The 72,089-nt window shown below is 29.9% G+C and overlaps 2 long non-coding RNA genes across 2 annotated transcripts; one reads left to right on the forward strand and one right to left on the reverse strand.

The window, feature by feature from the left end:
- Window positions 1-2,248: 2,248 nt before the first annotated feature.
- Window positions 2,249-44,762, reverse strand: LOC129974845 (uncharacterized). Its single transcript, XR_008784977.1, has 3 exons — window positions 44,610-44,762; window positions 41,740-41,808; window positions 2,249-2,463 (listed from the first exon to the last, which is right to left on the reverse strand). It is a non-coding gene; the product is annotated as an uncharacterized LOC129974845 (long non-coding RNA).
- Window positions 44,763-47,592: 2,830 nt separating this feature from the next.
- On the forward strand, window positions 47,593-60,324 carry LOC129974846 (uncharacterized). Its single transcript, XR_008784978.1, has 3 exons — window positions 47,593-48,224; window positions 49,837-49,940; window positions 59,559-60,324. It is a non-coding gene; the product is annotated as an uncharacterized LOC129974846 (long non-coding RNA).
- The last annotated feature ends 11,765 nt before the right edge of the window (window positions 60,325-72,089 follow it).

The raw sequence follows: 72,089 nt of genomic DNA on the forward strand, positions 1-72,089 counted from the left end.
CAACTTTGCTAGAACTATTTTTTAAACTTCCTCTTCAAGCCAGTGGATCATGCATACTGAACATCAGGATCACATACACAATGTATCTCTGATGGCTACAAACCTTGAAATTAAAAACAGTTAAAAATATGATATGAAAATTTGGCTCTACATAAATAGAATCTGCATTCAAATTTTTTCTCACCTGCTTCAAAGCGCTGATCCTCTTGATAAAATCTCTATAAAATTTAGTGTTTTTAAAAATGTATTTTTTGAACTCTGGGTGATTGGAAACGTGGAGATTCGTCAGAGTCTCTCAACTTTAATTTTTTGCCTCTTGCAATACTTTCTCTGTATTTCAGTATACAAGAAAGTAAAAATTCTAACTTTAGCATATAAAGAAGTGAAATGAAGTTTTGGCTACAAAATTCCATCATATATATATTATTACTCAATTTTAGCAATTGAGCAAAAACGTCTCTTTTGAAGAATTCATTTCAAATACTACACTTCTTTTTACTGTTTACTGTTCAGATTTTGTTACCACTGTTTTCATTATAGGGTTCTTTGAAGCATATACAATAACACACGTGTCCTAATTTCCTTCAAGACAAAATAGTGTTGGCTCACAAAAATACTAATTTATTTAACCCTTTGAATTCCAAAAGTAACGACATTATTATATGAACGTGGATATAAAGTTCCCTTTTAGTACTTAGCTATCTGAAAAAAAGTTGCAAATTTTCTATAAATCCTAAAAAATTAAGTGGAAGTTTTTTTCTATTGTAAGGCTTATATAATAATCATTATCTAGCAAGAATGTGAAAACAGTACATCTTGCACAGTGACATTCAGAATTGATATAAGAGTGTTAAGGGTTCCATATTACTTTAACACAGGTACAGAACTGGCTGAAAGCTAGGACATAGCAGTGATGTGACAGAGGGGGAATTATTAAATTCGTAGATTAAAAATAACCTGGCATTCACTCCTTTGACGGAAAGAGTTTAAATTTTGATGCATATCTTTAACTATACACACTGATGCATTGAACTGCTATTTTGGAAGTATGTAGCAAACACAAGCAATGTAAATTTTGACCGGTAAGAGAATGTGTATTTTTTTCTACCAAAAATTTAATAGCATGCAGGATTTTTGGAAAGTTATTGAAATATCGAAAAATGGAAAAGAAAAAAAATTGTTACGCATTCCAAAACTGATATTTTAATATATGTAAAATCGGTTTCACCTATTGTTCCTGTCCCCAATGCCGATTCGTTTCGAACGGTGGGCTCATTTTTTTGTTGTATTTTTAGGAAAAAAAATTGCCATTTTTAAGATAAATATTCGGAATAAAGAGATATTTTATACATACTATTAAGTTATAAGACTTGAATGTTTTCAAATTATCAGTCTTACCGCAGATTTATACAAATACCAATGCCTATAAGAGTTATGAAAAAACATGAGCAACTTATATTTCCAGGAAAATCTTTTTTATGTTTGTATGGAATTCTGATTTTCAGTCAGGGTTGGGGGGGGGGGGAGGGTTAAAATTATTATATATTAAGAGAGGTAAGCACACATTTCCTCTGCGTTTTCCCCAGGATACTGAAAGTGTCGAGCGGCCCGTTGCGTTAAATCTTTAGATGAATGTAAATATTATAAACAAAATCAGATCAATTAATATACTGAATCAATGCGAGAATTTCGATTCTCAATATATTTTGTAAAACTAAAATGGCTTGTTTACAAATAATTTGATACATAATTTTTATATAACTAACAGAAATAAAATGGACTCTCCTACAACGAGGGGTGATATGAGAATTTCCATCATAATCATATCAAATGGAGTATTCAGGGGGAATAATCATGCATTCTTTACCTTTTTCTGAACTGGCATCCGATGTCTAAATGTTAAATTATGTCAGTATGTGGTGAAATGAATACCAGTTAAGCATAACTCAGTTATCAATTATTATTTGCGCCTATTGCTATGGGATAAACTGTCAGTTTTAGTGTTCATAATATATAACTACATAAATTTGCTTCATAAAAAAAACGAAAATTATGTAATTGCTAATATTACGCTTAATACAGAATTTTTTTCAGATTTATGAAATATAGACAAAATTTATTTAATGATTTATGTGATCAAGATTATACAGAGATGTGTCATAGGAGATCCCACTGTGTAAGAGAAACCATCAGTAATTGCTAAAGAAAATAATTTTCAATTAATAAATGAAAATTTATTTACCTTCCAACTATATCCATTCCATTTGCAGCTGAAAAAAAGGTTCTTCCAATCATCCAGTAGAGAAAGGTTCCAGAGTTGATGCGATATCAATAAATATTTCAGAAATATCTTTGGTTGCACGAAGTCTTCCATGAAAAGGCTGTGTATTTTACTGGATACACTTTTTATTGAGCGCTCTTGGGTTAGTCTGAATTCTCTAATAGGTGAAATAACCTTTGTAACTTGCAGCATCAGCAACGGAATTGCCATTTTGGAAGAGAAAAAAATAAATAAAAATAATAGCATCTGTATTTATATTAGTTATAAAAAATCAAGATAATAAATCAGAAATAGGTAAAAATTTAGATATATCAACATTTTAGCGTCGCATGAGAGATTTGTTACAAATCATCTCACTGTAAATCCTAAAACAAATTTCCAAGTTAAATTGGTATCACATTCTAGGTAAACAACATTCTATGCAATTTTTGAACATTCCCTTTCAGACAAATGGCAACGGTGACATATTAAAATTATGAAAATTTAAATAATACTCGCGGTAAGCAATTTTTACTAAATCTACTGCGAGAGGTCAAATAAAAATTTTCCAAAGCAGTTCTAATTTATTGGAGAAATGTTGATACCTTTAACGTTAAAAGAGATTGGTGTTCATGATTTTATTACGTTTAGTTGTACAAGTAAGTTTTCTTTCCATATCACATGGATCGCCGAAGAATTTCATATAAAATGTTAAAGAATGGCTATTGCTTTCAAAGCTTAGTTTGTAAGGATATATAAACATGATGAGTATTTTATTATTTTGGTATATTTATTAACAAAGTAAAAAAAATACACCAAAAAATATAATTTGTGGACAGATGTGTCAAATTTTAGTCAAGGGTAGGGCTGTATCCATACGCATGTAAATACAGATTTCTAAACTACAATGAGCTAGGTGAATAAAATTTAGTACACAGTTTTTACATTAAACATAACAATTTGTAACAAATTTTCAGTACCGAAAAATTATCTCTCCTAATAATAAAAATCGATGAATCAACAATGTGATCAATTGTATCATTTAAGAGCTAAGTATCGGCATTCTTTATCTATTCTTTAAACGTTATCTTATTTATAAATAACGAATGATGTCAATATGCGATGAAATGAACATCAATTAAGCATAACTCGGAATTCAATTTTGAAATGAAAACTAAATTCTCAAAATAATATTTCTGAAAATCAACTATTCTGCTTAACAGGCCGGACTGCAAAAATATCTTTGTTTAATAAATAATATTTTTAGAAAATTATGGATATTTTCATTTGAAACAATTATTTATTAATTATAAAATTTTAAAATGTTTAATTAAAAAAAGCTGTATTCTGTACATGGGCCACTTCTGAATTCTATGAATCATTTCACAAAACAATTGCTTTAACAAAAATATATGTAAAATAAAATTCTAAATCCAAAAATTACAATTTTACTTACCATTGGAATTATTCCCCAATATTTGTATCTGAGAAATTTATTATAAATGTTTAATGTAAATGTTTATTTTTAAGACCTTATTGCTTCTTAAGTTTATCGTAAGTCCTATTTTTATATGCTCGTCCTTATTTTATACTTTCTTAAAAGGCCGGCTTTATAAGAATGCTTTTTAAAAAAATCACGTTGTATGGCAAATTTATTTACAAAAAAACTACAACGTAGATAAATTTTCCTCTGTCCTATAATTGTAATCATTTTAAACGCGATATGTTAACCTCATTGTAAGAAATTCTACTTTACAACATTGAAAAAAAAATTACAAAAATCTTAACAATTCCAGTTCAAGCATTTATAAAGAAATCATATTCTAACTATACATATGCAAAAGTTAGTTTTTAACGCATTTACCGAACTGTGCATGTACAATACTGACAGATTCCACCCTTCCGATCAACGTCTCGATTCGACTTCTGACTCAGCATCGTCACTTGTCGTTCTTCATGCGTTTCGTGGTATTCAGCGACACGACATTCCTGTGACAAGAAACTAATCTCGCAGTGTTCGGCAGACCACAGCTTCTGCTCTTACATCTTCACTTGCCAAATACATGTGATGAATATATTTATTCTGTACACTGGATTGGATTTGAGCGATATATTCTATGCTAATAGTCAGTAGAGAGGAGGATTAATGACTACATCTATCCCCATTGTCAGACTTTTAAAGCTCCTTGATGGTAAAATACAGTCGGTGATAAGAACTGAAGAGTAAAAATTGTAAATGACCCCAAATTCAAACAAAGTTTTTCACGTTAGTGTAAAACGAGCAATACTCTTTTATGGACATTTTTCGCTGGGGGACGCTGGGACGACATCAACGATAGGCTACCACTCATGTATTATAATACTTATTACAAACGGAATATCTTTCTTAATGATATTACATGGTTTGAAATATTCCATCCAATAAACTTAGGTTTTGCTAATGAAAGAAATCATTTTTATGTACTTCCGCTAATACGGCAGTTTATTCATTTGACACATTCTGTTTCTTTATTTTGTAAATCAACGAGATTGAGCGGTGGCATTTTTTATATTGTTTAATAACAATTACCTGCATGAAGATCGTCATTTTGAAGAGTCACAGTGCCTATTTCGAAATGGACTTCGAAATTCTGAATCAAGATTAGATAACAAAGATATCAACTTTGCTAGAACTATTTTTTAAACTTCCTCTTCAAGCCAGTGGATCATGCATACTGAACATCAGGATCACATACACAATGTATCTCTGATGGCTACAAACCTTGAACTGAAACTTTAATTCCAAAATCGATGCTTTCTTAAAAAATCATCGTGCTCACTTCCCTTCCTTTTTTAAGATGGAAGTGACAGAGTTAATAGCAGTAGCGGGAATTTCGAAATCGACAATGAAGGGTTACATGTGATACAGATATCTTCTTTAAATTTATAGATTGTGCTCATTTCAGTGATTTTTGAAAACATTTAACTTCCCGTATCCTTACGTCCCGAAAGAAATATACATAGAAGATTTCTTTTTCGTCAAACTGAGAAATAGATTATACGCGAACCCATTTAAGGCAGCGTAATAAGTAAGGCAATAATGTGTCACTTTTTACTGCACTATGAAGTTGAGTTGAGTTGACTAACCGAGCCACATCTCAAAATATGCTGCTAGCCTTATTCCACAGAGAGGTTCACTAAGCAAGCAACTGACATATATCACCGGGCAGCGCTGCACACGGCATTTTTTCATTCTCTGTTAATGATTTTATAAATTTGCTAATATTAATCGCATGCATACTTTATTTTATTTTCCTTAAATAATAAAATTATCTATTTAATGCTCATGGAATATATGGCTCCTGCAGAAAACTACCACAACAGCATATTTGGAGTTTTTTGGCTTCTGCAAGCGAAAAGACACAAAATAATTTAGACCTGAGCCCAAAAAATGTCGCCAAGATCTGCATCAACTAGAGTACAAACCTAACGCTACAAATTTCTTTTTTTTTCTTCTTTTTTTCAAGGGGTGGGGGAGGGCGTTAATGGTGTAAAGGATTTCGTGATAAGGACTCTTCGACCTCGAAGTCGATATCTTACCAGTAGGCAGGTCATAGTGACTAGGAAATCTAATGAGAGAAGGCAGACAAGAACAAAGAAAAGATTACGCCCAAGATGCCATTTACCCTCCTCTACGCAACAGACTATTACAGAAAAATATACGTTTGGAATTATTTAATAGATAACTGTAACTTGTTTTAGTGCTTGATAAAGTTCTTTGCTTTGAATTCAAGGAAAATATTACATGATATTGAATCTCATATGGCACTGTAATTCAGCTCCAACAAAAGCCGCTTTATGGGTTACCAAAATAAAATGTTTATCTATTTGAAATTGTTGTAGAGAACTCTCTTACACTTCGTCCAGTGCTTAAACTTTCTCACTACGCCAGTTATTGTAATATAAGATTTCAGTATTTTAAGGGGACGAGGAAGAAATTTGTTACAAGGTGTAAATAGGGTATGAGGAAACCTGTCCTTAAAACTAGAATAAGCAAACTTTAAAAAAATTCAAACTGCAGTCCTTTTACGAAACCAACGGCCTCCCTTTCAAAGACGGAATAATTCCCTTTATTTCCCTCAAAAAGACTAGATGTAGTCAGCTATTATCTTCTCGCCGCTCGCTGCTCAATCGTTTAGATTCATTCACATTTTTGAAACAATTTTGATTTTTCCCCCCAAGTTTTGGCAGCAAAACAGAATTCGACAAAATAGAAAAAAAATTATAAGAAAGGAAAGCAGTTTGGTCTCACACGGAATTTTTATTCTTCCTTTCTATAATGTAAAGGAGAAGAAACGGGTATGTTTTTAAAACACTCAATCGTTGTTCCTGCTTCAATGGAGTAAATTGGTTTAATCGATGTTATTGATTCTCCCCAAAGTTAGTCAGAGGTTTGTTGGAATGCATTCTTTTGAGTAAGAATGAAGACGGATCTACAGTTTGATTTCCACCAGAGAAGAAAGACCAATCAATAGTTTTTTTTTAAATTGCGCTGTTCTTTTGAGATTTGTAATATTTGATGCCCTCTCACCAGAGAAAGATCAGCCAGTGATCATTGATCAACAGGAAATATTCACCGTAGGTAAGTAAAAGGAATTTTGGCAAAGTTTTGAAAGTCTTCATTAGGTCTTGTGAAGGATAAATTTTTGAAACCTGCAAATCTTTCATTTTCTCTGATGATACCTCCTTAGCTTAAATTTTTAAATAAATCCAATATTCAAGACTTCGAATTATTTTTACAAAGTTTTTATTTATTTATTTAAATCTGATTAGCTGCAAATATATATTCATAAAGACACATTTTTGTCCAAGCTCGTTTAAAATTCTCAGTCACGAATCACGATTAACTTTGCCACGACGCTACAAGGGATAATAGTTTTAATAGCAAAAACTAGCTTAAACGCATCTTACTTAGGTTTATTATATCTTATAGCTGAAACTTTAAAATGTTTTTTTCAAATGTTGCTTTGTTTCGAATAAAACGGAGCAGCTTTGAATGAAATGGTATATCCATTTATAAACATTTTGCTTGATGAAAGGCGTGTTTCCCGTCGATTTATCCGAGTCCACTACAAATCAAACATTACTTTTACGATAATGTATCTGCCTATACATGCTTGTAACTTAAAATAAAAAAGTAAAGAGTTTCCATTCACATCAATAAAGACAAGAAGGAAAACTCGTTTACTTTCCTTAAGGTATACAGCACTCGAGAATAATAAAAAGAAGAATTAAAAGACATTTTCAATTGTCGCTATGTATATACAGTTGAATACTTGCTAAGCAAATAAAATCAATGTTTAATATCATCAGACAAATGATCGTCAGTTATTCAACAAGCTAAAACCGAACTAATATTGTAGAATTACAAAATAGTTTCAAGAAATAGAAACTAGTGTGCATTGAACGATCTTTCAAAAATTTTAAGTAAATTTGAGTCTATATCGATTGCAAACCAGTTAACTTTTACCAGCAGATTGTATGCGAATACTATTCCTTTGTATCGCCTATTTGAAGGATGGGCCACGAGGTTCTTGAAACCGAAGTTCCTAACTAGGGACATAACAGATGATATGAATATTGATAAGACACTGAGATTACTTATGAAGTGGTTGCACATTTTGAAAATGTCGATACGGAGAGCAGTTAGATAATTGTTGATAATATTTCGAAAGAGAGAAAAGAAAATATATTTATAAATATAATAAGGAAAGAGAATTTTATATAAGGTATTTTTCGGCAAAAACAATCCAGAGTCCTCTCGGTGTGGTAAAGCAAAAAAATTTATTAAACACAGATGAGATGACGAGGTTGCTAGGCGCTTTTCGGAAGTATAAAGTCATATAGTTTTATTTCTTTCATGACAATGTTGTCGCTTCTGTTGAATTTATCAAAAAAATCTTATTATCCATTCCTGTTGCACGCCCTGAGAAAGACAAGGATAGGAAATATTAAAATTTACAATTTTTCTCCACCATATGCATCTTTCAAAAGAAGAAAGAGGCGAAGTATTTCACCGTATTTCAGAAAAATTCGCGTTTTAAAAGGATATTTTGAAACGTTTTTCTCAAGATTATTTATAACAAACGGATGGAAAAACGTTTATTTCGAAAATTCATTTATGATGAGATTTCAGAATTATGACGACCTATAAAAAATGGTAGAATCCGATTGTGCTGTTTTTGACTAAATTTTAATCATACTGCCAATCGATGCCAGTTATACGATTCTTCAGAAAATTTTAAATCTCTTCTGATTAGTGTATTTTAATAGTTAACTTACAAGAGAAAATTCCATATACATGCTAAAATTAAATAATTACTCACAGAAAATAAAAGGGAGATGATTTCTTAAATAGTGCAATTATTCCTCAGCTTTCAGCTTTGGCTATCTTTGCAATGACATTATTTTATAATGTCAGAAGTAAATTATTTCATTATCGATACTGGAGAAAACTAAAGATAACTGAATCGTTATTTTCATTTCACTATATTTCTCAAAAGCTTCCTATCTTAAGTTAATAATATAACTGAAGTATGAAAACACTCAGTCATTAATTTTCTAAAAAAGATTTATATCCTAAATTAACGCTACTAGAAAATTGTATTTGGAGAAAGTTAATAACGAAATAATCCTTTTATTCATGTGAGTCGAATATTGCTTTATATAAATATTAAATATCAGATAAAATGAAAATTTTTTTAAGTACTGGAAATGTATCTTAATGAATTGAACTGACTTTGGGTCAATTCAAGTACATTTGCATGTAGTTATTTATCTGATGAAGCATATAAATTATATATACGACGCAGTTCCCTAATATTGTTCTTTATTCTTTTCCCCAGCCCTAAAACGAAAAAAGAATTCCAACTTTATATGAAGTTATTCATGAACACGGTCATTTTCCATTTTTATGGTTATTAGTAGAAAAAAAATATACTTAATTGTATTTTCAGCAAGTATATATTTGAATAAGGGACAGATTGAAGCAGATTATTTTGGAAATATTTCTTATACTTTAATGAAAAGAATGCAGGGCAAAACAAAAAGATTTACGTTTGAAAATTTTCAGCTAACAGCTTCATTGATTTTGGGTACAATTCGCAGTATATTTGTATACTGTTTTCATATTTCGACTAAATTTTCTTGTGAAAACAAAGAAACTAAGAATAATTTATTGTTTACCCCTTTTTTAAAAAGAAAAAGACTGTTTAAATATCTCTTTAATTAGATAAAACGCAGTTTTGTACTATTGCATTTCTGCATCCTATGAGCATTGCCTTTGTCTTTGAAAATCATCAATAAAAAATTTAAGGGTTGGAATCTGATGTTGTAGAAATGATTTACTGTATCATTCATTTTTAATGACTTTTAATTAAGAAAGTAAATAAATTGCCTCACTTGTTACTCCTGCACTCTTTACTTTTGTTCATTTACATCTACAGAATTGGGTCTTGAAAATAAAGTATCTATGCATGAAGTTAAAACTCAGATTTTGGAAAATTATTTTAATATTTAGAAACAAGAAATTTACTTATCAAGCAATATTTTTGAAATAGTTTTTATTTGTTCATCTTTCAATGAAATCGTTATTTTCAAATTTTTGACATAACATAGGCGACTCTGAAGTGGAAAAAAATGTTATACAACCCATTTCTAAAATATATGGAAATGAATTTTCTGAAACAATTTCAAGCATTGTAATGGGGGAAGAGGATTTCACGTATTGTTAACACTCAAAATATATGAAAAGTGAGGCTAGAGAAAAATGAAATTTTTCAACTATTTTTTCTTTATGTGAAGGTAAACAGTTTTTTTTTTTTTTTTTTAGCTCAAAAATGTAAAAGTACTGCCACATTTAAATATTATGAAGATAAATTAATTAATTGAAGTAATATAAAGCTGGGATACTGCAGTTTAGTTGTGTTAATGACAGAAAACTTCGAGACAATGTAGTTTCATTGAAAATTGACATTCGCACCTTCAAACGATACTCCTTATTGCAGTTGCTTATCGTTGCAATTTTTTTGCATAAACGAATAAGTGATTTCATCAGTATAAAGCGATTTCATAAGTAATGCATGAGATCTAAATTGTTATATTATCAATTTTATTAATATATGTGATTATCGCAAATTTTTGAAAAGTTTTTACTCTATATTTAAAAATTGTGAAAATGCACTTTATCTTATTGATAACAATTCCAGTCTAAAGTTCATGGTGTGAAAGCGTTTTTAGAAACAAGGAACCGGTTTACAATTTCAAATACATTTTGAATCCTCAAAATTCACTATTCGTTATCGTTGCAATTTTGTTGCATAAACGAATAAGTGATTTCATCAGTATAAAGCGATTTCATAAGTAATGCATGAGATCTAAATTGTTATATTATCAATTTTATTAATATATGTGATTATCGCAAATTTTTGAAAAGTTTTTACTCTATATTTAAAAATTGTGAAAATGCACTTTATCTTATTGATAACAATTCCAGTCTAAAGTTCATGGTGTGAAAGCGTTTTTAGAAACAAGGAACCGGTTTACAATTTCAAATACATTTTGAATCCTCAAAATTCACTATTCAAAGAACACAAAAATCCTGGTTTAAAAATTTATATGAATAATTTGTTAAATTTACCTATAATGTTGAATTGTTGAGCATTGATTTTCAGGAAAAAAGATAATATAAACAGTCATGAATTATCTCAAAGAAGTAATAAAATAAATACATTGAGCACCTCTTTCCAAAACGAAACGCTTTCTTTCTTTCGCCACAGAATATCCCCGAACTTGGAATCTCTATTATTCCCTGTCGGTTAAAAGGATATACGTGGGAGTAATTATTAAAATAAAAGAAATACACATAAAAAGACAAAAAAATCAATATACACAAAAAAAGACATAAATATCAATATACACAAAAAAATTCATAAAATATCTTCAATACACATAAAAAGTAACTATATACAATATTATAATGATGAGGGAGGTGTTCGGTGGGGAGTATGAGCAGATGAAATCTATTGAAGGTAATATATTCTGGAGGTGTTCGGTGGGGAGTATGAGCAGATGAAATCTATTGAAGGTAATATATTCTGGAGAAGAGCTTGGTTGAGAAATGAAACGAAAATTTTATACTGGGCTTGGGTCTAGAGAAATCAATTCCTCGTTCTCTTGTAGGAACCGCACAAGATTTCTAATTTTAACCTTGGACATCTTGTTTCTCATAACGTTGGTCCACCAGATATTTTCTAGGTCGGGGATGGGTTTTTTGAGATGAAAAGATGTGGTGAGAGGGCAACTAGTGGCATAATGAAGGGGATCGCCTACTTCGCCGCAGCCACATTGATCAGATCCTTTAATATGGAATCTCTTGAAATATGAAGGGAAAGGGCCATGGCCAGTTGCAAAGATAATGTCAAGCCTATTCCAAGATGATGGGTTAAAGGACACTTTCGAGATGATTTGATGGATGTTTCTGCCAGTTGAGCCATTATCCCATTCTTCTTGCCATCGCTGTAGGCTCAATTCATTTACAATACTTTTCAGATGGCTTCTAGGAGGTGGGTATTGAACGGGCGTACCTGCAGAAATGGCCTGTTTGGCTAAGGAATCTGCAACCTCGTTTCCGTTGTGGCCTACATGTGCTTTAACCCATCCTAACTTAATAGAAGGTTGGGGGAGCAGAATGGCTTGAATTTCCTGAACAATTGGGCTTGAGGTGGAGAATGAACTGATCGCTTTTAAGCTGGACTCGCTATCACTCCATATTTTAGCATTATGATCGTATTTGCTAGCCCATTTACATGCTTCCTTAATGGCCAGCAGCTCTGCCTGAAAGACCGAATTATTTTCGTTCAGTTTGCCGAGCCACTGATGAGTAATTTGTCCGTTTTGGAATACGCAGTAGGCAAAGCCGGTTTTTCCTTCGATTTTGGACCCATCTGTAAAAATATCCGTCTTGTTTGTAGGTTGGAATTCTTGTTTGAGGGAAATTATGTCCTCAAGAAGAAAGTTTGAGGGGAAGATTTTTGTGTGAGAGCATTTCCTCTCGAAGTTCTCAGGATGGAATGTTATATTCTGAAAATGGCTAGGTAATTGAAGACGACTTACTCTTACATAGGTTGCTTCTGCTTGCGCTTTGATGTGAAGTGGAAGAATTCCTTCTATAACTTGCAGTGCTGCCGTGGATGTTGTTCGGAATGCTCCAGAAATACTCAGGAGAAATTTTCTCTGTATTGAGATTAGGATTCTTTGTTGTCGGGATGAGAGAGGATAGGCCCAAGCTGATGCTCCATGTAGGATCATTCTCTCGGCAACGGTGAAGTAGAGATGACGCCTGAATTCTTTTTTCAGACCCCATGTGGAACCAGCAATTCTGCAGAGATTTTGGTATAAGAGAATCGCCTTCGTTTTGGTGTTAAGGAGGTGAGGAATCCAGTTTAGCTTATTGTCGATAGTAACACCGAGATATTTTAAAGATTGTTGCCTTTTTATTGTTACGTTATTCCATTTAATTGTTGGGCCATTGACTAATTTGCTTATCAAGATATTACATGATTTTTCTACGGAGATTTGAAGGTGATGCTTATCGGTCCAGCGCTTGAAGATTGAGAGAGCATCCTGGGCGGCTGATTTCAATTTTGCTCTTGTTGATTCGGCTACTACAAAAACAAAGTCGTCTGCAAATGCCTGGAGGTGAATGTTAGGTGGCCATTTTTCAGAAAGAATTTCGTTTGCTACAAGATTCCAAAAAACTGGTCCAGAACAGGATCCTTGCGCGCAGCCTTTCTGCTGTGACCAGGCGACAGTACCTTGAGATGTTTGAAGAAGGAATTCTCTATTTTCTAGGACATCTTTAAGTGTTTCTGTAGTTTTTGAATTGAATTTAAGTTTATCGAGGCTATTGCGGATGGAAGAGAATTGCAGATTATCGAAAGCTCTTTGGATGTCTAAAGAAATTACCAGAATGTGTTCGTTTTGCTGTTTGAAATTATGGATTTTTTCTGTTAATTGCTGTATTGCGTGGTCTGTGGATTTTCCATCCCTAAAACCAAATTGGTTTGGGTGGAGCAAGTCATTTACTCTGAGGTGATGATTAAGTCTCTGCAAAAGGAGTTTCTCAAGGGTTTTGCCAATGGTGGGAAGAAGAGAGATGGGACGATAAGAACTGATGTCTGTTTTGTTCTTACCCTTCTTGTGAAACAGTATTATCATTCCTTTTTTGAGTGGAGTAGGGAAGCATTGCAGTTGGAGGCACTTATTGAAGAAGGCGTGGAGAATATCCGGGAAGTTCTTGTTAATTTCTTTCAATATTATATTGTCTATGGAGTCAAAACCTGGTGCTTTTTTAGGCGGAGCTTTACGAAGGATTTGTTTTATTTCGTTTTTTGAAAATGGTGGTTCCGGAATGAAAGGACTATTAGGGATTTCGGGAAGTGCAGTATCTTGGGCTGGAGGGTAAAGAGCCTTGAGGATTTCTTGGGCGAATGTGTTAGCATCCCCTACGTTGGAGTTCCCCAAGAGCTTGAAGAGCTCTGAAGGTGGTTGGGCGTTTTTGATGCATGCTTTATATGGTATACCGTATGGGTTTGTTGAATCGGTGCAGAGATTATGGAAGGAGGACCGTTTTGCTTTTTTGGTGGCCTTTTTGAATTCCTTTCTTTTCTTTGATTCTATTTCTTTAAAATGTTGCTTGAGAGACCCTTGAGAGTGTTGTACTCTTCGTCTTAATGCCTTGAGTTCCTTTTTCTTAATTTCGAGCTCCTGTGTCCACCAGTTGATGCTATGTTTAGTCTTGACATTTTTTACCTTGTAAGTTGTTTTGCATGCCTTGAAGATTTCAAGTTGTAAATTAAATGTGGCTGACGAGAGATCTTCATGATTCTGAGAAGAGGCTATTGAGTTGAGAAGCTCTGGGATTTTTGTGCTGAGTTGCTGAATCATTTTACTGTGATCACCATATGCTGTTTTAAAACTGTAGTAGCTCGAGCCTTTGCGTTGAGAGGAGATATGAATTTTGATGTATTTATGGTCACTTAGAGAGTAATCCTCGAGGACTTCCCAATTACAGATTGAGGCGAGGTATGCTCCTTTGACGATTGAAAGGTCTGGCCAGCCTTTTCCATTGTTAGTTTCAAAAGTAGGAGGAGAATTTTTGTCGTTTAGGAGAAACAAATGATTAGCTGCTATGAGATCTTCCACTAAAGATCCTCAGGCATTTTCATCTCTGTATCCCCAGATTCTACTGTGAGCATTAAGGTCTGCCCCGATGAGAGCAATTTCCGTTCCGATGCTCTTGAGAAGAACATCAAGGTCTTGTAAAGTTTCTGATATGTTTGAATGTGGCGAAGAATAGGAGGAAATTATTGTCAGTGGGCCTTTATCCATTTGTATTTTAATTGCTGTGGAGTTGTCCGTAGAATGAAGAAAAACTGGGCTTCGGCAGGAAGGAAGGGCGATTAAACCTGCTTTTTGGTTGTTGGAAAGCCATTGATTCCATGAAGATGGAATTCCCGTGATTTTTCCCTCATTTATGTAAGGTTCTTGCACTAGTATTATATCTGGAAGATGGACCATGGCCGTTTTAGCCAGGATTGAAGTAGCTGTTTTTGATTTGGCTAAGTTGATTTGAAGGATGGTTAGACCAAGGTCGGATGAAGACTTAGAAGGCCAGTTGAAACCTGTGAAGGAGTGAAGAAAAGGTTGTTGTGATGTAAATGGCGTAGAGCTTGAGTTGGAGCAATTGTTGTTATTCATATTGTAGGGTCATTCGGTACCTTGCTATTTCTTTCAAATATGTGGGACATCTATTGTGTGATGCCGAATGGTCGATGTTGAACTGTGCACCTTTCTGCGTATTTTCTTCATGGCAATTAATGCATGATTCCAAGTTGTTTCTGCAGTCCTTAGTTTGATGCTCATGGCCACAATGAGCGCAGTAATGCTTCGATGACAAACATTTTGTCTGGATATGTCCATAGCGTTGGCACTTGAAGCATCTAATAACGCTGAAGTGTTCTTTAATGGAGTGTGTTTTCCAATTTATGAGAACCTTCTTCTGGTTAAGTAAAGATTTGATATACTCCGGCCTTCCTGAGATTACTAGGTGACTGCAGTCCCCTCTTCCCTTGATTCTAAAGCTCGGCTTCAGAGAATCTTTAGGAGCTCCGATGGTGAGTTCCAGTACTTCCAACACCTCTACATCTGCGATCCCATTTGGAATATCATATACGATGCATCTAGGGTGCCTGGGCGATGGTTTCTTGCATTCGATTGTTTCAGCTAGCCTCTGGTTTCCCTGAACCATCTGGATTAATTTCTGCGCCCCTTCTTCATCTAAACAATCGACTGCGATCCCCTTGTTCCTAAGAGGCCTAACTGCATTAATGGCCATTTTTTCTTTAGTTGGTTGTATGTTTTCTTCTACCAGCTTTTTAACATTTCCTTTGCTGTTCTCTTTGGGGAGCAACAGTACTGTGTGGGCTTGTTTGGTGGCCGTGGCTTCAGTGTATGTTTTTGCTGGTTTCGCTTTTTCTTTTGCTATGGATTCTTCTTCAGCATCTTTTTCCTCCTTTTCTCTTAGAAGATTTCGCAGATCACTGAGAAGGGCAAAGGCCTTTACCCTTTCATTATCATTTAGCCTAAACTTATGATTTGCTTTTTTCCCCATCAAAAGTTCGGAGAGTTCAGCGAAAAGAAAGTCTCTTTTGTAAACTGCAGTATTTCCCACTGCTTCGATTGGCCCATTCGTGCAGTTTTCATTTCTGGGTTTATCAGCCGATTGAGAGTTAGTTGGGTTATTCTCAATAGAGCTGGGATCCCCGACATTGGTACGGACAGAAATTTTGTCTGTCATAATTGCAGCTTTCTCGAATTAAATGAAGAGTTCTTGTAAAAAATATATATATAAATACTGTAGAAAAGTCGAAGATTTACAGAGAGTAGAAACAGCCGGGGCAGAGGCCCTCAACTCTGGCAAAAGTGTGCTAAAGTCTCAATTGTTTATTCTGAATAATCTAGGATTTTTTTTATATAAAAATAAGTGGGAGGAAAAGAGATAAAGGGATATTCCCTTCTCTTCTTTTTTGGAGAGATTTAAGACACGGAAGCTCAGATGTGGTGTTACAGTTTTTGCAGGGTCCTACAAATGTCTCGAAGCATTCAAAAATTAGATAAAACGAATGAGTTTATGCTAATTGTTCATGTCGCCGGACATTTGTGAACGGTTTGCTCATGTGTTGGCTCCGCACCCATGATATTTTTTTTTAAATTTATATCCCGTCCTCCGTTTCGAAATTAGAACTTTTTGGGGAAAAGAAAAAAAAAAATTTTTTTTGAACTTTAAAATGCTAATAATTTGAGCTTTTAACATGGATGACATGCATGAGCAGGTACGATTTTGGAGGTGGGTACCAGTCAGAAGGAGAGAAGTAGGGGTAATTGAGGAAACAGACATAAACTGTCGGTAAATTAAGTTGGGTAACCCGGACTTAAGACGTACAGGAAAATTTTGAGAATGTAACAAGGTCGAGCTACTGGAATATTACTTGTAATGGTGTATAAGAGAAAATTAAAGGCTATGATAGAAGAATGTTATTCGTTAATAAAAATAAACCTTTGATTAAGTAACCTGGACTTAAAATATTTTTGATATATTGAGAATGCGTCGAGGGAAAACAATAAAATAAAAGTCACGCTCTTGTTATTTGAAAAGAGGATTGCAAAAGAGAAGGCAAGAGTATTGATGTGTTTACAGCCTCGAAATGATTTCTATGAGTAAACTTTACAACATATAAAACGAAGACTGCAACCTGCTTGAACAGGCATGTTTCAGGTAAACAGAATTAAGTACAAAAAGGGTTAAACCGACGCTCGCATAAGGAGTAGGGGAAAGGAACGTTACTGCCTGCTACGCCATCTCACGGATCCGAAAGTTAAGCAGAGAATAACAATGAAAACAAAAGGGGAGAGAAGAAAACCAAACTTGACTCCCAATGCGACCGAGAAGGCTGTACATTCAGACATCCACAGAACGGTCAAGGGGCCGAAATGCCACCTGTTTATTTTCTTCCCCTTTTCTCAGCAGGGTCGTAAAACAGTGCGGGGCGATTTTGTCTTTGTAACAGTGGTTGCTTCCGTTCTCGCTGTCAGAGTTGATTGGTGTCTCCAGATAGTGTTTGAGGGCAGATGTTTAATTTACAGTACGCTTTCTGCTCGCCAACCATTAAAATCTCTTGCTAAAATGCCGGGTAAACGGAAAGTCTCAACTCCAAAAGAAATTAATAAAATAATCTTTGAAGATTCAGATGAATCTGATTTGATAGAAGTGGTGAGGAAGATGCTGGATTTGGCACTTCAAACTTTTTTTCAAGAAGAAAATATTTCTACTTCGTTAGAAAATGATTCTGTTAACGAAGATGATATTGAAGTTTCCGAAAATAGAAAAATCGGGATAGATTATTGAATGGATACCAAATTTGATAGTAAATAAAATTCTTTCCATTACGAAATTTGTCCAACTTTCAGGTCCAATCCATAATTTATAAAAATCGGAAAGTATGTAAAAATAATAAATTAAAAAATGAATTAAAATGCTTATTGTTTCAGAAAACTGTATTTGAAATAGTATTAATTATTTTTCAAAGCTCAATCTCCCCCATACCAGCTCTTGAAACAGTTTTAATTATAAAATAACAAATTAAATATTCCTTCCTTGAAGAATTCTGCAAATCGTTTGAAAATTGGCTGATATTATATATTTTGTGCATTGCTTAAATCATAGAACATAATTTAAAAGAAAAAAAAAATGCTAGCAAACGTTCTCTTTGTTAGAAATTCGGAGTTTGATTGCTGTATTCATAAAATCGGACATTTTTTCATAGTATGCATATTTTAGTATTTAACAATTATTGTGGGTATGCAGATTCGTTTAGAAGGGAAAGAAGAGGTTTTGATTTGGATAATTTTGGAAGTATACCTGCAAAATATTAATGGGAATATATCAACCAGAAAGTAGTATTTTTTCCATAAAATAATATTTGCCCTGTGTTTCTATTCTGTCATTTTAAATTAATAAATTTTAATAAATATTGAAAATTTGCATTGTTAATGAAGTTATTTCTTAGATATGAATCTACATATATCTTTAAAAATTCTCAACATTAGAACAATATTCTCTTTATATTCTAATAAATAAATGCAAGCAATTGCTTTGGGATTTAATGAATACATAATAAAAATTTATAAGAATTTTTAAGTATTCACATAAGTTATTTATATCAGTAACACTTAAAATGAAAAGAAAAAAAAGAGTGAGAGAACGCCTGAATGATTAAATTTTCTTATGCAGCAATGGTTTTTATGAACATGCAAATATACTATTTCATTGCTATATTTCAACATCAAATGCGTCTTTCTGTAATTAATAAATTATAAACAAACACAGTGGAAAAAAAGAAGAAAAAAAAAAACGGAACGTCTGGAAAATCTTTAGGTAAAACTATAAAGTGTTATTAAATTTTATATACAACCCCTTATTCTTCAGCAGAAATTTGATTCCAGGAGTAGGGCGTTACGAGTACTCTCCCCACGCTGCAAATGAACTCTTGACCGCAAGAAGGGGGAGGGAAATGCTCGTCATCTATGGGTTATATTTTCGGCCGTTTGGATTTTAAAAGAACTGCATTTCAGAGCAAAGAAATTCAGAGAGTTAAGTACTAAGAACAACTAAGTTAAAAGAGTAAAACACTTAATTTCCGAAAGTTCATATATATAAAATGCATGTATACGCGAGACTAAGATATAAGTAAATTTACGCCTGCTTTAAAGCCAAGAGCTTGAATTCCTTTGTTTACACAATAGCGTCCCCTGCGCCTCCATTTTTGGGATGTGGCGATCAGGGGCAAAAACGGTACATTACATCGGAAATATGCAAAACATTTACATGTAAGTTATATCAAATAGCTCAGAGAACATAATGAAGTTAAGTTAAAAGATTAAAAAGAATGAATTAAAGACATGGTGATAGTATAGTAGTTGAAATATATTAACAATGTATATATGATAGTATGCGAATGCTTTGTTTACATACGAGGGAGACGGGAATGGGGAAAAAGTTAGCCGATAGTTGCCTGAGAAGCAACGTTTCAAAAAATGATATAAAATTAACAAAATTCATAAGGGTATGATATGGATATGATTTTATTGGTAATCGTACAGAGTTTTATACGTCTTTTAGATTTTTTCAAAAGTCTTAATAGTTTTTTAGTTATAACTGTTGAAAGTGAAACTTAGAGGAAATTCACAAAATACGGTGTATTTTTTTCTCGGGATGCTTTCAGAAAAAAAAAAAAAATGTTGTGGTAGAGTTACTAAGCATACGTGAACATAACACATACCAAAATACTCTTGAATGCACCCTCTATGTGTGTATTAAAGATAATAATAAAAAAAATAATTAGTCAGGACGATGGGGGAGAAATATTGAAGGGTAGAAAGGGGACTGTGCATTTGCATTTGCATATTAGCAATTTTAAAAAGAATATAAAAAAAAAATTGCCGGATAATCGTATAGAGAAAAACTTTGTACATTAATATACCTAATTTAGCACACTATTGTCCAGAAGTATTAGGAGCCACTTACCCCGGCCGTTCTATATTTTCTTAGCCTGACATCATCATAGTAGACATTTCATGGGATTGATGAATAGAATGACACAAGTAATCCAGTAGAAAATGTTCATCAAATAGCAAACTTGCACTATGCACAGTAGAGAGAACTTTTGCAAGTAATATTTTATGGAACACTTGCACTTGTGAAGAAGCGTTCGTTAAAAATAAAGCGAAGAAGTCGCGGGCGCATAAAGAAGTTACGCCTACTTGCGGAGCTCGCGAATGTACGTCCTTCCTCTCAGACGGTTGATCTCGGACTCCCAAAACGAAACGCTGTCTTCGAAATTTCCAACAAAACTGCGTATAATAAATTATATTTAGAAAGCAAAATCAGCAGAAATGGTCTTCTTAAAAGCTTTTCCCATACTCATTAATAAAGGTGTTATTCCAGAGAACGCCCTCTGTGGCATTCGTATACAAAATGTATTACAGATTAACCTTCGGCGTGGAATTTAGCATTTTTGTTTGAATCTATCATGTGATCCTTGGAGAGGTTTTTAAAAATTCATCCCTAGCTTACAGTTAATAGATAGTAAGTATATGAAAATCGAATTTGGTTTTTTTTCCCAACGGATTGAAAGAAAAATTTAACACAGAGCTACGCATACCAAAAACCACATGACAAATTTGATATATTTAAGATCATACAGATCGACATACGGTCAATCCCTTGATGGGTCAAACTCAAAATTGACATATGTTAAATCTGTACCGAATTTAATCTATCTAGATCTTTTCGTTTTGTAATTATCAGGATAATTTATAATCATCCAGTGAACTTACAAACTGCCATTGAATAGTTTTCCTTAAAATTTGATTGAAATCTAGAAATATGGCATGAAGACCGCATACTAAATTTCATCCGTCTAGCTAAAAGTGTTTGAGGTTTCTTTGTCAGAAATAAGCATAATGCCGAAAATCTGTTTTTCAAATTCGGAGAGGTCTAAAACATGGAGATTCAACAAAATTTCAAGTTCAAATTTTTTGGTAATTACAATACTTTCTCTACTTCATATAAGTAAAACTACAAATCTAGATACTAATTATTTCTTCGCTAGAATATCCTAAAGATATACTTCTCATTGATTGTACTGAATTTTAAATATATTTTTTCCACAGCTTTATTTTTGTACCATAAAATTAGGGAGCAATTGCATAATTTAAGCTTTTTCCAATCTAATTTAACTAATTCATATGATAATTGAGTTTCAAATACTAAGCAACTGATTTAAGCAGCAACAATTATTTTATGGAGAAATATTATTACTAACGTTATTAACTAAATAACGTTTGTGTTTTTATTTACTTAATAGTTCCTTCCTCGAAATTAAATGCGAATCTGTCATGCATTTAGTACAATAATGTCCAATTGAAACAAAATCGTTTGCCAATGAATTGTTAATCCTTTAATAGCAATTCAATTTATAATTCTAATTTTAGAAATTAACGACAACTTAGCAGATTTTTTTCAAATATTTTCGTTTCGATATATCTCAATAACATTATTCAAATCAGAACAAAAATCTTAAATTTGATATCTGCTTTACAATATAAAAGATGCAAGTAATAATAAGACAAAAAAGACAAATTTAATTGATTTACTTTTTTATTAGAAAAAGCACTTTTAGTCATAAATATGATGTGCAATAAAAATTGGATTAAATCCTTAACAGAATATCCAGTTTTGAAACTAATCCATGGGTTACTCAGAAAAGCCATGATATAAGCCTAAAATAGACAGCACTGTTTTGATAATCTAACGACTGAGCTTTGACTATTCACATATGATAAAACGATCTTTTGTGAAATTGGATTACGAAATTCATATCACTAATTGATTGTATAAATAGCTGCATCAAAAAATTTAATATTCAAAAACACATTTTAAAATATATTTTAATCAATCTTCTCGACTTTTTTTCTAAATCCTGATAACCATTGACATTTAAAATACAGGGTTGATGAAATTTACAATTTATTGCATTAAATTAATTCATTCTATCAAAAATATAAATGGAAGTTTTTATATAATTTTCAGTATTCGTAAGGAAATATCTATTTAATTACATACATGAAGTACTCGAAAATACTAGGAAGGGACTCTTCATAAATGATTTTACAACCTTCAATTTTTCAAGGATCGAGATATTTTTAAGTGATATTTTCGTATAATTGAATTTAAAAAAGCATTTCAATTATGATCATTAATAGTTTCAGAAAATTAAGACCCATATTAACGTTTTGCAGTGAACTGAATTTCTAACCAATGAAACACATAAAACCCCTGAGGAATTAATCATTATAATAAATTATTTGATGCTTACAAATGTTTAAAATGTTTTGTTGGCAAGTAGATTCATCAAAGAGCTTCGAAGAATTTTACTGTTCTCTTGGAGAGATATTTTTAAAATTATAACTGATAAATTTTCAATAATTTATGGCACTCCTATTTGACTTGAAAGATAAGATAAAACTATATAAAGCAGATATGCTATAAGAAAATTATATAATACAATTAAATGCCGCTTTTCTCCGGCAGATTAAATCGAAGGCAATATTTCGTCAAAACTTACAACACAATGCTGAATAGATTTGATTTACTTATAATTATTTAATAAGTACTGCTTACAAAAATTCCAGTTTGCTCAAAAAGTCTTAAAAGTTAATTTTTAATTACTTAACAATTAAGAAATAAAAATAAGGTTTGTTAAGTAAAATTGCCTAGCATTCCAAAATTGATGACATTAATACACGTAAAATTTAAATTAATAAATTAATTTTAATTTAAGAAAAAATCAAAGAATAAATATTTAAATTTTTATTTACTCATCTTAAGATTTACTTATATTAAAATTTATTTAAAGAAAAACACATAATATTGAGTGTAAGAAATAATCATAATTCATTTATAGAATAAGACATTAAAAAGTTGCAACATGTATTTTTTTCTCAAGCTCCATTTAGATAATTTAAATTGCACCAATCAGATTTAATAAATTGCTAAATTAAAACAATACTTTTTTTCCCGAACATTTAATGAATATACAATTAAGGCTCCTGAACTTAGGAACACCTTTACTTTGAAAAAAGACAAAAAATCTTAATATATTGGCATTAAAATGAGCCGTTTATAATAACAATATTTAGTACATAGATCATTAAGGATTGGTAAGATTCATGGTTTGTCCGTTCTAAGACGGATTGTAATTCTTAATACAACAGGTGATTTAATATTACATTCAATTACAATTTTCGAGACAGTCAATGTGCTACAAGTCTCATAAACCATAATTTCCAAAAAAAGAACATCAACGTAAAATATATGCATTATACGCAAAATTTCTACATTAGAAATTGGTAAAAGAAAATATCAAAAGATTCACAGATTACAAGTAAAAGCATTTTTAGAAGGGGAAATTATTGCTTTCATTTTCATTTTTTTTTTCCTTTTCTTTTCCTTTTTTCTTTCTTTTTTTCTTTTCATTTTTTTTCATTTTTTCATTTTTTTTCTTTTTCTTTTTTTTTCTTTTCATTTTTTCTTTCATTATTTTTCTTTTTCATTTTTTTTTAATTATTTTTTTCATTTATTATTATTTTGTTTTTTTTTCTTTTATTTTTTTCATTTATTATTATTTTCTTTTTTCATTTTTTTGCTTTTTTCATATTATAATTTTTTCTTTTCATTTCTTTTCTTTTTATTTTTTATATTTATTTGCATTTTCCTCTTTAACAATATTAATACAGATAAGAAATATAGAATAACATACAACATATTTCATACATTATCACTAGATTAATACAAAAAGTTAATACAATTTAACCCTACATGGCGCCTTTTTTTTTTCAACCACATTTCTTTAAATCGATGTAAATAGAAGTAGAGAAATAGAATATTAATTTTCCAGATTAATTTTTAAAAGCTAAACTTTAATAAATCATTACGAACTCTAAATCATTACTTTTTTTTCTAAATTTGGTTTATAATGGAACTATAAACCAAATTATCCTATTATAAATGAAAAAAATGTATTAAATTATTTTATTATATTCATAATTTAAATGAAAATAAAATTTAAGAATTATTGCGCAATATAGTGTTAATATCAAATTTTTGATATTAGCAAATATTGCATTAAATTGCTTCCACATAAACTATTATCATTTACTATTAAAAGGAAAATAATCTCAATCTAATTTCTAGAGATCATGAATTCTGTTAGATAATTTGCCCTGCATGGGCTTCGGTTTTAACTGGAGCTAACCTAGCATATGCACGAAGCACACAATAAAAAATTTAAATTTAAGATAAATTATAATCAAAGCCGAAAAATGATATTTCTGATTCGATTAATTCTGCAAATTCTTATAGAAAAGTAATGAATTTTACAATTTGGCAAGTCCCATGCATGATAACTTCAAAGACGTTTATGACACTTTCACAATGATACAAATTAAAATGTTTGCTTGCCAACTGAGACGCCAAAAAAAGGAAATAACTGGATTTCTATACATATTTTAACATATTGATAATTCCGATTGCTCACAAATTATTCTTTCCTCAAATTATTAAAATCAAATTTCGTAATTTTTAATCAATCTTGATAAGCAAGATTCAGAGTTTGTGAATTTCATCAAAAAATACTTTAAACAATTCTTTGGTTAACTGTCTGTAAACTGTTAAAAAATTAAGTCAATGGCTACAATATTAGCAACTCATTTTTTTAAAAATTATTAATTAAAAACAAAGAAAAATCTTTGTCAAAACAATAGAAATAGATTGTTAAAATAACACTCTTTTTATCAACTTGAGAAAAAAATTTTTTGAAGAAGTTTTACTATGTAAAATTGCTGAGCTCCTATCGAAGCTATCGTACACGCATAAACACTGTTTGCACCAATGCATTTCATCTTTCAAATTAAGAATTTAACGAACATTTTCTTTTTTAAAAAAATATATTTAATTTCTCAGACATGACACAGAATCGGGAAAAAAGCTGAATATTAAATAATGAACTAAATATTAAATAAATACCAAAAAGTAAAGCAAGTATTAATAGTTGAACAATAAAATGAATTTAAATAAAAGGCGCATGAGATATTTACAATATTTTAGAATTGTCAATAAAACAATCCATTACAAGAATAATAAAATTAAATACTGAAAGCACTGAAATCAGCAGAAATGTGTCATGTCTGAATTCTGTATTAAAAATATGCATTTACATTCAATTAACAATAAACTTCTGCAAACGTAATATTATCAATTAAAATTGCAACATCTTGAACATATGGTATAATTAACACCAAATTAAAATTGCAACTTCCCGAACATATGGTATGATTAACATGAAATTCATTTTACGCATAAATCAGAAATTCGATCACAAGAAATAAAAAATGACTTGAAGCAGCGGTGATTTTTCAAAAACACCTTTTTTGAAAATTACAACATCATTAGCAGAAAAAAGTCGCATTCAGTCGAAAAATTCCAAAGGAATAATTGCTTTATTACAAGGCGGCTTGTGCGCCGAATGGAAGGAATATAAAAATGAGACTAATGTTTCCTTTCAGTTTAGCGGCAAACAGCTCAAGAAACACACTGAATACAGAACATTTGATGTTTTAAAGTCAGTTCAGAGTCCATAAGCGTACAGTGGTGCCTGTCACAGAACACTGCTCAACGTATGGTCGAAGAGGCTATATTCGTAAGACAGTTGGGCACGACACTTCTCTTTTCTTTCAAAAGATAAGTATAGTAACGACTTCTTCTCAGATTATTTTCGGTATATTCTTTTTCATTTAACTCAAAGTTAAAATCAACTCTGTAAAAATTAGTTGCTTAAAAGTTAGAGCTTATTCCTTCTTCCAGGCTTCCCATTTCGTACAACTATTTATTTCTTCTCCTGACTTCTTTTTCTTCCACTTCTGCTACAACAAGTTATTTTTTTTTTTCTGTTGCAAGAGGTTTTCCCCTTTTTTTTTTCTTTTTTTCCCCCACATCTCCTAAATGAGTTTTTCTCCTTTTATATTTCTTCTCGCAAGAGTTTTTTTCCTTCTCGCAAGATATTTTTTTTTTTTTTATTTCTTCTCGCCAGAGGTTTTTTTTTATTTCTTCTCGCCAGAGATTTTTTTTTTTTTCTTCTCGCCAGATATTTTTTTTTTCTTCTCGCCAGATATTTTTTTTTTTTTTCTTCTCGCCAGAGATTTTTTTTTTCTTCTCGCCAGAGGTTTTTTTTTTTTTTTTTTTTTTTTTTCTCGACAGAGTTTTTTTTAAGTTCTTTTCGCAAGAGGTTTTTTTTTAGTACTTTTCGCAAGAGTTTTTTTTTTTTAGTTCTTTTCGCAAGAGTTTTTTTTTTAGTTCTTTTCGCAAGAGTTTTTTTTTAGTTCTTTTCGCAAGAGTTTTTTTTTAGTTCTTTTCGCAAGAGTTTTTTTTTAGTTCTTTTCGCAAGAGTTTTTTTTTAGTTCTTTTCGCAAGAGTTTTTTTTTAGTTCTTTTCGCAAGAGTTTTTTTTTAGTTCTTTTCGCAAGAGTTTTTTTTTTTTTTTAGTTCTTTTCGTAAGAGGTTTTTTTTTTTTTTTAGTTCTTTTCGTAAGAGGTTTTTTTTTTTAGTTCTTTTCGCAAGAGGTTTCTTTTTTTTTTAATTTCTTCTCGCAAGAGGTTTCTTTTTTTTATTTCTTCTCGCAAGAGGTTTTTTTTTTTTCTTCTCGCAAGAGGGTTTTTTTTTATTTCTTCTGGCAAGAAGGTTTTTTTTTTCTTATTTCTTCTCGCAAGAGGTTTTTTTTTTTATTTCTTCTCGCAAGAGGGTTTTTTTTTTTTTTTTCCATTTCTTCTCGCAAGAGGGTTTTTTTTTTTTTTCCATTTCTTCTCGCAAGAGTTTTGTCTCTTACAAGATTTTATTTCTTCGCCAGAGTCTTTCTAGGTCCACTTTCTTAATACAAGAGTTCGCTACATACAGCTTTATTTTCTTTCGTTCTCTGACGGCAATTCCTGATTTCACACATAGAAACAGTTGCAAATCAATCAACAAGATTCACATAATTACTTGTTCTGGATTATAAGGTATACAGTGTTACAATGGTTATATAGTCCAGCGACCAAAACGTATTTCCGATACATAAATCTGTATCTCCTATTGTAAAGGCAACAACTGGGGGAAGGAGCCGGAATAGTATAGAAAATAGCGATCTTGGAGCTGGAAAAATTTTACATCGTAGGCTTTTTTGCCCCTACTCTTTTTTTTTTTTTTTTTTGCATATTTTTATAAGCTTACTTATCGAAGAATTGAAAATTTAGGCAGGAAATGATCATGGTTCATAATAATTTCCATGTATATATCAGGACAAATGACAGTGGTACACTTTCAGCTCACTTTTAATCGGGAACCACAACAAACCGATATTTTTTATCGATCGTTAAGTCCTTGAAAGGTACCCTGGTGCAGTATTTTACAGTACCGGATGTTTTCTTAGAACGACTGGATGACTGCTCAGAAATTACAGGTTATAAATTATTACAGAACAAAACAATATTTCCATTTCAATGAAACATTTGAGAAACAGAAACCATTATGAAGTTGCAAATTTTAAGGAGTACTTTATATATCAAATACAGGAAATTAAAATTTGGAAAAATGCATTGAAAGATATGCTGTTTGATTCTTTAAAAAAATATTTATCCCTAAATATCTGCTCTAAATTATATATCTTTAAAAAAATTTTGAAAGTTATGCTAAATTAACAGTATTTGATATAGAATATTATTTTAGTAAATTATTATCTGAATACTGTTTAATTGTACTAAAAGAAAATGTTCGAATGTCTTCTATCATTTGCACATGAATAGGAATAAGTTTCAGGAACAAACATGAATCACATTTAATTATTACATTGAACATAAATTTGATCACAAAAGTTCATAAAAAATCTGAATATTGATTAAGATTATCAAAGCTTTTTTTTCCAATTCCCAATGGATAGAAAATTTGACAACACGAATATCAAGTTTTTTCTGCAAAACAAGATAAAAATAAACAATTTATCACATTTTATAACAAAAGCTTAAACTAATTGATGCTTTATAAAGCTCATTTAACAGTTTACGTTTTTATAATGGTTTCTATTTTAACAAGATAATACTTCAGAAACTTCACAGAAATGCTAAATACATTGGTGCAAAGAATAAAGTTTAATTTCCTTTCCAAACGTTTTTTTTGGCGTCTCAGTCATTATAACAGCACACATTATTAAATTATTTAACACTTTAACTGCCGTGGGGTTCATTAGTGACCAGTGGTCCAATATAAATTACATTGTAAGAAATGCAGCACGGTAGTCACTGTGTTAATTAACGAACATAAAATTTTATAAACTTAAAGAACATGAAACATTAAAAAAATACAAAAAAGGAACTTTAAAAATAGCATAAAAACATGATTAACTTCATGAACAATTACCAAAATGAAAAAAAAATAAATATTTTTCCTTAAATTTTGTTAATTTTCATATAAACATAGAAGCAATAAAAAACGAAACAAAACATACTCTTTCTGCTAGATACAATGCAGACATATACTGTATACATAGAATAAAATTAAGATGTCAAATGTACCAAATATATTTTTGGCACTGAGCTGTTTTTATTTTCAAAATCCCCAAATGGGGATTTGTCAACTAATGGATTAAAATAATAATAGCTATTTGGTGCAATATATAATAAAGGAGCAAATAATTTTAAGAGAAAAATATAATTTCATTACATAATTACCATTTGAAACAATATAATAAATATTTTATTTCGATAGAAAGTATTTAATAAAAAAAATGAATAACTATTATTTATATCTAAACTGGAAAATTTCATAGAATTACTAATTTTAATCAGTAAAAATTTTACTATAAATCTTTTAACTTTATAAAAAAATTAATAAAAACTTTCGTAATTATCACTTTATGAGCAAACTGGACAACACGTTCAAAAGACAAACGTCTTCTTGGCTGTATTAAATCTTAATATTTTCAGAGTATTATTTATAATTAATTGAATTATAATTAATACTGCATTGAAAATGATAAATAGAAATTAGTAACTTTATTATGATAAATAGCAATCTAATTTTTTAATGTGCTGTAAGAGTATTAATAGATTTCTTATTATGACAATTTCACGAGATAATTGTTTTTGTTTTTAAATTTAAACATTGCTTCAAATAGATACTTACAGACGTTTGAAATTTAGATCTCATATTAGAATTTATCTTTTCTACACAAAATGAAACTCAAACCTCATAGAAGAAATTTCAGAATAACTATATTAGTTTACACTGAACCAAAAGTTAATAATTTTAAATGCGCTTCAAATTTCACCAAATATAAATAATCGAAAAATTTTAGATGATTATGAATTTTGACAATTTTGTTACTTTTATATAGTTAAATCATACCCTTGATAAAAAAAAATCAGCATTCGAAATTATCAAACTATTGGAAAACTTCTAGAAATCGTGAGTATTAAGTAACTGATATTGAATATATTGCATTTTTTTGCTATGATTCTTGACAAAACTGGCCTCAAAATTTGACAAAAATCTACAAAAAAATTATAAAAGAAAGGTGGATTTCTTATCACATCGTTTTGAATTGACGTCACGATAGAAAAAAAATCCTTTTCAGTATCAAATATTCAAGTTCACTGCAAAAACAATTGAAAAAACCCTGGAAATCCTAAATGCGTTAAAAAAAGAATACAAGTACAAATGAAATTTATAAAATGAACACTAGTGCAAAATATTGTTAAAATGCTCTATTTGCTTTTTCGGGTGTAACAGGGTTTTATTAATATTTCGGTTAATCGGAATCTATTTCCTCTCTATGATAAGCAAATTGATAAATTCAGAGAATTAATAAATCTTGCTTATCATTTCATTACTACAAATACTTCCACCGATATCCTAGAAGATTTGAGTGCTTAGTTGATTCAATATTAGTTGCATAAATCTTTAATATCAATAGTACGGATAATCCCCAATAAGATTGTAAGATTTTTGTAAAATACAAGAAGCGTAGAAGTTACGAAATTTGTTTCTAAATAAATTTGTGCATCCAAATTAAGGAAGAATTCTTATTCTTGAATAAATCAATGTTTTAATTTAAACACGCAAAAACCGTTAATATCTGAAATAAATAAATATATCCATTTCAACTCTGTAATCTCCAACTGTCATTTTATTATATATGTATAAAGCGAGAAGAATGCGAACTATATCAAATTTTATAAATAACATATACACCAGCAAGAATATTACCGTGATCATAAAATTGTTCTTTAAATTTCAAAAAATCGATAAAGTTGTCTATCAGTAGCTGCATTTTCGTGAGTAACCCATAAGTATTTGCTATTTATTTTTAAACATTGTTATTAAAGCGATTTCACAGAAGGCAACTGTATCAATTTACTTCAAAGGTAAGCAAATTGATACGAAGAGATTCAGATATATAAATATATTCCTCGATTATATATTAATAATTTTTTTGAAAAAAGATGTTAACATTTTTTAAATATGGAATTATTTTATTTATGCACTAGGAAATGAGGGAAACTATAATTTTTGAATATTTAGATCCATTGGCAAATGGATAGTGTTCCTTGGAGCAGTCTTGCAAATAAATAGTAATGAATTTTGTACAATCCACTAAAAATTAATATATATTTCATCGCTCGTAAATGTAATAAATATTTCTAATAAGTTCGAAAGAAAATATGTGTCGGTAATCACGAAATGTACTGCTCTTCCTTAGTTAGATTAAAATATAATGCATTTAAGAATTAAGTAAAAAAGAATCCATAACACTTTAAAGCAAATACAGATGCAGACAGTATTTATTACAAGTATCAGACTTTTACTTTATCAGGAGTTTCATATTGCAATCAGACTTTACTTTCTGGTAGGGTTATTCAGAATTTTTAGAGGAAACTTATGAATAAATGCCACACCGAAGTTCTTGAGGAAATGCCAGTCATTCAGATAAATAATCATTTGAATGACTAGTGATTTTAAATAATGTTTGCGCTTTTATTTCCTTTTACAAATATGTTTGAATTTCGGGAAAATTATTACAGTTTTTCGGAGAATTACTAAACTTTTACAGCAGTTGTCTTGATGAGGCGAGAGATTTTTTTATAACATATAAAAAGCAACAGATTATCTTAATATCCAGTTTTAGAACACAAATTCTATTTGGAAAAGGATCCAGTAATTCTTACTGTGGGCAGACGACAAGGACGACTCCTAGACCAATAACACCTGATCAATAAAAGTACACATGATCCTGCATATAGATTTTATTTTCATTAGCTGGGATTCGAATTTCCAATCGGGAACTTCTTTGCCATGTATCAGAAGAATAGAAATTTTATACTGAACTTTTCTGCTATATTCGATTATAAGTCAGTTAATTTTTTATAAAAGAGTTCAAGACTTCTGTCACTTCATTAATATTTTTGCATCGTAATACTTTCGCTTGTTTACAGATAAAATTAGAAACATTTAATTTGCAGTTTTTCCTCTAAGGTTTCTTTCCAGGTAAATTTTCAAAAGTACTATTTGCATACCTTATTAAATAATAATGCGAGTATTCATTTATTATTTTATTAACGGGATCGTATTTGAAGTTCATGAAATTTTAGACTAGAATTGTGTCTTCAATAATGTATTCGCATTAAAATTAACCATAATTTGTTCTTAAATTCATAATTTATTAGAGATATCATTAACAGAAAATATTCGAATTTGCTGGGCATTCAATCTTCATGGGATTTCGAGCTAACTATTTACTTTTCTATTAGTTCTAGAACTGTTTGTACATTTGTCTATTGGCTATAATAGGCATTTCGAAAGCTTATGAAAATATCCTATAAAATGTTCTATTAATATTCGGTTTTTCTACGGCGATATACAGGCGATTTTTCTTTTTATTCCATCAGCAAAAACTAAGTATTGTAAAGCTAGAAAAATCAGAGACCGAGTCAAAAAATTCTCAAGAAATATAAGTAAATAAAATATTTATCATTATACCTTGAAATGCTTTTTCCTAACTAATTATTTATTCAAACATCCTCAACTGTATGATTTTGCAAGATTTTGTCCAATTTAATAAAAATATAAAGTCGCATAAATTCATATGAAAAAAAGTAAGGAATGCTGGGAAAAGAATTTTAAGAACGAAATTCAGACGTATTTAATAAAAAATTATATATTAATAGCTTAATTTCAATTAATGAAAAAAATGAGAATTAAAGGTTATAAACACAAAAAGTGACAAGACGAAAATGTCAGAAAATCAATAAATTTAGTTTTTGTATATATCTGACACTAATAATATTTATATTTTTAACTCTTATTCATCGAGAAACTTTTGTTACCTTATATAATATATATAATATCACCATAATTACCCAATAAAAGTTACAAAGAGAACGTAAATGTCTTTCACATGCTCTTTTGAATTTAGAGGTCTACCAGGTATTTTTTTACGATTAACACATTAAAAAGCAATGCTCATTTGATATACAAAATTTATTTTTTTGTGCTAGCATGCAACAGTCCTAAATCTGAGTAATGAAGATAAATAAAACACCAGACAATTAGTAAAATATAATTTAAAACTGCTTAAAAGCAGAATATGATGTCTCAAGGAATGTCAGGATTTGCGATTTAATCAATCATTTAAAATATTTCAAATTTAGAGTTTCGATTTATGTTTCACAGTTCTTTTGTTTTTTGCAGTTCATTTAGTTGCACAACCATATATTAATATTTTTCTGAACTTGCGGCAAATCATTCGTAATATTTATTTGATCTCCAACTTTTTAAAGGCAAGTTTAAATATTTTTAAATATAGATATTCAAATTTTTGAACTAATTGAACGTTTTATTTTAAAATTCATCTAGCAAAATGCATTAAATTATTATTATAAATTAAATTTAAAATTAGAATATTGGAGCTTAATCTGAAAACAGAGTGGAAAAGGCAGATATGCTCATAAAGATCTCTAGCATAGGGATTTAAAAAAAAAAAAAACTGAAATGCAATATGTGCTTTATAAAGTAACACCTGCGCTGTATATACTTCACAGCATGGCAACATCGAATGATGAATAATATTTAAGTTGGGAGCAGGTAAAATTAATGTCGCCACAAAAATCAGAAAAAAAAATTACTCTTGAAAGACAGAAAATTCTACTATGGTCTATAAAAAATATTCTAAAATTAGTTTGATAAGAAATTAACTCTGCAACAGAATTTTACAAATTTAGCAATAAATCATATGTAATCTAAGTATTTTTTAAAGGATGGACAATTTTAGTTAAATTGTTTGGTTGATAAAAAATACACAATTCTCACCATTTTCACATTTGCTTCCAGTTTTGGATTTTCTTTTTGGCAGAATAAATCTTTCCCTGTTCAAGAGCATTCATTTCCCAATACTTTCAAATGTATATACTTTTATTTTTATCTCTACAAATTTTGAAAATGAAAAGAGGAAACAATGAATGGATAAATATTCAAAACTGAATCATCTAGACCATTGCATTGACCAAGACCAGTTCTCGTCTAAAGACCAACTGACATGTAATCGTACAGAATAAATACAACTACTTCCGAGCTCAGGATGACAGCAAATAAGAATCGACAGTTAATACAAAAAAATTAAATTGCATTAGAAAGAAAATTTCTAACAGCGAAAGGTGATTGAAAGATTATCATGTAACATCACGAAGTTGTAATCTCAAAAGATTCAAAACTCACCGATTCGGTCAATATCTGACCTTTCAAAGGAACAAAAAAAAAAAAAGAGCTCACAGCCTCATAACTCCTTTTCACAAACACCAAATAAAAAGTATTTCACAAGCTTTCCAAAAGTCCAAAATGATTCAATATTCAAATTTCAATCTAGATAATGGTTGGAGTGCTGGCCTTAGATTAATCCAATAAGATCAATTTTTTGGAAATAAAACAATGCAATTTTTTTTATTTGATCTTATTATGTATCAACAATTCGGTAAAGCAGAAAAAAAATGTATGGCTCTAAATTTTCATTTCGCATGTATTTACATTATTCAAGCTGGAAAAATTCAACTAACATTGAGCAATATTAATGTAAGGATAAGTTAAAAACATATTTGTTAATATCTTTGAATTTAAGACACCAAAATATCAAACAAAACCAAAACAGCTTTAACATATATAAAGTAAAAACCAATTTACAATCACATATCAAACTGTTTCGCTTAGTCGAACGAAGAATATGTTTTCAATTATTAGCAGGAGCAAAAACAATGTAGCTGTAGAAATTATATTTTAGAAGTGCATTGCAGATTTAAGTCATCGAAACGAGATACAATTTTGTTTTAAGTTTAAATTTTGAATTCCAGATAAACACGCTAAGTCACACAATTAAATAGTTACCTATAAAATATACAGAGATGCGCAAAGATGAAAAAATTTCAACATTTGCATTTTGATTGAAAAAATTTGTCACGCTTATCACTTTTTCCCAACAATTTCACCCCATCTCTCAGCAATTTGACTTGTTTGCTATGCTATGCTATAATGTCAAATGGATAGTTTTTATATGCAGTTGAAACAAATAGGAAATTCCACTGTTTTAAACCAGAATTTTGATACAATTTTAAAAGAGTTTTGGAAACAAAACTATCAAATATACTAGTGAAATTCTTTCTAAATAATATAATATAAAATTTCAATATAACATAAGGATCATACCTCTTCAGTTCTACTTAGCAGCTGCAGTGCAGTTAAATAAACAGCTGCAGTTCACCTTTATAGCCATACCGAACACATTCCACAGTTTGCAAGTCAATATGCATTCTTTCACAATTTTCAACTCTTATATTGGCCATTGAGCAGATTTTGAAGTAGTTGTTTAGGTTGATTTTTTTTTTTTCGTTTACGAGATAAAAAAAGAAAGATTTAAATTCCTTTCATTACTTTGGATTATTTTAAAATTATTTTTTAAATATATCAATAAAAAAACTGTTTAAATGACTGCTTGCTTTTTCCGATAGTTTTTTTTTTTTAATCCAAGTTGGTGCTCCACAGTTTTTTCTACGAAATTTAATTTTATTCCATTATTATTTTCATGTTCTTTACATAATTCAGAAAAAAAAAATTATTCAAATCACTGTTTTAAATTAAGTCGGGAGTTAAGGTTAATAATTCTGGCATAAGATTTCTAAAAATACATTTATTTCGTGTCGAATGTTTTCATAATCGTTCTGTTAAAACTTTTCTAAAAGACAAAAACATTAGAACCACAATAATATTAACCTATGTTGCATACATCATTCCATCTAGAATGAAATATTTAAAAAAATTGCAGATCTGCATCGAAAGTTTAAGCTTTATATCTATTCGTTTAATAATTCCCTTTCAAAAATAGAGAGGATTTGTTGAGGCATATTTTACTTATTCGATATTTATTCTGTACAACTTATTATCTTTTTTTTTCTCATATTATAGCATCATTGCACTGTAAGCACTTGTTATTTATAAAGCAGATACATTCAATTCAGTATTTAATTTCTACACTTGTCCTCAAAGATAGGACAAAAGTAATTCAAATTAAATTTATTCAAATTCAAGAAAACTTTCAAACGAAATAAAATTTTTATTAAATTCTTTCCGAATTATTAAATGGGAACATTATTAATTCGGAATAAATAATGTTCCCCTATTTTTTCCTTTATTTATCCAAAAACAAAAACTTGAGAAAGGAGATCGAATGACACGCATGAATCTCAAATAATCCACCTTAAATTAAGTTTCAGAAAAAAAATATCTTTCTACCTCCAAATTTCAGTTCAGTAAAACACCGTTCATACGTCTTTAATAGACTGACTTAATCAGAAGTATTATTCAAATGGCGCAAGTAAAATTTCAATAAATAATTGATTTTTTTTATTATTACGAATTTAATGCTTTTCTTATTATTACCAATTTAATGCAAATTCAATCAAAGTAAAAAATTTTTAAACTTACTATATTACAGCATAATTTATTATTGAAAATAATTGAGTTCTCAAATTAAATAATTATAAAATTAAAAAGAATCCCAGTTTTATAAGTATATCTGAGCACTAGTCATTTCTTAATTTTTATGATCCATATAACTCAAAGCAAGAGTTTAATTGATGCGTTTTAATCCTCATCCGACAGATTGACTGCATATTATGAATAGTATTACGAAATGAATTAATTTCATTCAATATTTTTTCACTCGTGTTTTCACATAACCTGGAAATTTTTCAGATGGTCGTTGCGATTACTAAGGAAGATGGAACAACATCAACTTTTTCATCGCTTTAATTAGTATTAAATATTATCTTTGTTGACTGAAGAAACTATTTTTCTCCAGGTTCTCCAAAACGATTTTTTTTCCAAATGACTGAAGCAAAAAATTTGCATTAGAAAAAAGGGAAAAAACAATTTAGTTATTAAAAGGGATTTTGTAAAACTATAGAAATTCTCATGCAAGTCAAAAGTCCCCACTATTCCAGTTTCCTCATTTTTATATCTTTTCCTCACCACTGAAAAAAATCAATTCGGAAGCAGGAACAGCACATAAAACATTTCAGAGGAGACGAGATAAATTTTAAGTACGCATTGCACTTCAGGTTCTTCCCTGTTTCAGCTGGCTTCATAACATTATCATGCGACATATTAATTCTGGTGTTGTTTCTGTTTGAAAATCTGATTCAAGCACTAAAACAAAATACAGAAACTACAGTCTTGGCAGATGGTGAATTTTAACATTCTGTAGAATGTGGAAAATAAACAAGTTAAACAGCATTTCCAGGGTCAAATATGAATTAACTGCAGATAATTGACCATTTAGAGCAAGTATCCAGTTTTAAAAGTTTGACTCAGCATTTAATAAATAACAGGCAAATATGACATTGATATTAGCATGAAATGTTTATTAGCAACAAAATTAAACTAATGCTTATTGGCATCTATCAATTCAAGGGCATACTGTACATTAATAAATCATATATAGGTATGAATGTTAAATTAAATTATTCAAATTCATAAGCTGGTAAGATATGTGTATTAAAGTGTGAAATGCATACTTGAAATCACATCAATCGCATAAAATAAACATTTTTTTCTTTCTCAACGCTAATTTTCTATATGAAAATCTCGCCATAATTTCCTTACACGTTGCAAAAGAATAAAGTTCTAGCATGTACATATTAAAATAAAACCATATACTCAAGGATCACACAATTTCATGAAGTTCTGGTTTAGTTCTTTAACTCTTGCAACAGTGGCGGATATACGATTAGGAATCTGCATAGAAAGATTCGTTACTGTCCGGATTCAAACTTGAAACTCAAAGCTGTTTTACACATGAGGCCCCATTCAATCGCTTTTACGACTCGGTAGCTGCGTAGCTGATGCTACTGGCTAAGACGAAATACAGATATCCCGGATTAAAATTTGATAAGGCCCTAAGTAATTTTAGAATTGAGGCTGCCTTTCGAAGGACTTACGACTAGACAACTATGGAGGATTGCTGGTTGAGTGACAGGGAGGTATAGGCAGGCCAGATTTAAACTATGGTGGGGAGGGGAGAATACGATACAAAAGAACCTCATTTGACATAGGCAGATCAGTAAATTGATCACTAGTTGCCAAAGAAATTCATGTAAAGTGTAAATTCTGTGAATTATAAAATATTAGGGCTACAATGCGGAATGTACGGCATATGTAATTATTAAAATTGAATAAATTTAAGCATAACCACTTGCTTATAAATATTTAGTGGCTGTGGGGTATTTTGCTTGTAGATCCAATAAATTATTATGAACCGACAGCATTTAGGTCCGCATTATTCATTTTGGAAATAAATAAACCATACTATATTTTTTTCAATAAAATATCTGGCATCTTTATAACATCTCTAAAATATTAATATGTTAATTGGGTATGACGAAAAATTTCGCCATACACGAGTTTCTACTACAATGAGCATAGCAAAATTTTTCGACTTGGAAATTTGATTTAATATTTTTAACGTTCTAGTGACTCCATTGTGAAACGAGTTGAACAAATCTTTATTCCCCAGTTAACAGGTTGAAAAAAGTATCAAAGAAATAAAGACTGATATTTAACTGAGATATAAAACGGGAAAAATTACTTCAGCTGCTGAGATCGGAAAAAATTAATAAAAATATATATATTTCCGTGAAAATAATGAAATGAAAATATTAACAAAGCGATTTAGTCAAACTGCTGAAATCCGCAATTAAATATATTAATTTTTATGAGATGAACCTTATGTTTATTGCACGGGGCCACTAAATGTTTCCTAAATCCACCACTGATTCTGAATTGTGCTTATTAAGTGTCTATTTATCGGCAAAGGAAGTTTTTTTTTTTGTTTTAAAGTTTAAGTAATTTAAATAAAACCGCCTCTCATTATATCTATTTCACCATTCTTTGCCAAGACTGTAGTGAAAAAATATATCACCCAATTCCCTGTAGATGTACGCAATAAAAAAAAATCCATCACATTTATTTGACAAGCGAAGATGCAGGAGCACAAATTGTGGTTTGCCGAACACAGTGGGATTTGTTCCCGGTCATTAGGCATGTCGTGTCGAGTGAATCCTTCGAAACGCTCGAAGAACGACAGTGACGAGGCGGAGTCAGAAGTCGAATCGAGACGTGAATCAGAGGGGTGGAACTCCGTCAACATTGAACATGCACAGTTACGTAATTACATTAAAACATTCACGAATGCATAAATTCATATTTATAAATACGATTTCATTATAAAAACATGCAAATCTAATTTAAAACAGAACCTTTGTATTCTGAAAGCAATTTCATTTTGGCTTTTAATTCTTGCAAAAAAGCGCGAAGAAAATCACATTTAAATTATCATATTTTAAACAGATTGTTTACACTGATTATATAACATAACGATCGTTCGTTCATTCTTTTAAAAGAAAAAGACAATCAAATAAAATATAGATTTTTCAAATTGATTTTTTTTAAAAAGGAAAATTAAAATTTACATTAATCAGAAATTTAAAAAATTAATGTAGCGAATGATGGTGGTGATCTAAAATACAGCAACATTTCATTGGCAATATGCGCAGTTACGAATTAAAGAAATGTCTGAACTTGTTACTTTTGGCCGAGGATGCATTCACGAACTATGTGATTTCTTCCTCCAGAACTTTGTGCGGAATTCCGCCGTGATTGAAGTTTATTAAAAATATTTTAATGAAGTTAATTTCAATTGCTAAACAATTAAATAGTCAAGGATTAGGCGGCATTTTGAATTTTGAAGTAGCAGAATTATTTTCAAAGTTAAAGAAATAAACTCCAAGAAATATCAAAAATGCCAATAAAATAATTGTCTGAAACTGTGAGTGAGAAATTTAAATTTGATATTTAAGAAGAAATTTAATAAATATAGGTCGAAAACACTACGTTGCTAAAAGTCCAAAAAAGTTCAATTCTGGGTACATGAATGCTGAAATGGCCAAAAAAAGTCGATAGTCAAATACTTCTGATGTTTTCTAATTAGTAAATAAAAAAGAATATGAATTTGAAAATTTTTAATTAATCTTTAATTTGCCATTTTGGTGACTGTTTATATTTTCCCTTACATGCAGTAAAACGATGACTGCATATAGAAATTTTAAAAAGTTATGGAAAGATTAAGAAGTTTGATTTCTTAATATCCTTCCCCTTCGCATAAAATGACGCGTTTGACTCGTGCATCGAATTACTAATTTTCTTATTTTAAATCAACAATTAATTGAAAGTGAAGTATTTTAAAATACAAAAATCACTTAGAAATAACTCCAAATGTCATTTTATTATTGCAATTCCTATAAAAATGTACGATCTAAATAGGATGTGCTATTTAATTAGAGAGTAAAATAAAATCGAAAGTCAAAGGTTTCAATGCCTAATTAAACATTTAAGCATTTTAAACTTACCAAAAGTAATAATTTTAAAAATTAAGAATATTTTTAATTGGCGTTACAGTTTTATAAAGCACTGGTGGCAAGGCAAATATTCCGTATTAATCGATTTGATTCCCGAGTTCTTTTTATTAGATGAGGAATATGAGCATATTTATTTGCAAAACCAGAAAGAATAAATATAAGAGCATAAAGGTTTTTGTTTCTAGCTCTACTTCTGATTTATAGCATTTAATATCTAATTTTAGTAATCAGACACAGCAAGCAAGATCCTCCATTGTTGGAAAGTAAACATTTTAAAAAAAATTATTTTATGAATACAAATGAATGAACTGTAATTGTATTGCTAGTAAGTACCATGAATGAAAAAGGCAAGATTAGAAGCCATTGTGAAAAAGGAGCTTCAAAATGCAGAAGTTTAAAAAAACAAGAAGTATGATGCATGCTAGAATACTTACCAAAAAACTGAATCAAAACGCTTAACATTAACAAAATACTTACTTTAAATATTCCTCAATTCTTTTATTTTTAAAAATTATCCGAACACTATTCAATGCAGGAAAGTACATTTGTCCTCATTTATTATAATAGGGCGAAATAGTGAATTAATCATATGCGATACGAATAATTCAATAGATGAACCACTGAAAATTGCTTACAAGTGAAAATCACCCAGAAGAATTTTTGAAAAAAATACAGCAGTAAATTCTTTTCATTTAAAATAACATCATGGTCATTACTTCAAACTGTTTCAAATAATTTAACCAGTTAATTGTTTCGAGTTCTTCGGAAAATGAGTATCTTAATTGTCATAAGTATATATATTATAAAAATATAATAAATAATTAGTTACAAATATAATGATTAGACTATTATTATATAAATATGATATTTATATAATAGTTTAATTAACCACTGAAAATACTCGCCATAACTAAAAATATACTTATCCCATGACGAGTATATTCATCAAAAACTAATATCTAGTTAATTATTTTCATTGTTCCTACAAATGTGAAAAAATGTCCGTAATTAATAAGAAATTAATTAATATTTTATTTCCGGTATAGTGTAAAGCAATGTAAAGATTTGATTTTTCTGATTCTCTGGTTCATTTCAAATTTTGAGAATGAGTCAAACGATTAGCACGATTAGCATTAATAAATATTACAAATCAAATTTTTCTTTATTGAAGCCATTACAGTTTCTAACTATTATAAATTAGCAGCAAACTCAGCACAGAAAATCAATTGTGCTTTCAATACACAATTTGTTTATACATTAACTTTAAGAGATTAAGAAAAATATGCAAAACTATTGTAGGTAAGTATAAATTAATATTTTATAGGAGTGCCAATTGAAATTCTTAGTTCAATACATAGTTTTTCATATCTTCTAGAAGAAATTAAAAATTATTTCTTCTAGAAAAGATTATGAATTTCAAGATATATTATTTTTTATTAATGTGATATATTTATTACAGCTTAGAGCTATATTTCAAGAAGAGTTTAAATTTTACATCTACTTAAAGGTCAAATGTATTCCAAATAAATTTAACTTATCGCTTAACATTTGGTGAAATCGAAACCGAATCACTTGATGCCTTAGACCAAAAACATTTTAAGCATTGCTATATTAAAAATCTTATAATACACACATTTTAATAAAATACTTTCTGTCCAAATTAAAACTATCAAAATCTCTCCAATCAATAAATGAAATTGCCAGTAAAGCCTTTTGACTCACCCATGGGCCACTTGTAATAATTAAAGACGGCTTACAATAGACATCAAATACGGTTTTCTCTAATCCGATCTGAAACAAATGTATTTTAATTTAGATTCAGTTAAGTTAAATGCAATATTCAATAAGAACATGCCCATTTACCTGTTTTTATTAGTGCACTAAAAAAAAATCAAAAATTCGAATGCCAAAATAATAAGCAAACTAAGTGAGGCATTGAAATTAATGTTATATTTTATATAACAATAAACATCAAAATTTAAAATTAGTTCGTTTTCAATATTCTATTAAAATTTCAAACTAATGTTACTTTATATTGTACAGGCTTATGACAGTGATATTTTTCTACTTTTTGTTTTACTCATAAATAGCGCATTTTTATTTTTAATGCTAGACTGATTCATTGCTTTAAATATCATGGTATCAAGATCACAACAATAAAAATTAATCTATCAGCCGAAAATTCTTGAAAATATGAAAATGATACAATTTCTATCAAGAATATACACAAACATAGAAAATTTCAGTATTAGAGTCCATTAGGAATAGAGCAAATATCCGATTACAAAATATCATTTTACAGAAAATTAAGAAAAAGTTATATAAAATCATTTGAAATAATTTTTAATAAGTATTACAGAATATTTTTCAATGTGAATTTTTGCATAAAATATATTGAAGAAACACCAATGAGGCGAAACTATGTAAATTTAAAGTCAACATTTTTTTTAAAAAATAAAAAGACAAACTATGGATTTTTTGGCTCAAAAAAACTATAGAGCAAAAAAAAAAAAAAAAAAAAAAAAATCCACACCTTTTTGATAATATATTTTAATTTCCGAACCAAAAAAAAAATGTAACTGTATTCTGATACAATCTTTATACACCAGGAATTCGATTGATAAACATCATGAAATTCTCAATTCCTTTGCATTATACACACTTAAAACAAGTGTAAAATCTTAAAATAGGCTTGTTGCCGATTTAGTCATACTGGAACTACAAAATAAATTGAGAAATTTCAATACCAACATTGCGGAAAAAATTTTATTTGGTTTGGTTTTAAGATTGTAATAAAATTGTGATTTGTTTTTTGTAATAAAATTAATTGTTTCAAGATTGTAAGAAGATTCTAAGAAAATTTATGATCGGGGACAATAGCATATTGAAGCATACTTTTATGGGAATATAAAAATTGAGAGTAGCAATAAAATTCAAATTTTTTTTATAAGAAAAACTGTTCAGAAATTAAATTTCACAATAAAAATATTGGTAAACGTGAATTTTAGTGTGTCCCTTGCTGAGCCAACAATGCCAAGTCGCCAATAAAGATGGCGGACCAAAATATATTTCCGTGGAACAGTTACAGTACCATTTCCCACCATATAATTAGGACTTTTTACTGATAAGTATTGTTTTTTTCCCCCAGACTGCCGGGTACCTTCGGCATCTGTAGAAGGCACTGGGCAGAATTTTTTAACTTAAAGAAAAACATCCTACGGCTTCGCTAGCAGCGGGAGCGGGAATCTAGTAGTTTAGCTAGCACATTGAACATAAAGACTGTGTGAATAACAGAAACAGTACATAACCAAAAGAAAAGAAATAACGGAGAAAGAAGCAATCGGAACATTCTCCATACAAAATTTCAATCAAACATCATTTTCCCCAACTTTATCAACTCGTCAAATTTATATTATATATATATATATAGGGAACCAACCGTTAGAACACCAAACGAATTACGAGAACTGCTAAGAATTCCATTGCAGCTGTCTTTTAAAGTGAGAATGCAGACGATGTTTTAAGGCGTATACTGACAATTAAAAATTACAAAAGAATAAATATTTTCTGTTCTTATTCACATTAAAAAAAAAGAAAATAACTTTTAATAATTTTAACTTTCTTTATTTAATAAGCTTTTAATTATAATAAAGAACAAAATTACAATTTTTAATCGATATTTTTTTAGTATTTTTAATTTAACATTTTTTATAATATATTTATATTTCATGTACAACTCAACCATTGCAAATAGTAGTAAAGAAAACAGCATTAGGGTTGCTACAAGAGCGTTCCGATTGGTTTCTATATTGGCGACAAACTCAGGGGCAAACTATTCTTCACTTTATCCCAAAATAAGCATCTGTTTACGATGTAAATATATTAAAAGCTGTCGAAATTATTGATATTAAGGATGAAAATAAAAGATGTCAAAATCATCTCCAAGAATCGCCAATCCTTCACCGTTAATTAATACTTTATTATAATGATTTGAAGCATTGAAAATCTTCATTATATGTAGAAGTGGCTTCGAAAATTCTGATCCAAGAAAATTAAGGCCAGGATTTATAATGAAAATCCCATCTTTACAAACATAAAACAAATCAATTTAAATAAAAAGTGATAACATGAGTCAAATTAATCTGACCAAAGAAAATTTTATTAACATCATTAAAATTCGAAATCGCGGTTTTATATAATGTAAGAACCTACAAAACATGAAAATAGTTCGAACTGAGAAAATGAACACATTTATGCTAGATTATCAGATAAAAATAAGGTATTTACGGCAGAACATAATCAGCAGTCCAAAATTTATTATTAACACATTCATTGAGACAAACGAATTAGAAAGAAGTTTTTAAAAAAGGAAGACAGTAAATATAATCGCTTTAGAAATTTATACAAGAAAAAGAAAAGTAAACTTATCCGACAGATATTTATTATATAATATAATCAAACTTACATAAAGTCGTAACGTCGTTAGAAAATGTAAATTCAGCATTCAGTAAATATTCATTGGATATCGATATCCCTTTGACGGAACACGTTAATCATATTCAAAAATAAAATATTGCAACAAAAAAACTTACCGAATTTCCGTAGTTTAAGATAAATTATCGATGGAAAGCATGGATGGAATCAAAATTGCTGAGCAGAATACTGATACTAGATTTTTCTTCCTCAACGTTGACATCCAACTACGAACTAAAGGGAAAACAGAGTTTCAACCAACGGCAGAAACGAATGCGCGCGCAGATGAATTATCGTATTTGAAGTCGAGTTTCTAGAGAGTTCAGGAAAAATTAAGCAGGTGCATTGGAAAATGTTAGTAAGATTTCCCATGGAGACTTACCATTTCTCTTCTTTACTATTATTTTTTTCATACCAAATGTTTATTACTCAGCATCTACTTGAATAGAATACGAAGGAAAATTGTTTTAAATATTGAATATTGTTTATTTTAAACATAACACAACGGATTTTTTTTCTTTTTGCTTTTAATTTTTTAAATTAATCTAGCAGAAATTAAAAATATTTCAGCATTTGTTTATGGCTTCACTACATAAATATTACAAAATGTTTCGAATCCTCTCCTTTTTTTCTTATTGTTGTTAAATCATCCATTTAAAAAGAGGAATTTTATATACTTAATCATTAACTTTCTTTAAAGAATGCTTTTCAATTTTTCATGTACATAAAATAGTAACAATTCTCTAAATAATGATTCTTTTCCATGCATTATATTTTGACAAGTCTCAAACTATTCTTTGCATCATTTGTCTAGCTTAGGCGAGACAATGCCTTTTTTACTCAATAGCAGATGTAAACCTTTTTTGACCAACAGTAATGCACGTTATGAGTTCTCTCTTTTAATAAACGACTAGATTTCACTTCACATTCTGAGCTTAATCAACAAATTTAATTATTTATTTTAGATTACGATTATTTTTTTATTTTAGAAACTTTATGAAATGCATATTTAACTATCTACTATTTATTTATTATGACTCATACCTGTGCAGCATCCACGCGTGTACACAATATTATTTACGATGCAACTGAGGTATGTAAAAATTTATCTGCCATAATTCATGTCTAAGATTCGAGCCACTGTCTAATAAGATGCTTACTTCTTTGCTACCTCGTAATTGTAATAGGGAAGAGAATATGTAATTAAATAGTAGGTGTGAGTCCCAGACTGATAGAATCTGAATGTGAGATTTATAATATCTGTAGTTCTCTATTTTTCCAAACAACAAAAATTTATCTAGGGTTTTAGAGATAGTTCACTTTTAGCCATACTAAAATTTTGATAGTTATTTCATTTTTCTACTTGATTAATGTAAATGTGTTTTGACTTTATCTATATTTAACATGCGTGATAATCATAACCCTCCAGTTTTTAAGCCAAGAACCTAGTAATATCATCCATTTCGTAGCACGATGCAAAGATTCATTAATCCATAATTAATTGATAATTCTACCTTAAAATTGCTTGCCATGTATAACAAGCAGTTGCATCGCTTTTCTTATATAATTTCTATACGAAAATAAAATATTCAATGATATATTACTTCTTAAGTTCAAAAGATTTAATGCATTATTTATTCTTCATTACAAACCAAAATCTGGCTCATTAGTAATCAAATCCATGGAAAGTAGACTGAAAATCCCTACGGAGAAAAGTTGAAAGCAGGAACAATACTCATTGGCTGTGAATCCTTTTATTAAGGAAAATGTCTCGTTCTTGAGGAAAAGGCCCGAAATACTCAAACCTATAAAACATCTATCCTCCTAATGAGATGCCACATCTTTTTTTGGAAATTTATTGTTATTCAGTTCTAAAAGATCATCATTAATTAAAGTTAAGATGTTTTAAATCCGATAATAAGTTTATGTGATATACGTATACCAACTTTGATTAGAAAAATATCAAAAATTGTTATTCGATGCACTTTTTTGGCACTTCATTATAAGTAAAATAATTAAGGATACGAAAAATATTTAAATAAAAGACCTTGACAATTTGAAATCAATTGAAATTCGGATATAGGATTAGTTACTTTAGCAATATTCAACGAAGTCATGTTAACATATTTCAGCATGTTTACTCTTTTTCAACTGACAATTTTCATCTTAATTTTTCTTTTAATATTGCATTCTTTGTGTATGATATTGTCTGGCAATTGTTTGGTTTAATTTTGTTTGTTCCTATGTTAAATCAAATTTAAATATTGTTTCTGATCTAAATAAACATTATTTTAGATTGAAACTCGTAACTTTCAGACTTGATGAAATAATGTCGCCAGCAGCTGATTCCAGAGTTCAAATTTCCATACCTTATCAATTTTCAGACGTATAATCTGAAATAATAAATTTAATATGCACCAGTCCAAAATATATAACGCATTTAAATGAAATAAGTTCTTCAGAATTCTTTGTTTCTATCCCGAAACCCAGACATCATCACTAAAAACATAAAGAATGTCATTTTTTTCTTTTATTTATTTCAACTCGTATAGGAGGAATGATAAATCATCTTTCCCTCCACGAATATACGAAATCTGAATTGTATTTGATTCTATCTTAACCTTGAATGTTATATGTAGGTGAATCCGATTATATTCGTGCATTTTTACTCTCTTGTAGCGAAGTATAGAAAAAAAAAAATATTATAATCATCAAAAACTTTGAATTCGGTATTTTGACGAACCTTCTTAAATTCCATAAACACATTTTTATAAAATGTTTGTCTGTCCGTCTATGATAAAAGTAACTTAAAATCTGATTTGAGCTAGACTGATGTAATTTGATATAAAGTTTTACACCAAATATGTAGATTTCTATCAAATGTAGAGCAAAATCTATTCAGAGTTAGCCTGTCTGTCCGACTGTTTGAATATAAGTTAACACGATAACTACTAAACAAAGTGAGCTAGGGGGATAAAATTTAGTATACAGAAGTAGCATTGTGCTCGTGCCGCTAGGGAGAAAAAGAAATTCAAATAGGTGATATCGGTATTAACGAGTTGAAGTCAGAGCTTGACATTCCCCTGAGCCGTCAGTCAATGCAGAACTGTATGATTTGTCAAACATGTTGAAAGCTGATCTGTAGTATGCACAATTCTGAACTGAACATTTCATTATTAATGAATGTTTTAGCTTTGAGGTTTCATTATGAGTTGGATAATAATACTTATGTAGCTGCATGGAAAGCTGCATTTGCTTTCAGTGTGGAGAGTCGTGAGTGAATGACTATGCGAAACTGACTCAAATGATGTACGTCATCAGATTGCATTCTTGAAGGTTGAAAAACCGTCCATTATTATTGAAGCACTCTGCTCAAAGCTCGCGCCCAGCTTATAATATTTGCTGGAGAGTTAAAATGTCACAGGAGAACCATTCAATTACGTCTGTATAAATTTGGGAAGAAACAGGAATTCTGTGACTGAACTGGAAAAAAGAAATGCTGCAGGGGCTCAGTTTTTACCATGTCACGAGAAGGCTTAATACCCGGATCAGACTTGATTAAATTTTGACATGACGATAAATGGACCTTAAATATTATTGATCTTTTGTTTTGGAAGCATTTGCTACGAAATGAAATCTTCTCTAAAGGAAGATATTGCCGTTTTTGGTGGAATAATACTTTTTTTTTTGTCCACTTCGGACATCTAGAAAGTGGCAAAACCATCATAATCAAGGTATTTATGCCATCGTTGTAGGAGCTTGAAGATATTGTTTCGGAAACGGTATTAATCCAAAGAATACTGTAGTGAATGTGCCGTTCCATATTTAAGATATAAAACGGGGAAGTAATTTTGCTTTAACAAACTTCCATAAATAAACGACTGAATTCATACGAGTATTCTTTAGTGTTGTGTGTTACTGTTATTTAACATTAGCCGTTTAACTGCTTTGCCTGAGTGCCATACGTGCATCGATTTATGAAATTTTGATAGTTGTAAGCAAAAAATAAACCATCCATAACGATTATAATTCAATATTAAAATTACTTCGTATACATAGATAAGTCAAGTATTCAATGCATTTCCATTTGAATCAAAATAAGAAAATATTTCCAAAATAGAAGGTGTCATCTTATTAGATAGTAAAGAAAATAAAACAGTTAAATGGTTAATAAATGTATCAGCCATAAAAAAAAAATTCTGTTAGATTGATGAACACTTGAAACAAGTTCCAAAAATGTCAGCTACGAGTTAAGTTGCCAACCATTATACTTTAGCAACGTTTTATCCTGTACCATATTTGGTAATGTATTATTTGAAAAATTTCATATGCACGTATGGTCGGAAGTTCTTTTTAGGGAATAAATTTACGAACCAGTTTTAACTTTTTCTTCTTAGAAATTTTAATGTCAAGAAATCGATTTTCAAATAAAATGTTGCTCTAAAAGTGTATTTCTGACCTAAAAACTATTCTAAACAAGTCAAAATTAATTTTGTAAGGAATAATTAGTGTAAATTCTTTAGTTTTCAGTTAATTGTAATATAATGCAAGGTATCAGTGAAAATCGGTACATAGTTATTTTTTAAATTTCTGTGGATAATGACAATTAAAAATTTACTATTATAATTTGTTGATGATTAACTTTCATCAGTCTTTTAAATTGTCTTTATCTTAAATATTTTGCACTATTTTAATAAACTTTGTTTATAGGCTGGCATACTATATGTAAATTTTATCATGTTACGTAGTGACTGGAAGAATTAAATGCTGTGCACTTCAAATTGTTTTACTTATAGCTCTCAAACGGGGAATTTTAAGTAAGACATTTTAGAGATCTCTTGTAGGAAGGACATACCTTAGGAAATATCTCGCATCATATATAGTGAATATAAACCTTTCTTTCTTTTCTCAGCAATAAATAATATTGTTTGTTTTACTTGTTCAATTGTGTTTCGAATTTTTCTTCTAAACCAAGAATCATTTCACTCGGATAACTGAAAAGTTTGTAGTATACATTAATATTAAAGGTTTTAGTTAAATAAAATTTCAAAGGTCCAAATTATTGGATTGACCTTTAATAAATTTAAAGTATTAGTATTCAGTTTAGTTAGCATTCTTAACTTGAATTCCTAGGTTAACAGGGATGTCTTCATCAATTTTCTTTCAAATATTGTTCATACTCGAGTCAAAGACCTACTTTTTTGCATCTTTGATTTGGTCTCTTTAGATTAAACTAATTCCTTCGTTACGAATCCATTTCTTTTTAGTATCATAGAATTTTCTCTTTTGAATTTTACTAAAGTTAAAACTGAACTCAAAGTAATTTGGCATTTTAAATCTTTTCAGACCGTAAAGAATCCGTTTATCCATTTACGGAAGATTTTGCATTTAAAAACTGGAAGACACTAAAATTGAAGAATGTAATAGAAAATCGCATGTGAAAAAAACAAGTAAGTTCTTAAAACGTCATTAATGAAATTGCAAGGATTTTTAGGTATCAATTTAGAATATATACTTTAGACAATATTCATAAATCAGAAATTAAACATTTCAGTAATGGAAGTAAACTAATTAAAAATTCGAGATTGCTGTTCGTCAACGGATTCTGAAACGATTACATTTCGACGCTTCCATATCATTAGAAGGGGTGAGGCGCAGAACGATGAGCACATTTCCGGCATTCACCTTTGACCTTGGATTTACCCCATTAGATACTTCACTTTTTTTCACGTGTGGATGTTGTGTCGTTTCTGACCGCATTTTATTTTAACTCAAATTTTCGTATTGATATGGCTAGTTCAAATGGCAAAAAAGTTTTAAAGAGGGGTACAAAGAAAAGTTTAGTAATAATTTCATGTTATGTATTTAAAAATATTCTTAAGTAGAAAAATCTTTAATAACTCTTTTAATATCAAAATACATAAAATATCAAGCATTTTATAGATAATATTTTTAAGAGGCTCCATATTTACAGCAATTCCTAAAATGAAAATAAAAAGTTTTGAATAGAACAAAATCTTTATTATCCATTGTTTTTAGTCTTAAAATATTGTCAAAAAATTCAATAGCGCATAAAAAACGGCATTTTAATATAAAAGATTATTTTGTAAAGATGAATTATCATATTTTAAGAACAGAAATTTTTCATTTATTTTTTCATAATTTAATGTTTATGCCTCTTACATTAAATAAAAAAAATAGTTCTGAAATATTTTACTGTGCATTAATTCATTTTCCTTTCTGTATTACTAATTATCTAATTTTTACGTCTCATAAAACCACGAGTCTTCATTGTTAAATGTAAACATCTCCTCCTTTCATCTTTCCTTTTACCCCTATTTTGACAAATTAAACAAATCCTAACGCATGCGCAAAAGCGAGGAGGGTTTTCCAAACCATTGTCGAACAGTAGACATATTTTGATACTTGTAAAAAGGGCTTGAAATTTTTTTAGATATTAGGCTCAAATAAGCAAGTTTTTTCCTTGGAATTCTTAAATCCCATTCTAATACATATATTCAACCTTACTCTTTTCCATTTAATGGCTTAATTTATATAATATGTAATGATCTCTTTTTATATTGTAATTTCCTATTTTGTTATCTTAAATTAGTTTATATTGCATTAATTTAAAATTAGTATGTTAAATCTAATTAGTATGTTAAATTAAGATAATAAAAAAAAGGTTAATCAAGTGATAGTTTTTAATTAATACGTAAGATAACTATTTTTCCTATTTTTATATCACAGGTATGTGGAGATCGTTTAAACGCAGTTTTCTATGAGATGTAATATACTGCATCCTCATAAAAACACGATTGCTAGAATTTAGTAAATTTGAGAGAACGAGGCTCTTAAAAAAGAAATGAAATTCAAAATATTAGCCTATGTTTTAAGATAAGAATAGACTATAAATACGATATGGTTTAAATCAAATTCGTCAAAAAAGGTGTCGTATGAAAAATATCAAAATTACATATGTTGGAATAATCGAAATTAAACTACAAATCAACTAAGAACTAAATGTAATTTGGGGTTAAAATTTTCCAATATAAAACATTCGATGTTCCTGAATGCAATATAAAACAAGACTACGGAAATTTAATTTTCCTAGCGATTTTCTTTAACATTAAATTTTATATAGACAATATTGCCTTCACCTTTCTTACAAGAGTGACGAAAAATTAATATTTTAGTGCGTCAAGTCCTATAAGTTCTCTCAATCTGAATTTTTCCTCTTTCGGCATCACTGAGCATTTTTAAGCACTAATAACTAAATCGTCTTATCGACAAATCTTTTCTTAGATTTCATTTAGTGCTTTGAACCATCACTTTATTCAATTCTGCTGAATTTTGAAAATAAATTTCTGTCAAGACTGACAGATTTTTGGATTTCGTATTGGGTAGGATAAAATTTCTAAAGCTTATTCTTCTGGAAACGCTTCGTTCGGCACTCTGCCGTATTTTCTGATTTAAATTATACTTGTCGAAGCCTAGTCGATTTATTCAGTTTCCCACTAAGATACACGTTTGCATAATTCCATATATGTTGTGATTAAACGTTTCATTGGTAGAAATTAGCTAGAGCAATTTTTAGCAAATAACGTACTTCAATAATTTTGGAAGAAAATGTTTCAATTGCCTAGATTCGATAGCATCTCTACGGACAAAAAAGAAACTGATAAATTACCTTCATGATTTAAAGCAGGACAGGAAAATAAGTCTTACTATTGGATGACCTTTGATGTAAAAAAAAAAAAAATCTATTGTGCGAATCCTGATCTTAGGTGTACTTTGCTCGTTATAAATGAAGCGTTAATACTGAAATTTTTTGGATTTTAGAATGTCAAACTATTTACTGATATCGTTGAGAAAAATTTACATAAATATAGGAAAATCTTAATTTTTTTTATTCCGTTATGTGGCTTTGACGTTAGCGTAAGACATCTCATTAAAATATCTTACAGTAAGTCTAAATAGATAGCAACAGATAGAAGTTTCATCAAACTTAATATTTATTCTTTTCTAAAAAACCAAGAGTTGATTCTGATCTCTTCTAAATCTTATTTGCATCTTTAAATAAGGAAAGATGCATATCATTAAGGATAAAACATAGTGATAGAATAATTCACTTTCTGTGGTTTGAGTTTTTAGCTAGGCAATACATGCCTTTAAAGAATTGTCAATTTAAAGAATTGTCAGGTAGATGAAGGGAGGAAGACATTGGAAAAGAATGCAAAGGAATATTTGAGAACTATTTTTTATAAAAAGCTCGAAAATTTGTGATAAGTCGGTTGATTACCGGTCATTTAAGATATTGAAATTGTTCTTTACATCAATTCTGAGGTATACTACATTAGGAGTGAAAGATTTGGGATTTCTGGGACATGCATATAATTAGTTGAAAATTTCATTTTATCGGTTTCACATATAGTTGAATCAGTCTGTCCTCAAAACGAACAAACTTTTTTAGAAAAAAATAGAATTGTATCGTAGAAACCAGTTTAGTAGTGATGGCATTGGGTACAAATTTTCTCTCAATTCTATTTTTCTATAAATACAATTTTATTCCGTTAGAGACATCAAAGCATGGCTGTAGGTTATCCCCCACCCTAAAATCAAGCTACCTTATTTTTTGAGTTGTACATTGCACTTGAGTTGTATTGTTGCCGCAGTATGCAAAATTTCTGTCCTGGATTTCAATGCGTAAATTAAAAATTATACAATTCATTGACTAGGAATAATGGCAGAGGATTTTGTAACGAATGTCTCTAGTATTCATAGTGGGTAAAGAGTGGAAACTGTACTGGATTGGAAATGACTATGGGTTTGTTCGTTGTTAAAATTATGGTCCATTATAGTGGAAGTAATGTATGCTGTTTTAACTGTGTGGGTCACTTGGATACAGGTATTGTGTTGGAACTGTGTGTAGTGGTGGAATGGATAATGCTGATGGTAGTGGATCTATGGATGTCTTAGTGGAGTTGATAGATAATACGTATGATAATGAAACCGGGTATCATAGTTGATTGTGTAATACATGTGATGTTAGAACAGTGGTATTCGTTGTTGAATGGGTGATGTGTAGTATTGGAATTATGGGGTTCGTGGTGGATGCATAATAAATGTATGTGGTGTTGGAATTGCAAGTGTCGTGGCGGTGTGGTTAATGAGTGTATGTGGTGTTGGAATTGTGGAGGTAGTGGCGGTGTGTGTAATGTGAGTGGTTTGGAATTGTGGAGGTAGTGGCGGTGTGTGTAATGTGTGTGGTTTGGAATTGTGGAGGTAGTGGCGGTGTGGGTAATGTGTGTGGTGTTGGAATTGTGGAGGTAGTCGGCGGTGTGGGTAATGCGTGTGGTGTTGGAATTGTGGAGGTAGTGGGCGGTGTGGGTAATGTGTGTGGTGTATGAATTGTGGAGGTAGTGGGCGGTGAGGGTAATGTGTGTCGTGTTGGAATTGTGGAGGTAGTGGGCGGTGTGGATAGTGTGTGGTGTTGGAATTGGGGAGGTAGTGGGCGGTATGGGTAATGCGTGTGGTGTTGGAATTGTGGAGGTAGTGGGCGGTGTGGGTAATGTGTGTGGTGTTGGAATTGTGGAGGTAGTGGGCGGTGTGGGTAATGCGTGTGGTGTTGGAATTGTGGAGGTAGTGGGCGGTGTGGGTAATGCGTGTGGTGTTGGAATTGTGGAGGTAGTGGGCGGAGTGGGTAATGCGTGTGGTGTTGGAATTATGGAGGTAGTGGGCGGAGTGGGTAATGCGTGTGGTGTTGGAATTGTGGAGGTAGTGGGCGGAGTGGGTAATGAATGGGACTGTATTAGCTGGTAGTTCGTAGTATAAAATATATGGGGAGTGTAAGAAAGGGGTTATTATTGTGAGTTGTGCTGTGAGAGTAGAGGCGTTTGGTGCGTTTAGGGTCAGTGTACAGAAGCTTTTTGTGTGGTAATATGTCAAGAAATAACATGTCATAATTTAATAATTTCGTCTGAAGAATTACGTGAAATGCGTTTTTATGGCTAATTTCGATAAGCTCAAAGCATGTTTGCTGTACTTCATTAAAATAATTTTTTTTTTCCTTTACCCAAAAAAATAAATTTTCACCCCTGCACCTCCCCTAAGAATTTACTTTTTTTTTTTTTTTTTTTTTTTTTTTTTTTTTTTTTTTTTTTTTTTTACAGGATCTGAAAATCTGGATCGTATAAAAAATAAGCTCGCTGAACTTTTTCTAATTTTATACTTCGATGTTCAAATTCGAAATTCGGTGATTATTCCATTCCTTCATTTATGATTTAACTAGATATTCCAAACGGATATCTCTTCTGTATGGGTAAAAATAAAAATAAATTCATTAAAAGTTAATCATTTAACAATGATTCCATGATCCCGAAAATGAAAGATGCCCGCAATATTTTCGGAATAATACGTTTCTATAAAAAAAATCAGATTATAAAGCATAAACTGAAACGGTTATATAATTGTCAATTTTACAAAATAGAATTATTCATATTAGAGAAGTTCGGAGAATCTCGAGCTTAGTTAGGATTTTACATGGATTTTAGAGTTGTATTCAGTAAGTACAAAGTTTGATAATATCCGTTTAATGTCCTTATTTTAATACTTTAGGTAGCTTGGCCCAAGCATTTTGTACCAATCATAGATTAAAATCTCACAATTTCCTGGATTTATATAGAACTTTAGTAAATTTTCTGTCTAATTGTAGAATATTGAAGAAATGTTTTTTTTTTGGAAATCTCCAGTGTTCGAATGTTCGTTTATAGATATATAAAGCCCGGCAACTTAAAGAAATGCAGCCTTTTCAAATTTTTTGAATCATTAAAAGAATAAACCCTTGAATGATCTTTCTCTATATTTTAAAACGTTTCCTCAATTTAATATTGATCGTGTTTGTTCAGCATATAAAACATGGTTATAAAATATTTCCGGGTACTGAAATGTCAATGAAAAATCAACTTTTTTGTATTTATATAAATCGACAATATCTTTCATATGTCGAGGCGATTTAGCACATTAGGGTCTAATAAATCATTGCTTTATCCTTTCCGCAGTTGCAGTTAAATCTTAGTAATGGGTAAAAATAGTCGTATATTTTGGGTAAATTTCTGCTCTATAGAATGAAAGTATAAAGCCGCTCTGTATAATAGTTGTTTCCCACCTCAAAATGCTGTCTTCTCCTTTTCGAGTACTTTCTTTCTTACAATATGATTGCAGTTTTGTAGAAATTGTGCTGATATCTAACAATGAAATGCTTGATTGCTGTAAATCTCGAACTGTCACCAAGATTCTAGATGGGAAACCGAATGAATCGGCAAAGAATTGTACATTGAACGAAAATAAGACAAAGCGCAGCACGCACTCCCCCCCCCCCCAAGAGAATTAGCTTTCGGTTGAATGGCTAAGTACGAAATCCAAAAATCCTTCAGTAAGAGTAAACCTATAAGTGACTAGAATGATAGTTTAAAGCAGTTAAGGAAACCTTGCTGTCGATAAGAGGATAAGCTTCTCTAATTATGAGTTTTGATCTTGGATTGGATGTCACAAACGTAAAATAAACCATGTTTGGATTTTCTTCAATTTTGATAATACAAACTTGAAATTAAATGGGAGCTCACATTAAATCTGATGAAATCAAAAACTTTCATGAAAATGTTTTAAACAATGAATTTAGATTCGATATTAGAGAATAATTAATGATTTTGGGCTCTAAAAATCAATAAAATATATTGGCAGGAATTGTTAATGATTATTGGATGTCAGATGGCGGGGATCTGTTATTTTCTATTGATGAATGCTTTTTAATATCCATGTATGTTTTAATATCCATGCTTTTTAATATCCATATTGGATATGAAATAGCAATGATCGGTTATTTTTTGAATGATGAACGCTTTTATCTGTTCTTTTTAATAACCATGTATGCTTAATAACCAGAAATTCAAATCAAGGGATAGTTTTCAGAACCCGAATCTTAGCTTTCCAATATTGCTTTGCTCGAAGTCAGATTTAAAATCACCATCTTGATTTTCATTCATTTCAAAATTCTATAATAGGAGAGTAGAATCCTTATTTTTCGATACTCATTTTTTTATTAGATTCACTTATTTTAGAAATATAATATTGGAAAATTGATTTTTTGTTGGAAACAAATCTTATCTTTCCTTTGTTCTTCAGCTGTTTTAAATCCAGAAACGATTCTAACCTAACGGTTATCAATTTGTTCTATTAACTGTTATCTATCTCGAGTTAATTTTTTTGGAATCTGAAATTTCAATATTTTTTTTATTAAAATTTTATTAAACTTCTCGAAATGATCGGAAGCAACGTAAATTTTTGAATCGATCTCTTTATAGTCTCGAAATATTAATCTCGTTCTTTCTACATTTCTTAATTTCTAGTAGTTATCCGTATGGAAGCATTGTCACATTCCAATTTGCGATTGGACACACTGTCGAATATCGATAAGTCATAAAAGAAACGTCCATTTATTAACGTACCATAAATAAAAATAGTAATTGTATCGAAAGCAATTCTGCACATTAAGATTGAATTACTTTTATATAAGGGTAAATTTGTCATATGTATCCAAATGGGGCATCGGAACTGGAATGGCGACACGTTCCGAGTAAATGAACAAATATATCATTCGTTTTAATGGACTGATCTATGTTAATTACTTTTAAAGAACTAGGCTATGGTAATTGGATAAAGGTAAAGCCAGGATGAATCTCTTTTATATGTAGATGTATAGGACTTAGCGTTTGAGATTATTTAAAATAATTCCGAAATAAAATCATACTGAGGTTTTTCCTGTTCGATGGCAAAACGAATATCAAGATTTTAACTAGAATGAAATGATTTCGTTTTCTTTAAGGAAATGACCAATCCCTAGAGAAGCAACGAAAATGAGAACTAGAAATGAAAATATTAAACGATTGCTAGTAATTAAATTTTTCAATCAAATAAAACCTATATTATATAATCGGATGAATTTATTTAGCTACTAATCTACATAAAATGGTTAATTTTCAACAGTAAGGAAATATTTCGAGAACGAAATCCTTTTATTTGATAATTTTTTCCTTTTAGTTTTTCAAAATTGCACTTTATTCTGATTTTATCAAATCGAAAATTTTAAAAATGCATTAGAATCATATCCCGAAACTGTCTGAATGAATAATTTAAAATTTATTTCCTAATGTCACAGCCGTTTTTTTTTTCAAGGATTCCAGAATTGAATATTCTGATGTGTGCAATCCATGACTGATGGATGCATTCTGTACAATTGTGAAATTCTCAAGCCATTGTGGATAAATGAGTAAAGAAAATATCAACATGCTATGAATTCTTCACAAACTTCAAAGCAAATGAAACTCTAAAGCAGTCTAAAGCAGCAACTAAAAGGAATGGATTTCATCATAAAATACCATTTATTTTGATTTATAAGACTCTTCAAAAGTGGCTAGTAAATCGTGAATTTTCTAGATATTCAAGTGATAGTCGATCTTTTGAACTATCTAAACAAACTATGCTAAAGAAAAATCTGTTGCGTGTGGCAGTTGTCATAGACATGTTCGCGAATGAAATCAGAGATAGAAAAGAAATCTTGTTGTCATAACTGAAAATCTTCCTGAAAATGAATTGCATGAACAAATTAAAAAAAAATCATGTTGAGCTTCTGAATCTCTTACATAATTGCAACTCGTTTATATTGTTTTTATCTGTTCTGTTAATGAAAAACGAATAGAATTTGGATGAAATAACAGGAGGAAAAAAAATTGTTCGGAAATAAGGTATCAAGAATATTCAATTTATAAGTAACACTCAGGGAAACGGAACAAATCGAGTTATAATAAACGTTAAAGTCTTGAGTCTTTCATTTCAAACTTTCTATTACAGGAATTGAAATATAAACAGTTCAAAAAATTTTAAACACTCTTACTTTGGAAGAAATTTTTCTTCAGATATTTCCCTACGACTAAGACTTAAAATGAACTTTTATTGTTGAAGAAGCAGCAATATCAATTTTCGAATATATTATCACTTTCAGTGTTTGATATTACCTTTCTTCTTAACTTCTTGCAACGTGTGACATTTTATGAAAATTGAAATTGATTTGCTCTGAGAAATTTGACTGGTTTACAATCGTGCTTATAGATGCATTTTATTCAATCTCTGGAATCGAGAGAACATAACTGGAAATATGCAGTACCGTAAATCTTACTGGTATATAAAAATAAGCATGTTTCAATTATGTGGGATTGAAGCTAATAAATATTCAGTATATATTTACACTATTATGTAATAAATGCTATCTACTAGACAGTTTCAAGCTTTTGCCCTGAACATTCCTTCAAATATTGCAAACAATGAAAAGTGTATTGCACGTCTCTGTATTTATACTCAATTCAAATATAACGTCAATGAACCCATAGCTATATGGATTCTTCAACATTTGCCGATTATTATGCTGCAGAGAGAAAAACGATTCACTCTGTACTTCTGATTTCTTAAATTCAGACACTATTTTCAGTTCCAGACTCATCTAGGATCGAGACCAGATTTCCAAGATACGTAGAAAATGTATTCTTTGTAATGGGAAAAAAAAATTCTGAAGTACAACGACATGGTAAGTTGAAATTAAATAGTGCTAAAAAAATCAACCGGAAATGAAAATATTTGTCACTTAAAAAAAATGTGTATTCATAACGCGATTATCACTTGCACTGCATTTTACTTTTGCTTTGATCTGATACATGCCGAGGCCACGGAAATAGATTAATCTTAATAGAAATATTTAGTGATTAAATAAATTTTACTATAATTTAAAATCTTTAAGAAAAGAGTTTCAATTCCATATTTTGATGCACTAGGAAACGGATTCTAAAGAAATTATCTAATGTAGTCATTGGTATTGGTACTGAAACCTTTGATTTGTTTTTTGATAAATTTTTGTATAATTTACTTCCACAAATTACTGTTTTTGCTATATTGTTTTTTCATTCATTATAACTAATATATTCATTTTTAAGTTGCATTAATTCATGCTTTCTTTTCAGATATTGCTCAAAGAAATTTAGTGTAAGATGGATCTTTCTCAACATGGCTAAGAAATGATTTTATATCGACATCAAGACTGGAGTTCATCGCTCTTACGTATAAAAGATATCAATGGAGCAACATCGAACAGTATTTTTTGCTGACAGCTTGGGAACTTATAAATTATCTCTTGCAAAATCTATTAAGATGATTTACTACTAATTATAAACTTGACTTGGCAGCCGAGGGAAATGCAATTCAGATATCTTTAAAACTTTGTGCACTGATCTTAAAAAAAAAAAAAAATCTTATTTTACATTGCTTTCTGAAACTTTGCAGGTGAGGAGAAAATTCAATTTTCTAAACTTAAAAGGTAAATCTAGCTAAAATACGCAACTGCCGATATTTATCACGAAATTTAAGCGTATCTCTGGCTTTCATTCTATCTTTTAAAATAATGACTAGCTGAAAAGACAAGTGCTGAATGCTTTTTGTTTCATATTCTGAGATGGTACTTTACAAAATATTTTATTTTCAAACTATTGTAACGAGTCATTAAACTCAAATTTCAACTAATGTTTAGCGGTTAAATTAATATCTACTTGTAAAATCAGTTGATCAAAAATTTTGTATTAAGTTAAGAAAACGAAATCTGTTGGTGACTATTTCACGGATTTTGTATAATCAAATTCAATAAGTCTGTTTCGATATGGTTTTTCAGCATTTTAAGAGCACATATTTTATTCTGTTTTTAGCTTTAATCTCATATTTTCAAGCTTTCTCGTGACTCGCTCTCTGAGACTGAGTTTAGCTAATCAGATTCAGAAGTTGTTAAAAATTGAATGATCATATTGGAAAGAATCGATATTGCTAAAATTCTTCAAAAAAAAATCATGAAAAACAGTAATTAAATGTTTCCTTCGTCGTTGCTTCTAAATTATTAAAATTCTCCAAATAATCTACTTTTGGGTATTTCTAATATTTTCAGTTTATATGTGATCGCTAAGAATTAACCAAAATGTCAAAAGTACTGAAACTCGAATTATTTCTAGTTTTATTCCAAGAGATTATTTTAATTTCTAAAAAAAAAATATTGTATTCTATGTAAGTTTTGTGCTTGCATTTATAAAATTTAGATTTATCCTTTTGAAATATCTAGTGCTGGAATAACTGTCATACTTTTCAATGAAATTTTAATATTTACATTTACTTCATCCATAGTCATATATTGTTGCCAACATACTCTTATCACTTAAAATTGCTATAAAAGAATAGTCTTTAATTTTGAAATTTTGTGAATGTAAAATGTATATTTTTGCTGTTATATTAATATTCTATGAATTCAATAATTCACTCAACATTCTCATAGAATTGGGGAAACTTTTTTAATTTCATTCAACTAAACGATCTGATTTATAAAACTAAATATGAAATAGTAGAGTATCATAAAAATAAATTTCTATAGTATCACTTTGTAAAGAATGTATAAATTATATAAGAAAGCATTCCTTAGATTTGCATAATTGTCAGATAAGTAATTTCAGTCTTGTCTACCTATTTATTGTTAAGAATTTCAGTTCAAAGAAATTGACATCCATATTTTAAGAATCAAAGTTTCTTAAACTTCAAGAAATTTATTTGTTTTTAATAATGAATTCTTCTTGGTATCACAAGCATTAAGTCTGAATTCTTCATGATTAAGGCTCTAAAATAAAATGTTGACAATAATTGAAATAATCTTTCGCTGAAATGACGGTGAAAATTATTGATTCTTCCGCGCACATTTTATAAATGGATATGAGAAAGTTGGATAAAGAAATGTTTTAATTTTATTTAAGTTTGAAAGATATAAAGAAGAGTTAGAAAAAAGGGAACGATTCCAAAAATGAATGATTACTTTTTATTGTTTTGTGTCATTATATCGGCTGTACTATGATATATTAATAGCTGTGAAAAAGCGTTTAATAAATCCGTGTTAAATGAATCTCGGGAAAAAGCTGAATTTAAAGAAAGAATAAGATAGAATTTATCGTTGGAAATAAATTTCCTATGATATGTCATATTACAAAATGGCATGTTACAAAAATCGGTGACATCTGGAAGCTTTACAATATCTGACAAAAAAAAAACCAAACCTACATTGAGGTTGTGTCTGAATTAAATTGTATATTTTAGAATTACCAAATATTTTTAATTCTGTGATTAGTATTGTACATGTGATTGAGTTTTGCGATAAAATGGCTATTCCTTACCTCGATGTTCTGGAACATTTAAATCTAAAATCAGATAGTTTAAGATATTAAATTATAACCATCAAACAATAACCTGCAATATTATTTCCATTTCTGGCATTAACATTTAAATTTCAGCTATTTCTTAAGTACTTATATTCATAATTATTTAAGCAAAATATATTAAGCCTCCTCCATTTGTTGCATCCTTTAGAAATTATTATAACATCCTTTAATGTTTAGTTTACCATAAAAAATTGATGACAATAATATTTTTAAAAGCGAAATCTAAGCCTCATTTTTTATAATTATCCGTAAAATTTTGATAACTTCGAAATGCATTAAAAAATATGTAAGGAATTTGAAAGCTCTTTTTCGGTGGTTTTCCAACAAAGGATGACTGATGGCTGTGCTAGCCAGTCAATCAGGAATCCATCGGATTTAGAAAAAGCATTTGATCGCCATGCCTGATCAACATGGTGATGAATATGCTTTAAAAGAATCTTTAAAATTTCCAAAAACTACATTTTGGAAATGTGGATAACATTTTTGTATATGAAATATTCCGGAAATCTGGATACCACTGCTTAACTTTCAACCATGTTCATGAAGCATGTCATAATATGCTAGACCGATTAGAATGGATGCAATAAATGACAAAAGCTTAAATTTTCTTTAATAGAACTTTTCTGTCTAATAATACTATTAAATTTAATAATGTTACCTACATTTTTATTAATGTCTTAAATTAGTATTTGATTAACTTCAATTTTTAGTCTTTAACTAATAATTCATTTATCATTATGGATGTAGATGTCGATTTCTCTTACTGATAGACTGCATCTCTCGTAAAAAAATATATATATATTGAAATTCCTCTAAACGAAACAATCAAATGATAGTTAAGTTTTTAAAAATCAGTGGATTTTTATCAATCTAGGAAATTCCAGGATGTCTCTGAGCGTCAAGAAATAAAGATTCCAGTGTTGCAAACCTGAAACATACCATGAATGTAAAAATAGAGATCTTAAATATTTTCAAATATTTAAAATTTGTAGAAAGTCTTATAAAATCAAATAAATTTCAAAACTTCCAAGATAGTTTCCTTTGAATTGCTAAAAATATCGCTGGAGTATTTTCTTTGAAATTCATAATATTGTTATAATAATTCATAGAAACTGCATTGTCTTTATCATTAAGGTTACTTTACCTCATTTTTTTTTCTATATTTGAACAAACTCCTGGTATTTTCCATGTATTTTCTGTTAATATTTTTATCTTTGTATATAATCTTTGTTTCAAATAAATGTATTTAATATGAATGCTATAAATGCTGTTTTTATCTTGTATATTTGTACATAATATCTGAGTATTTTCATATTCATATATGTATTTACTTTCAATGTTATATTAACTTAACGATTTCAAATATTATAATCTTATTTCAGTATTTTGTATTACTTAATTTTGTAAATAAAATCTTGTTTGATAATTTGTTAGTATTCAGTTTTTATATTTTAACCTTTTTAGTTTTGTGAACATCAGCATTTTTTACTGATTTCTAAAACTTCACTAATATTATAAATCCCAAAAGTCCCTGCGAGATGTTACTTATAGGCTGCACTTCATTAAGTTAAAAATGATCATTAAATGAATAAATGTCTATTCTACAATAAAAATTCTGCTTTTCCTTGTCATTTACGTAACTATCAAAACCAACAAGAATGGTCTCTCAATCTTTCTAGCATACTTTCTAATAAAATCGAGTTGCTATTTTAGACACGTTTTCCCCGACAGATTATAAAAAAATAAACGTGTTATGCAATATTTTTAATGCAGCTGTGAATATGTAAAGAGTCTTAAATATGCTTGATTTCTTTTGATCGAGACAACTCATTCAAAAATGTTTAGAAAACAACGCGAGCAGACTCCCTAAAACTTAGTATACGACAATTTAATAGAGGTGTTATTCCAGATAACGCTTTGCTTGGCATTGACGCACAATAATTACGAAATATTAATCAAAAGCCTTTTTACTGAATCTATTGGATTATTCTTTTGTTTTTGGTGATTAATTCCTAGCATGCAAGTTGAGAGTATCTGAAAGTTAGATTCGTGTTTTAGACTCGTTATTTTCAACCGACTGAAAACATTTGCCACAGAACTATAGCTATGGAGTCGCATGTTAAATTTGACATTTTAGTTATTGCATTTTTGAGTTGTCGAAACTCTGAAGGTACGTATGGATGTTGTTGTTGTTTCTTATGGCACTTGCCATAGGCAAGCCCGCCTATGGTTCTAAGACAGCGGATTTAGGCCTGGGATGGGGAGCGCCTCTTGTTTCTATAGTACCGCCATCTAGGGCCAAGAGAACGACTTGGCTACCCACACGTAACAGCCCTTTTTACGGGGCGGACTTCATTCACGCATTTCATTCACTCAAACACAGATCGTAATTTAGACCTGAAGCAGAGAACGATCACCCCTGATCCAGTACCCCCAGTGGTATTACTCTCGACTTGGAGGACTTTGTGACCACGACAGATTTAACGCGCGTCAGCCACCAAGAACGCGGGGAATCTTCGGCCGGCGGGACTTGAACTCGCAACCTAAGGGACGCGAATCCGACGCTCTACCAACCAGGCTATCCCGGCCTACGTATGGATGTTCAACCCCTCATTGTCTCAAAATTTGACAGGTGTCGGCACTGTAGATGTTAAATCTGTCGACAGAATTTTATTCATTTAGCTTTCTTGGCTTTGCATTTAACACGATATCTTATATTCGAGAACCAGAAAATGCAGACTTCCTCTGAATAGATTTACTGAAAATTTAATAAGTATCTACAAATTTGATTCAAAAATAATATGCTATATTGCATCCTCGTTCAAAGCGATTTTGAGCCATCTTTGTCACTGACTAACAATTTCCAAAAATGTCTTTCGAATTCAGAGGTGTGGAACGAGACGCACTATTACACTATTTTTTTCCATAGCTCCTCTACGAAAAATAAAAAAAGTATGCAGTTAATTATAAATAAGATCTAGACTTTATTTCATTATAGAACCTGCATTTAAAATCTCTGTATGAATTGAAATATTTTATTACTCCCTCTAGAATAGTTTTTCGTGATATTAAAAGTCTTTGATCGAAAAATGTGTTAGCTTTTCTTCATATTTTCTTCAGTAATGTACTTTGCTTATTAGAAAATTTAATTTGTTCAATTTTTATCAATTCTTAAATATCGCCAAAATCGATTTTGATCCATTTTTTGCTTACTATGGAATCATTCTCATTCGTTTGCATGACTTTTATAAGTGTTTAAAATTGTAATTAAATTAATAGAATTTATTTTTATGGTTATAAGCATAGTTAGGGTGTTTAGTATATTTCGGAGCTAAGTATAATTCAGTGTAATTCGAAGTTTCAATATTTTATGACTCTTAAAGAGCATCTGAAAAGTAATCAATTTATTTCGGTGGCGATGCCGTTGTGAATCATGATGGTAATTAACTTGAATTTTGAAATAAGCGCAGTATTTATCTTGAAAATTATGGGAAAAAATATACCACGCACAGCACAAGTGCATTTGCAAATTATTCATTGTCACTACTAATATTTCTTTTAATATTCAGAAAATGTATAGTAAATTTTAATGTTGCTATGCTAGCATATTATCACATATTTACCAAATTTCGTATAATTGGTGAAACTCTGCATGTATAAGAAGAAAAATACGTGTTTTTTTTTTTTTAAATCATTTCAATCATTATTAGTTTTTTTCTTGTTGTTGAAAATATCCTTATTTTTTAGTGCTTTCTAATCTTTAAAATACAGTGGTTACAGGAATTTTCACTAAAATTATGATCAAGCATATTCTGTGTATGATTGAATAAACACGACATTTTTAGAAAAATAAAAAAGACACGAGGGAATTTTGAATCTAGCCAATATTCTTGGTCCTAAAGTAACTACCTTGAGATATATAGGAATACCATGTTCAAACCATTGAAATTCAGATCTAATAAAGGAAACATGTTATTCACAGTTGCATTCAAAATATTGCAAATGCGAAAAGTCTTACATATGCTTCTTTTTATTTGTTTGAATAGAGGCAAATAATTCAAAAACGCTTTGAAAACCAGCTAGAACAGTCTCCCTGAAACTTTCTCGTGGATTCTCTAATGAATGTGTTACCCCACGGAAAGCGCTGCTAGACATTGGCGTATAACAGTTAAGAAATATTAAACTTTGGAGTGAATTTAATCTTTTTACTGAATCCATCTTGTTATCCATGAAAACGTAATTGGCTATAAAACCCTGGCATTCGGTTACTAGCACCTGAAAATCGAATAGAATTTTGGATGTATGTTTATATAAATATAATTAGTGTGTATTATGGTATTAAGTTATAAAAGATGCAAATCACAGAATATAATTTTATCTTTATATCGTAAATAAAAAAGAATTGATTGTTTCATTAGGATGTACTATTTATTAGCAAGGTTAAAAGAGTAATCATTATTGCGATCAGTTAATAATAAAAGAACATATTAAAATACTTTAAATATTTAGATTATTGAAGCTATCGCGAACTATTTAGGCAAATTTAAGTCACTATTAACAAATTTACTTTCACAGCATTTATAAAGACTGAAGTTATCTTAAAATCATGACAGAACAGTTATAATGTGAAATTTGTGCGTACCAGATAACTGCTAATTATATGAGCATAAGGGTTTTTAATTCCATTATTCATTCGAAATATGTTCCAACCATTTCTCACTTGCGCCAATAAACAACCACAACAACAACCAACCATTTCTCACATTTCGTTTATATGCATTGAATTTTTACAATTAGAGGAATATTCCATAACGAAAGCTCTATTAACGACCTACACAGAAAAAGAATTTCTTATTGTTATAACGCAAAGCTTTTAGGTGCAGAAAAATATTTACCTGGTGGATAGAGAGTTAGATTGTTTCCAAGATTTTTGCAGATGTTAAGTTAGAGAGGAATGGTTATATAGAATTTTCTATTTCTCTTTTTTTTATTAACTTTGAATATTATTCCCCATCCTAGTTCAACATTTACAATGAGTTTTTCCAATTCTTATATAACAAAAATAAAATTTTACTTCAAAATACCTAAAAATTGAATAGAAGATTTAAATATCAAGTTCTTGCACATGCGCAAAAATCATTCATATTCTTAGCATTGTGCTTTAAGACCAGATTCCATTAGTTTTCAAACTAGAAATGGTTAAATATGTTAAGAATCTTAGACTGTTCCGGACAGTGTAGTCTGACTGACCAGGTGATATGAGGGGTGTGGCGAAACTTTTTGCAGGTCTTCAGATCGAGTCTCGTTACCGAATAATAGTTTTATATATATTTCTTTTTTTATATAATGTTTATTTTTAATATTTTTGGCCATGCCTGTTTAACATTCAATTTGAAATTTTCAAATTCTAATACATCAAAAATAAAGTTTTAGTTAGAAATCTATAAATTTAAAACAAATTTTAAGATCCAATCTTGCACATGCGCAGAAATCATGCCTATTCTTAGCATTGTGATTTTTGACAAGATTTCCATTTTTTCAAACTAGAAATGTTTAAACATGTTAAGACTGTTCCGGGCAGTGTAGTCTGTGTGGGCTGGTGGAATGAACGATGGGGTGTGGCGACGCTTTTTGCAGGTCCTCAGATCAAGTCTCGTTACCGACTAATAGTTTTATATATATTTCTTTTTTTATAATATTTATTTTATATATTTCGCCATGACTGTTTAACATTTAATGTGAAGCTTTCAAATTCTAATACATCAAAAATAAAATTTTACTTTAGAAATCTATAAATTTAAAAGAAATTTTAAGATCCAAGTTCTTGCACATGAGCAAAAATCATCCCTCTTGTTAGCATTGTGATTTTTGACCAGATTCCCATTATTTTTCCAAACTAAAAATGGTTAAATATTTTAAGAATCTTGGACTTTCCCGGACAGTGTAGACTGTGTGGCCTAGCGGAATAAAAAATGGATTTTGGGCGACGCTTTTTGCAGAATCTCAGATCGAGTCTCGTTACCGAATAATAGTTTTATATATATTTTATTCATAATATTTATTTTTAATATTTTTGACCTTGCCTGTTTAACATCTAGTGTGAAGTTATCAAATTCTAATACATCAAAAATAAAATTTTACTTTAAAAATCTATGAATTTAAAAGAAATTTTTAGTTCCAAGATCTTGCACATGCGCAGAAACCATCCCTATTCTTAGCATTGTGCTTTTTGACCAGATTCCATCATTTTTCGAACTAGAAATGGTTAAATATGTTAAGAATCTTAGAGTGTAGTCTGTGTGACCGGGTTTTATAAACGATGAGGTGAAGTGACGCTTTTTGCAGGTCCTCAGATATTACCTCATTACCGAATAATAGTTTTATATATATATATCTTTTTTTATAATATTTATTTAATATATTTCGCTATGCCTGTTTAACATTTAATATGAAGTTTTCAAATTGTAATACATCAAAAATAAAATTTTACTTTAAAAATCTATAAATTTAAAAGAAATGTTAGTCCCAAGATCTTGCACATGCGCAAAAATCATTCCTATTCTTAGCATTGTGATTTTTGACCAGATTCCCATTATTTTTTAAACTAGAAATGGTTAAATATGTTAAAACTCTTAGACTGTTCCGGGTATTGTCGACTGTGTGGTCTGGTTGAATGAACGATGGTTTGTGCAGATGCTTCTTGCAGGTCCTCAGTTCGAGTTTCGTTACCGAAAAGTGGTTTTATATGTATTTCTTTTCTTATAACATTTATTTAATATATTTCGCCATGCCTGTTCAACATTTAATCTGAAGTTTTCTAATTCTAGTACATCAAAAATAAATTTTTACTTTAAAAATCTATAAACTTAAAAGAAATTTTTAGTTCCAAGATCTTGCACTCCCGCAAAAATCATCCCTATTTTTAGCATTGTGATTTTTGACTAGATTCCCATTATTTTTCCAAACTCGAAATGGTTAAATATGTTAAGAATGTTACACTGTTCTTAGCCGTGTATTCTGTGCGTCCTGGTGGAATGAACGATGTGTTTTGGTGACGGTTTTCGCAGGACCTCAGATCGAGTCTCGTTATCGAATAAAATTTTTATATATATATATTTTTTTCATAATATTAATCTTTAATATTTTTGGCGATGCCTGTTTAACATTTAATGTGAAGTTTTCAAATTCTAATACATCAAAAATGAAATGTTACTTTAGAAATCTATGAATTTAAAAGAAATTTTAAGATCTAAGATCTTGCACATGCGCAGAATTCATGCCTATTTTTAGCATTGTGCTTTTTGACCAGATTAAATTATTTTTCAAACTAGAAATGGTTAAATAGGTTAAGAATCTTAGACTGTTCCGGACAGTGTAGCCTATGTGAACAGGTGGTATGAACGATAGGATGTGACGCCGCTTTTTTCAGGTCCACAGATCGAGTCTCGTTACCGAATAATAGTTTTATACATATTTCTTTTTTTTTATAAAAATTATTTTATATATTTCGCCATGGTTATTTAACATTTAATGTGAAGTTTTCAAATTCTAATACATCAAAAATAAAATTTTACTTCAAAAATCTATGAATTTAAAAGAAATTTTTAGTTCCAAGATCTTGCACAGAAACCATACCTATTCTTAGCATTGTGCTTTTTCACCAGATTCCATTATTTTCAAACTAGAAATGGTTAAATATGTTAAGAATATTAGACTTTTTCGGAGAGTTTCGTCTGTGTGACTAGGTGGTATGAACGATCGGGTGTGGAGCCCCTTTTTGCAGGTCCTCGGGTCGTATCTCATTACCGAAAAATAGTTTTATATGTATTTCTTTGTTTATAATATTTATTATATATATATATATATATATATATATATATTGCAATGCCTGTTTAACATTTAATGTGAAGTTTTCAAATTTTAATACATAAAAAATAAAATTTTACTTTAAAAATCTATAAATGTAAAAGAAATTTATATATCTTGCACATGCGCAAATTCATCCCTATTCTTAGCATTGCGCAATTTGACCGGATTCCCATTATTTTTCAAACTAGAAATGGTTAAATATGTTAAATCTTAGATAGTTCCGGTGTGTTAAGTCTGTGTGGCAGAAACATTGTACTTTTATACAGGCTCGATCTCCCCTAAAAATTTGGTTTCCTTTCTCTTCTTTCTTTTCATTTTATCGAAATATTTTACATTATTCAGTTTAGAGTAAAATATTTCTTTTCTTTTCAAGTTGAGACATTCTGTAAAGTATATATTTTTTAAAAAAAAATTTAAGTCTTTTATTTAAATCCACCCAAATTAAAAGTAAGTAATGAAATCAGAGTCATTCCGCAGGAGATTCTGGACATGCTCAGACTGATTCGTTTTGATATGCACACAGCTTCCATGCAAGGATTCGCATTGTTATAGAGTATACATGAAATACATGTGGACAAGACATATGGCTTTAAACTGCAGCTTTGGACGATACGTATGTTAATTGTAGATCGAGTGTCGAGCTGCCAACCTGCTTGCGGAGGTTCGATCTTTGCTTGGAATTCATTTTCCTTTCCTCTTTTTCGTTTTATCGTAATTTTTTTAATTATTCAATTTAGAGAAAATTATTTTTCTCTCCCTTCAAGTTGTGGCATTTTTCAAGACATTAAAAGATTCAATCTTTTAGTTAAAAATCCCATCAAAATAAAAAAAATAATAAAATGAAAGTCCACATTTTTCCGGTTATTCGGGGCATGTGCAGACGGATTCGTATTTGGATACACGTGGATTCCATGCAGGGATTCGCACCCTTATAAAGTATACAGAAAAGATGAGACATGTGGATTTAAATTGCGGCATTGGGCGACTCGTATGTTGCCTTATGGTCTTAGTATCGAGTTGGCCACAAGAATAGCACCTTGGATCTCCGCGCCTCTGACCTTTTCTTTTTTTTAAATTTTATTTAATTTTTTTTTAAATTATTAAAATTAGAAGTAATTATTTTTTTTTCCTTTTCAAGCTGTAATATTTTTTAAGAATTAAAAAAAATCAATCATTTATTTAAAAATCCTCCCAAATTAAAGAAATAAAAGTCTAAATTCTGCCAGACATTCTGGACATGCGCAGATTTTTTCGCTCTAATATATACATTATGTTTATACAATTATAAATACTGTTATAGAATATACACAAAAGACTACATATGAGAGCTTGAAACACTTCTTTGCATAAATCCAGTATAGCATAATACTCAGTTTTATAATACTGAGTATAGCATAATACTCAGTCCGTTTGCATCCCACTTACGCAGTCTCGGTCCCCGTATTTTGATACTGTCTTTAAATCTCCATATTTTTCATTTCATTTTTATTTTCATTTAATATAACATTTAAAGCAAAAGTTTTTTTTAATGCTTTTTCTTAATTGAAATGTTTTTACAAAATTTTTATTGTTTGCAATTATTTATTTATACACCCCGACTAATTTTATTAAATTAATAGAATAAAATACTAAATTTTCTCAGACATTTTGGGCATGCGTAGGCTAATTCGCTACTATATATACATTGGCTTTATACATATATTCAAACTCTTATAGAATTTACACAAAAGACTAGATGGATAGTTTTAAATTGTGTAGTTGAGGTACTCGGGTTCAGTTTTGTGGTTGGAATCCCACTGCCTCTTTGTGCACGCAAGTTCGATCCCCGCTCTTGCCCTTCGTTTTTCGTTCGCAAATTGTCATTTATACTTAATTGTAACGTTTCGAGAGAAATTCTTATCTTTCCATCTAATGATATTATTTGCAATTTTTATTGTTCCCAATCATTTATTTAAAAATGCAGCAATAATATACTAAATTTGTCGTATACGGGACTAAATTCTGTCAGATATTTTGTGAATTGCGCAGACTTATTCGATCTAATATACACATTCCTTTTATGTAGGGATTCAGTCTATTATATAGTATAAGTATGAAAGACTAAATATGTGGCCTTGATTTGCATCGTTGAAGGACTGAGACAGGGTTTTGGGGTCAGAAAATCCTTCTTCCTTCTAATATGTGCAGATAAATTCCCCGATTTTACCGTTCATTTTTGTTCACAATTTTTTCATTTTATTTTCACATTTCATTATGTAATGTTTAGAGAAATTGAATTTTTTTTTTCATTCCATGTAGTGATATATTTTGTAAAACTTTCAATGTTTGTAATTATTTTATAAAATTCCTGACGAAATAAAGTAAATTAATCGAATAAAAAAATAT

Source organism: Argiope bruennichi, chromosome 7 (assembly GCF_947563725.1).
Source record: "Argiope bruennichi chromosome 7, qqArgBrue1.1, whole genome shotgun sequence".
Classification (NCBI taxonomy): Eukaryota; Metazoa; Arthropoda; class Arachnida; order Araneae; family Araneidae; genus Argiope; species Argiope bruennichi.